The sequence below is a fragment of the Arachis stenosperma genome, chromosome 1 (genome assembly GCF_014773155.1).
Source record: "Arachis stenosperma cultivar V10309 chromosome 1, arast.V10309.gnm1.PFL2, whole genome shotgun sequence".
NCBI classification, from domain to species: domain Eukaryota; kingdom Viridiplantae; phylum Streptophyta; class Magnoliopsida; order Fabales; family Fabaceae; genus Arachis; species Arachis stenosperma.
The window spans coordinates 85,706,806-85,778,894 of NC_080377.1; the positions used below are offsets into that span (position 1 = coordinate 85,706,806).

The 72,089-nt window shown below is 38.3% G+C and overlaps 2 non-coding genes across 2 annotated transcripts; both read left to right on the forward strand.

The window, feature by feature from the left end:
* Positions 1-27,826: 27,826 nt before the first annotated feature.
* Positions 27,827-27,934, forward strand: LOC130955734 (small nucleolar RNA R71). Its single transcript, XR_009076865.1, has one exon. It is a non-coding gene; the product is annotated as a small nucleolar RNA R71 (small nucleolar RNA).
* A 37,018-nt stretch (positions 27,935-64,952) lies between these two features.
* LOC130950566 (small nucleolar RNA R71) lies at positions 64,953-65,056 on the forward strand. The gene has a single exon (XR_009073635.1). It is a non-coding gene; the product is annotated as a small nucleolar RNA R71 (small nucleolar RNA).
* The last annotated feature ends 7,033 nt before the right edge of the window (positions 65,057-72,089 follow it).

Below are 72,089 nucleotides of genomic sequence, written 5' to 3' on the forward strand. Positions count from 1 at the left end.
CACCAAATGTCCAACTTAAGGACTTTAACTAAAAGTGCTAGGTGGGAGACAACCCACTATGATATGATCGTTCCTTTTTCAGTTTTGTTCTAGTCTGTTTTGTTTGTTCTTAAGTTTTGATTGAACCTGGAATCATACATAGCATTCATATTAAGCATTGCATTCTACATACTGCATAAAAAGATGCACGCGACGCGCTAGCATCGCTGACGCATCCGCGTCTTTAGTGTATTAGACACAAGGAAGAAAAAAAGTAGAGAGTCACGTGAGAGCGTGGCTGGAGGCATGCCTTAGGCACAAGCATGCCCACGCGATCGCGTCAACCACGCGACCGCGTCGTTCTGAACAAGAGCCTCCCACGCAATCGCGTCACCCACGCGACCGCGTGGCCCTGCAAAATCGACGTAAAGAGGTGTATGGCAGAAAGTTATGATGGAGTGGGGCTGGAACAATGCTGGAAGCCCAAGCCCTACCACGCGTCCGCGTTCTTTTACAAAATGAGGCCATTCCCACGATCGCATCACCCACGCGAACACGTCACCCCAAATTTTTGGCAAAAATGCATTTAAACAGAGAGTTGTGCGTACGCGAGGTTGCTCTCGCGCCACTAGCACAAATCGAGTCACCCGTCTGCGTGCCCCACGTGTCCACGTCACTTGAATTTATCACACACCACACGATCGCGTGCACTACGCGTTTGTGTCACATGCGACGCACAACTTATCCAGATCAGTGCCAATTATCTTATCTTTTCTTTTCTAATCCTAATTTCTTCTATCTTTTCTTCTTTCTTCCTCCTTTCTTACTTTCTTTTTCTTTTTTCATTGGTGTTAAAATTCTCTTCTTCAACTATTGTATCTTTTCTTGAATTATTCTAGTGCTTCATGACTTGTTTTATTCTAATTGGGTATTATTATTCATAAGTCAATGATAATTTTTATAATACTGATATTCCTTTTGCATTGATATGCACTTACACTATTTTGCAATACCCACACCCTCTTCCCCGTTGTTGCAATTCTTGTACTATTGATATGCCGTATGCTTCTACTGTTTTCTCACTGCATGTTGTAGCTACCATGTAATTGAGACCTTTATTATTTGGCATTAACTAACCCATATTTTATTTATTTTCTTATCTTTATTTCTGGGTTACTTTTCTTCCTTTTTCTCTTCTTTCAGGATGGCCACCGAGGAACGGAAAAGGAAGAACTTCTATGTGGGGAGACAGGCATGTCAATCTGCACAATCTATAGAGAAAGGCATCAGTTGGAGCAGCCCGTCCACTTGTACATCTTAGCATGCACCGAGGATGGTACAACCTTTAAGTGTGGGGAGGTCGATACCGATATCCATGGGTTAGTTATTCTCTTCTCAACACCAATGTCTTATTTTCTTTATTAGTTCATTGTTGCATTGCATAATAGATTGCATGTGTAGTTGATTGTTTGCATTTAAATACTACTTAGTTGAAAAATAATAAGTTTCTTTCTAGGACCCTATATTTGAAAAAAATTTCACTAATTTAAATTAAAAATTAAAATTTTCTATGTGTTAAATTTATTTGAAGTTGTATTTAGAACATGGTTTTTGAGCCAAAGAACACACAACCTGTGAGATTTTGAGCTTAATTACATGGTTACATTATTTAACCATAAATTTTTATTCTTGTGTGTTTTCTTCTCTATAATTGCAATCTTTGCTTTGTTCCATTCTATATGTCCATTATTTAGTGTATTTACATGCTTGTATATGATTGAGGCCATTATTTGATTATTAGCTCACTTATCCCAAATAGCCTACCCTTTCAATCACCTTTGTTAGCCCCCTTGAGCCTTTTTGACCCCCTCTTCTGTTTTATAACCACATTACTAGCCGTAAGCAGAAAAACAAATTAAAAATCCCAAGTTGAATCCTTGGTAAGCTTAAGATAGATATTGTGTATAATTTAAGTATGGGGAATTTTATGGGAACATGGGATGATAGGAAAAAAGGGAATTAAATTGAATAAGTTATTTCAAAATTTGGGAAGCATGCTCATGTGAAATAAAATAATTAAATTACCATGTGCATTGAAATTGAAATAAAATAAAATAAAATAAAATAAATAAAAAATCAAAAAAATCAAAAATAAAAAGAACCAATGCACATAGGACAAAATTAAAAAATAAATTTGTTGCATGAGCATGTAATACAAAAGTGAAAAAATTTGGGTAGCTAGGTAAAGAACTTTGAAATTATATAAAGTGTGTATGTTAGGTGAGATCTTAGACTAATCAAGGATTCACTTTGTTAGCTCATTTAGCCTTATATATACATCCTTACCTTTACCTCAGCCCCATTACAACCCTGAAAAGACCTCATGATGTTTGCATTGGTATGCTAAATATTTGTTGATTGGTTAGATGAAGAACAAAGTTTAGAAAGCATGATTAGAGAAGAGTAGAGTGAATTACCCTATACACTTGAGAGACTAGAGTGATATACACTACCAGTAAGGGTTCAATGCTTGATTCTATGTTCCCTGCTTTCATGAGCTATCTTCTAACAAGTTTACTTGTCTTTTATTGTGTAATTTGAATTAGTGGAATTTGATTCATATTTGTCTTGGAGAACTTATTTACTTTTAACCAAGTAGGTAGAAATATTTTGCATGTAGTTGTATTCACATAGATAGGTTGCATTGTATACTCTCTATCATTCCTCTTCACTCTTTTATAGTTTCTCTTGAGTTTAGCATGAGGACATGCTAATGTTTAAGTGTGGGGAGCTTGATAAACCTTTATTTCATGGTTTATCTTGTGCTCAATTGAGTGGTTTTTATCAACTCTTTACCCACTTATTCATACTATTTGCATGGTTTTACTTTTTCCTTCTGGATTTTGTGCTATGATTGAAAATATGCTTCTTTGGACTTTAAATTTGTTATGTTTAAATCTCTCTTATTATCATTCGATGCCTTCATATGTGTGTTAAGTGATTTCAGAGATTACAGGGCAGGAAAGGCTTAGAGGATGGAAAGGAAGCATGCAAAAGTAGAAGGAATACAAGAAACTGAAGAAACTGCTAAAGCTGTTAGCCTGACCTCTTCGCACTAAAACGGTCATAACTTGAACTACAGAGGTCCAAATGATGAGGTTTTAGTTCCGTTGAAAAGCTAACGTTCGGGGCTTCGATTTAATATATAATTTGCCATAGTGGCCGTACAGCTAGGTGACTCGAACGCGTGCTTCACGCAAACGCGTTGTAGTGACGAAAATCAGCGTGGCAGATTTCATAACTAGCGAATTCTGGGCTGTTTTTGACCCAGTTCTCGGCCTAGAAAACTTATATTAGAGGCTATAAAGTGGGAGAATGCATCCATTCATAAGGGAATAACATAGATGACTCATAATTCACTTTTCATAATTTAGATGTAGTTTTTAGAGAGAGAGGCTCTCTCCTCTCTCTTAGGATTTAGGATTTAGGATTAGGATTCTTCTTAAAGGATTTAGGATTTCTTCTTCTCAATTTCCAGGTTTAATGTTCTTTTTATTATTCTATTGCTTTAATTTATGAACTCCATGTTAGAATTGAAATCTTTATTTAATATAATTTGAGGTATTTCAGACTCATGATTGCTTTCTTCTACTTATTATATAAAGAATTTAGATTTTTTCCTTTTGGCTTTGGTTGAGTAATTGGTAACGCTTGAGTTGTCAAAATAAAGCAGTGATTGAAATTGGGAGTTGCTAATTAATTTGGATACCTCTAAAGCTAGTCTCTCCACAGGAGTTGACTAGGACTTGAGATTCATATTGATTTATCCACTTGATGTACCTTCATAGTTAGAGGTTGACTAAGTGGGAGCAATAAACAATTCTCATCACGCCTGATAAGGATAACTAGGATAGGATTTCCAGTTCTCATACCTTGCCAAGAGATTTTATTATTATTATTATTTTATTTTTCTTGTCATTCAAACTACTTGCTCCTTATTTCAAAAACCAAAAAATATTGTTTTCCATAAACAATAATAAAACATACTTCCCTGTAATTCCTTGAGAAGACGACCCGAGGTTTGAATACTTCGGTTTATAAATTTCATTGGGTTTGTTACTTGTGACAACCAAACATTTGTACCAAAGGATTTTCTGTTGGTTTAGAAGCTATACTTACAACGCGATTATATTTCTTATATTTCTTATATTTCTTTACCGATAGGAAATTCGATCGTCATCCTTCCTTCAAGGCCAGCACCCTGGCCATGTTGACTGTATCTTCACTGCTAACCTACCACACATGTTTGAAATGACAGTTAGGAGAAGCATAATATTTTCGAGTTAGGTGAGCAAATTAAAGTAGTGTTTTTCCATTTACCTCAAGAACTTTCTCCATTACATCCAAGTCCAATATGTCTAGTTTAAATCCAACCCCATTACCGGTAATATGATGTGGACCTATATAGAAGAACAATATCGATGTTTGTGATTCCATAGATTTGAAAAAAGAAACAATAGATAAAGATTTTCCAACCTAATTCAGTAAATATCATAATCTTTTTAGATCCTAATTTTGATTACTTTTTACATTTAAATTTACATTCGTATCCTCCCATATCTCAGGACATGTGGTCTCAAAATGCACCTGATTCCCAGTTTCTAAGTCAATTATACTCAAAGTTACTATTACAAATAATGCCAAGGACTTCCGAACTATCCAACATTAAATTTGAGAGAACCAAGCATAGCATTATGCAACTTTTCCTAAGTAAGATTCTGCTTTTTATCGAATTGATTCTAGGTAGAACTGATTCTGAAGTAAAGTAATTTATGTTTGGTAGTTCCTCTATGAGTCATTATTACAGGAAGCAATTCTTTGATGATAAATTTGAGTTGTTGCCTCACTTGGATTTTTCTGCAGCAAACAGATTTTCGACCACCAAATTTCAAAAATCCACCATAAATCATATACTTAACGAATCGCCTTCCAACTTTCCAGCCAAGTCCTAAACATTTCTATGTTCACGCCAAACTTTATCCCATGTGATTCCGATCAGTGTGAAATTAGTTATATGCACACACACACACACACACACACACACACATATATATATATATATATATATATATATATATATATATATATATCACTGACTCATCATAGTTGTTTGGGAAAATTGATTATTAGTAAAGGAATGTGTATGTATGGTACAAATATGTGAGAATTGAAGGAACATAAATGACCTTAATTTGACTCTGAAGGAATCTAATATACCCAGTAGCTTCTAACAACACTGAGGCTGTGTCAATCTGCTAAAAAAGTAAGATATAAATACCACATACCATAAAATTTAAATCCTCCATAGTCATATAATAAAGCATCATTTGAGCTTTCATAACCTGTATTCATAGTTTTCATAACCTGTATTCAGTCAGTTTAAATCCTCTAATTAAATGTTGTGTTAAGATGTTTCAGAGCTCATCTTAACATAACATTTAATTTGCTTTGCACCAGATCTCTTCATAATTATATCATTAACCCCAATTTTCAATCCAGATCAGATCATCCCAGATACATTTTCAATCCATTGGACATTCAGAAAATAGCAACATTGATAATCCACATACATTTAAATGCAAGAGAAAAGGTTCACTAGAACTTTCAAAGAATTACCTCTTCTACAAGATCCCCAGCAATTCCTCTAACAAGTTCACACAGATTGTTTTTAGTAAATGATTCATTGATCCAGAAACTGATGTCCTTGTAACAAGGAGGATACTGTAGAAGAAAAAGAGAGAGAAAAGAGTTAGAATTCACAGTTAGAATTTAGTGGGAGGGAACTCTATTGGTACGTTTTTTTATGGTACCAAAATACACAAGGTATAGCCACACTTTTTAAGCGTGAAAGTGTGGCAAAAAAAAGCGTGGCCAAATATCAAATCAGTAGCCACACTCGTAAAAGCGAGTCGATTTCTCTCTATGGGTACACTTTTCAAGCGTGGCAGTAAGAAAGCGTGGCCAAATTTCAAATAAGTGGCCACCTTGGAAAAGCGTGCCGATTTCCCTCGATGGCCACGCTTTTTAAGCGTGGCAAAAAAAAACGTAGCCAAATCACAAATCAATGGCCACCCTCGCAAAAGCGTGCCCATAGAATACTTTTGGGCACGCTTTAAAAGCGTGGCAAGAAAAAAGGGTGCCGACAGGCCTTTTTTCTTGTAGTGGTTGTTTCTAGTTTGTGACACAAATGTCATAAATCAAATGGTTTAAGCTTGCATTATTTTTTTGTCCAAAAACTTGGATTAAATGTTTTAGGGTAAAGATACAAAAATATTATGATGGATAATGGCACAAGACAAAATAGTTGTTTATGTCTTTGATTTATTCTAAGTGGTGGTTTATAAATTTTGATGATACTTCGTAACTTGTGAAAATGAATAATGTCACATGCAGAAAAATTACTGGAAACAGCATGCTGGATGCATGGAACTATTGGTCAGCAATCTAGATTTGCCTCTTGTCAATAAAGTCAACCTTTGTCCTCTCCTTTGGCTATCAAGATTCCTTCAAACTAGAAAGTGAGATTACAACTTCCTATCTTATCTCATTAGCTAACTAAATCAATAAAATTTCATTAGGTTATAACAGAAAATTTTTATTTCTTCAAGTGATTTGACGCTAGTTCTTACGAAGCAAAGTTTTAGGGCTGAATACTTCACTCTTATAGTAGAACTAGATTAAGGTATAACAGATTCTATGGCTAATGTGGTTTTTTTTCTTGCTTGCCTAATGACATTTAATTGTCTTTGCCTCTCTGTTTACATATTGTTTCACATTGTAGCTGCATAGGATTAATCAAAGAAGTAAATAAAGAATAGTTACATTAATTTGATTGGGTTATATTGGTTTAGTTTTCTGAATGAAAGAATAAAAAGTGCATATTTGAAGTTGAATTTTATGATGCTGGCTCTTGAAAGAATAAGGAAAAAGGAAAAATATTATTGATAATCTGAAAAATAAAAAAATTGATTCTTGAAGCAAGAAAAAGCAGCAAAAAAATGAGAGAGAATACAGAAAAAGCAAAAGAAGTAGAAAAAGCCAATAACCCTTTAAACCAAAAGGCAACAGTGAAAGGGCCTAAGACTTTGAGTATCAGTGATTAGGAGGGCCAAAAAGAATAAAATCATGGTCTAAGTGGCTAAACAAAGCAGTCCCTAACCATGTGCTTGTGGTGTGAAGGTGTCAAGTGAAAAGCTTGAGACTGAGCGGTTAAAGTCGTAATCCAAAGAAAAAGAGTGTGCTTAAGAACTCTGAACACCTCTATCTAGGGCCTCTAGCAAAGATGAGTCATAATCTGAAAAGGTTCACCTAGTTAAAGTGTCCATGGCATTATTGTATCTGGTGGTAATACTAGAAAACAAGGTGCTTAGGGTCACTGCCAAGACTCTGAAAGCTATGTTCAAAAATCAAAAAGAGCTGAACTAGGAGAATCAATAATATCATCTGAATTCCAAGTTCCTAAATATGCCAGTCATTCTGATTTTCAATGGATAGTGAGATGCCAAGACTATTCAGAAACAAAAAGCTACTAAAACCTGCTCATCTAATTGACTGAGCTTCATTGGAAACTCAAAAATTTTTTGCATCCTACTCTTCTTTTCATCCTATTTTATTTTTAGTTGCTTGGGGACAAGCAAATGTTTAAGTTTGGTTTTGTGATGAGCGGATATGTTATACGCTTTTTGGCATAGTTTTCATACAGTTTTTAATAGGTTTTACTTAGTTTTTATCAAAGTTGCGAGAACCAGACCGGTCAATAAATCGGTAAGGTCACTGGTTTAATGGTTTACTGGTTTGACCGGGGTTCAACCCGGGTTCAATCGGTTTAATTAAATATTAATTAAAATTATTAAAAAACTTATATATAATTTTAAATATATAAATTCAATAATTTCTAACTTCATAAAATTAAAAATTTCACAATTTTAGATGATAAATTATTCATAATTTAATATTAGAAGTTCACAAACAACAGATTATTAGTATACAAGGGTAAGTATAAATATCACATCTCAATTGTTATTAGTATCTATTACAAAGAATATAATAAAAATCAAACAGTTGCCAAAAAAGCTAACCAAAGAATTGTTTAGATTAGCATTCTTTCAATGTACTTATCTTGCAACCAAATATGACACCACCAAGTTGATTCTTCCTTAGATTTCGATAGAATGGAAAATTGGCCTCTTATTCTGGTGGGCAACAGGCTGTGTTTTCCTACTAGGAGGAGAAAAGATTTTTTCCACTAATAAGAATCAATGGCATAATCAAGTGCATAAAAGATATGTATCATTCAAATGAGTAAAGGTTCAAACACCTTCAGTGCATTATGTAAGTGTAAGTTATCAATTATCAATAATCATCTGGTGGCTGTTGACCACTTTGTGATTGTTCCATCTTTAACATACAACCAAAAAAATCATGAACAAAATTAACTCAGGAAAAAATATTGAACAGAATCATTAAGCAACTCACAACTCAAGACATTCAATAAACGACTAAATTCAAAATCTAAATCCAAATTCAGAGAATCTAAAAACAGAAAACCTAACCAAAACAATCCAAACTTAACCTCCAAACTAAATTCAAAACCACATGAGCAGCAATCCAACTCAGAACACAATCCAAATTTAGAAGCCAGAATCTTAGAAATTGAAACTGAAGAAGCAGTGGCTTAATTATTACCAGAGACAGGTCGAAGGAGGAATAGCGGTGACAGAGTAAGCTCGGAAGGGGATCATTTTACGACGGTGAGTCCTCGAGCAGTGATTTCACGGCGAGGCTCTGGGCAGAGATTCACGGAGGAGAGATGCACTTGAAGAGGATTGAGTAACCGTTTGCATGACATAGAGGAGAAGAAGATCGACGACGAGGACAACGACGGCACCCTCTGTCACTGCCAACGACAACGATCACAGAGACGGTGAACACAAGAGTGGCGGCGGCTGGGGGTGACGATGGCTGGTGGGACTTCGCGACGAGCAGAGACGGTGAGGAAGAGAAGAGTGGCGGTGGCTGGGGGGGCTGATGGTGGCTAGTGGGGCGGTGGCTGGAAGCTGATGGTGGCGGCGGTGTTTTCTCTCAAAGGTTAGGCAAATTGGGGATTTGGTTGGAATGTGAAAGTGAGACAGAAGGGAGAGGGTCGGGTGTTTTGGGGGGTGGGGTTTTTACCTTTTTTTTTTTGAGAGAACCGGTTTTTGACCCGGCCGGTTCACCGATTAACCACCGGTTTGGCCGGTTTTTAAACCAATTTTTTGCAAGGCGGTTTCACACATCAACCGGTTCCCGGTTAATCCAGTCGAACCGGCCGGTCCGGTCCAGTTTTCAGAACCATGGTTTTTATTAAGTTTTTACAGGTTTAAGTGTTAATTTCACATTTTTGGATTTCACTTTGAGTTTGTGTGTTTTTGTACCTTTCAGGTTTTTTTGGTTAAATTTGAGGAGATGGAGCAGAAGTCTGACTCAAAGACAGAGAAAGCACTGCAGATGCTGTCCAGATCTGACCTCCTTGCACTCGGAAGAGATTTTCTGAAGCTACAGAGTTCCAAACAGAGCATTCTTAATGGCTATGGAAAGCTGACTTCTAGAGCTTTCCAGCAATGTATAATAGTCTATACGTTGTTTCGGATTAGAAGGCCCAAAACTGGCGTCCAACGCCAGCGTCCTGCCCATTTCTGGCGTTCAGCGCCCAAGGAAGCAGAGCACAATGTCCAAACGCCCAGAGATGACTCCCTAGCTGGTGCTGAACATCCAGAAGACCTCATAGCACGTAGATCTCATCAATTTCAGCCCAAAAACTTACCAAGTGGGCCCCAGAAGTGAATTTTAGCACTAAAAAGACGGTTGTACCCTTATTAGTCATTAGCTTAGTATTTAAGGGATTTTATTCATGTCATTCGACAACTTACATCACGTTTTCTCATTATACACGTTTATGATTGTGTTTTACCTCGGTATGAGTTTCTAAACCTCCTAGGTTGAGGGGAGGAGCCCTGCTGAGTCCTATGAATTAATAAAAGTACTATTGTTTCTTCTTCGATTAGTGTTTGATCTATCTCTAAGATGTATATCTCGATCTTCATCGTGGTGAATAGGATGATCTGACAAATTAGCTCTGTTCATCATATTAAGACAAACTTTCCTGACAAACACCTGCGTCTACTTGGGTTCGTGTGAATATCTGGAAGAAAAGCACGAGCTAACAGCTATGTTTATACATCTCTTAGACGGTTAATCCACGATTTTGTTGGGAACTTCTTGAGACACTAGTTCAGCTGATCTCCGAGGAGATTAAGGTCTCCGTGGTATAAGCTAGATTCCAAAGAAGCAGCGTTCTCTAATTCGGAAGATTCGACCTTGTCTGTGGTGTTTTGAGTAGAATCGCTAGGAGAATGACTTGCTAGAGCTTCACCCTCCATTGGATTGAATGACCAACGGCCCTGGCGTTCATTTTGTAGCAGAGGAGATCAATGACCAAAGGCAATGGCTTTGATCACTTACAGCCTGCCATAGAAAAAGATCATTCACAAGCAAAGAAGATAATAGTACCAGAGTTAATTTAGAAAGACAAGGCAACTTCGACTCTCAACTCAATTCCCATTATATAACTCCTATTATTTTATCCAAGCATTCATGACATTTAATCAATCAACATACAATCAACGAACTTCTGATTCCGCTTGACTAAGACCTGCAAGACAACCATAGCTAGCTTCAAGCCACAATCCTCGTGGGATCGACCCTGACTCGCTCAGCGATTACTTAGATGACCCAGTGCACTTGTTGGTATTGCTGCTGTACGAAAAGTGTGAGGGGTTTTGCGTACACGCGCACCAGGTATCATGTCACACAAGTTCTTAAACATTTTCTCTTGCCTTCAATTTGTGGATTGTAATATTAAAACCTCTTTTTCAACTTGAAATCTTGTCCAATGTCTTCTTTCCTAAGGTGTTATCCTCATCGTTTATGATAGTTTTATTTGTTCTTAAACATATAGTGATTGTTGTTAGCATCATGCATTGCATTTCCTAAAATAATTTCGAGTAGCTACTTGTAGTTCAGATACTATTCTTGTGATCTGGAATCCTAGTTAGTTGTAGTTACTTATTTTATTTTATTTTTCTTTTAAATTTATCTTTGGTGGTTTTATTTCTAGTTTCTCTTATTTGTTGTCATGTGTTTGCAGAAACTCAAGTTTTTTTTGCCATAGATAGGACTCTGCTAGTTTCTTCACTTTCCATAGCCAAAGCAATTCTTGAGGTATTTGCTTATTTCCATTGATGTGTGGCTTAATTAAGAACCATGCTTCGTTGAACCCTTTGTTTGTGTTGCTTCACAGTCATATCTATCATCTAGAGTATCATCATTCACCCCCTATAAGCACTAATTAAGTTGATTATCTCCCCCATGTTTTTTTCTCTTTTTTTCAGAATTCCACATCCTTCATATTTATTATTATGTTTTAGGTCTTGAAACATATATTAATTATGAAATAATTAATTATGAAGAGTTCATTTGAACACCCAAAAGCTAACTCAAATGAGTTCTTGATTTATACCAAATGGAAAAAAGGAAGAATAAAAGTTTGAGATCATAAAATTAACATGCTATTGTTATCAATATGTGAAGCATGAAGACCCTCTATGGCTTCTTTTGGGGATTAGAATTGTGGGGGCAGTGAGAAACAAAGGATATATTTTGTGGATTAAAAAATTAATACCTAATAATAATAGAGTTCAATTTCAGAGCTTTATAGTGTATAGTTTAATTGAATACATTTTCGTTTATATGACTTTTGAAGTATAGGATGGTGAAACATGAATAACCTTTCTCTACATGTTCACTGGTGATGAAGGAGTGATCTATACTTATAGCATATGAAGGTTGAAACTTCAACCTTTAATAACAATGAAGTGCTTCACTTGCATATTAACCAATTGAACTATGTCCAATATTTTCATCAATCTAATTAGAAAAGTGAGAAAGGAGCTGAGTAGTTTTACATAAATAGCTACAAGCCAACAATTATGATCCAAGTTTTCAGCGTCAGATGTAAGCCGTACAGTGCAAGCTATAAAGGGAGATGTTGATGAGCTACTGAATGGAGTGGTAGAAAAAAAGTGTAATAAAAGAAGTGAAGCATATTCTTGATATTGTACTTCTTTCTCTGGTCCACATATATTTTCATTCTATAATTTCATTAACTACTCATGTCCTGAACAACCTTGCTGCTCTGCCTTTTCCTCTCATGAAAATCTAATGCTCATTGCTTCATTTATTGTAGGCTAGACGTGCATCATTAAGATGAGAGATTTTTAATATGGATTTTTTACTGTGGTTCTTATTAAATGATTGTCAACCAACCTAGTTTAATATTCTGTATTTACTTGTATGCCAACCTAGATACAGTTAATAAGGTGCAATTTTTGGTTTTTCATATTGATATATCACTTGCAATATAGAATTTTAGATTCTAGAACCAGCAAGCTAGCTTTTCATGCATAGTAAGGCCTATTTTGGAAAGGACCTTGTTTCCATGATATAATAATTAAATAAAGATAGGATCTTGCCTTGCTTTTAATAAGAAAGTGAAGAAAAAATAATGACTTAAATGGACCAAGTTGAACTTTTTATTTGATGTGATAAGATTATTCAATAATATAAATTTAACACGAGTTATTTTAACGCAGCCACACACTTTTAGTATTTATTATTTTGTTGCTGTGTTATTTTCATTTGAAGTATGAATTTTATTATTTTGTTTCTTGTAAATACTTATATGCAGTAGAACTGATCCTTACTATAGGAAAATTGACTTATTGGATCAATTTTAGTATTTAAATATCTTAGATTTAATTTATAAAGTGGATGTAAAATATGTAATTGAAGAAAAAAATTTTAATTTAATATTTTGTGCATTTAAATGTTACTAAAGATCTATTATCATATATTTTTTTTATTATTAACAAAAAAATCTTTTGTAACATTTTTCAATATTAGCGAAAAAGATAAATTGTAACCTTTATTAGAGTATTGCTATAGAAAATCTATGGTAATATTTTTTAAAGTGTTATTAGAAAGACTTATTGTGACATTTTTTAAGTGTTATAAAAATATATATTGTAACATTTTTCTAACTTTAGGAAAAATATCTATGGTAACATTTTTCTAACTGTTACAAAATATATCTATTGTAACATTTCTTTAAGTATTACTAAGAAAGGTCTATTGTAATATTTTTACAAAATATTAATAAATTTTTAGAAGAATGTTAGTAAAACTCTTCAGTAACATAGAGTATATTTAACATTTGTTAAAATGTTACTAATATACATAGCTAACATTTTAATATGATTTGGTAATATTTTTTAAATGTTAGTAAAAGTCAAGTATGTAGTAGTGAGTTTATTGTTGTGATGCATGAACATCTTTAGTTATTTTCATTATTAATTTTTTTGATGAAGTTAGTGATTTCCTTGTTATAATTGAGATTTTTATGCTTTAATCAATGTTTTTTAGAGTTGCTTTGTGGTTTGGTATGTGAAGGAAATTGTGAAAGATTTTAGGCAAGAACAAAGGAGGAAAATGACAACTAAAGAAGCCCCTGGGAGAACCAAAAAAGGTGGCATGCAAAAGGAAGCAACCTCCCTGGGAACCAAGAAAAGAAGCAACCTCACAGGGAAATGCAACTCATTCAAAGAGAATTTGCAAGCATAACTTGAGTTATAAAGGTCCAAATGAAGCAATTCAAGTGGCATTAGAAAGTTAACATCCAGAGCTTCAAAACAATATGCATATGTCTATAGTGGACGTTCAATTTGAGCCACGAACGACCCTCACCTTTGAGCTCATGAAAATAGTTCAAAAAACATGCGTTTGACATACGCATCTCCACCTCCATTTCACCTGCGGACAATGCAGCCTTCACCTGCATTCAACGTAGCCTTGACCTCTTCATGCTCCAGTATGCATAACTTGGATTATATAGGTTGGTAGAGAGCCTAAAGTGGGTTAGGATTTTCACAAAACATAGAATGTCTCTGTTGCAAGTATAGTTTCAAACCCAACAATTAACTCTCAATCAAATTTTAATTCAAAGATGTCACAATCAATACAAAATAATCGGGAGTTTTTAAGTCCCGGGTCGTCTTCCTTACGAGTTGCAATGAAATGCTCAATTATTGGCTATGGGGGATTTGGGGGTTTTGATTATAAGAGGCAAGAAATTAAAATGGCAAGTAATTAAATGGGAAGCAACTATAAGCAATGAAAATGGAAATTAAATGGCAAAAAGGACTCTTGACAAGAATTGGGGAATTAAGGATTCCTATCCTAGTTATGGACCATAAACACGGTAATTATATAGAATTAATCCCAATTAGTCATTTCTAACATCGAGAACTAGTCAAAAGGGCATAATTGATCTCAATCCACAAGTCCTAACCAACTCTATTAAAGGAAGGCTTAGAGTTAGTGGAAACCAAATCAACTAACAATCCTCACACAATGTAGAATGGACATCCACCACTCAAGTTCAACTAATTACCCAATTTTCCAACCAAGAATGTGAAAAACTAGGTAAAAATCCAACCAAGCATTTTATCAAACACTTGGAAGGAATAAAAAGAAAGCATGGTAAAATAATAAGAAATAATAAATTCTACAACTACCATATGGATGAAAACAATAATAATAACTAAATTAACAAATAAGAAACATAAAACATGAATTACATTAATTGGAATTAAAAGTAACAAAGTGTCATAAACATAAAGGAACAAAAGAAGGGAAATAACAAATAGAAGTAACGAACAAAGGTGCAATAATAATAAATGGCAATGAAAACTAAATGAAAACAAGAATTAAACCTAAATCTAAGAGAGATCTAAGCTAATATACCCTAATTCTAGAGAGAAGGGAGAGCTTCTCTCTCTAGAATATGACCTAAAGCATGTTTCTAATCTACCCTAATTGCTCTCCACTTGATATGGAGTGATGCCCCTTTGATATAACATTCAACTAGCTTCAGAAAGTCCAAAACTGGGCTTTGGAGGCCCAGAAATTGCCCTCAGCATTTTGCAATAAATGAGTCACATGTCGGGACCTGTGCGTATGCACAAAGTTGTGTGTATACGCACACTTGTTGATCTTTCACTTGCGCGTGCACACAGATTGTCGTGCGTGCGTACACATGCTGTTGTGTTTCTTGTGCGTACGCATAGTAGGTTGTGCATATGCACACTCCAGTGTGTGCTTCTCCTTTGTTTTCTTCATATTTTCTCTCTATTGCATCTCCTCCACTCTCATCAAGCCATTCCAACCTATTATACCTGAGATCACTCATCAAAACCATCAAGGCATCGAATGGGATGAAAGTGGGATAAAATTGATCAAATTAAGCCCAAAATAGCATGTTTTCACAATTAAACTCAATTTAGAGAGAAAACACAAAAGTATGCTATTTGTATGAATAAATGTGGGTTTATATAATGAAATCCACTCAAATCAATCCAAAATTTGTCATCAAATATGGACTCATCAAAGGTCCAAATGAGGCAGTTCTAGCAGCATTAGAAAGCTAACATTCAAAGCTTCAAAACGATATGCATATGTCTATAGTGACATAAAACCAATGAGGGTTGGCTATTAATAATTGTGTGGATTTAAATAAAAAACTATGCTTAAACTCTTACCATAGTTAATTGATCAAGGAATTGACAGTTAGTTAAGTTAAAAAAATTGAATTACCAAGGAATTGGAGTTTGATTACTTAAGGTTTGTCATGAATATGTCTTTGCTGAATGATCAAAGTAGATAGCAAGAAGTGTTAATCCTAAAATTTAAATATCTCTAAAACCTTAACAATCTCATCATTATTATTTTCATTCACTGTTTTGCTATTTGTTTTGCATCTGTTTACACGTTTGAATTTCTCACTCCTCTATTTTTTATTTGTCTAATTAGAATGATCAACTAATCATTGTTTCTTAGTCCATTAATCCTCGTTGGAACGATAACCAACTTATCGTGGTATTACTTGATACGATTTGGTGCACTTGCCGAGTTGGAAATTCTTTCCTGTTATACTTTTTGTATCTGAGTGTGTCTACTTGTTGTTTTTCACTTCCTACATTCCCTGTTTGTTTACTATTACTCTGTGTTTCATGTTATCTGTTATTCTTGTATCTTATGATCAAGCACTATCGACTACAATAACAGGAAAATAATGAATTTAAATAACAACCCTGACCTTAATAAGAACCCCCAAGTTCTTACCCCTTCTCACTCCCTTCAGATGGAGACGAAAGTAATGTTCTATGAGCTTGACCCTACATTTATGTACAAGGGCCTAACGTTCGGGAGCTACTATGTTTTGGGTGTGAAGCCTCGTGTTTGTTTGTACATACTATGCAATAGACCTTTCACACACAAAATAGATGGCCTTAATTTCAACTCAGATCAGCCGTACGACTTCCCTCTCTCTTGGTTACATCCCGATGGTCACGGTAATCCATTTTCTGGTCCACAAATTCATGCTCATCCTATACATCATGCAGGACCTGAGCCTGGCAGAGGTGAAAGAAACCTTCCAAATCCACCTCCGGATGTTGTTATACCTCCGATACTGGTGCGTGAATCCCCACACCTTCGTACAATTGTACCAGCAAGTGCACTGGGTCGTCCAAGTAATACCTGAGCGAGTCAAGGTCGATCCCACGAGGATTATGGTTTAAAACAAGCTATGGTTATCTTGCATGTCTTAGTCAGGCAGATCAGAAGTTTGATGGATTGATAGAGTGAAAAAGGTCTAATATAATAAGGTGCTAATACTTTGTAAATTAGAATCAGTAATAGGAATATGGTTAAGGATTGGAGTTGCTTTGTCTTTCTGAATTAGCTCTGGCATTACTGTCTTCTTTGCTTGTGAGTGATTTCTTCAATGGCAAGCTGTATATGATCAATGCCTTTATTGGGAGGTCGTCAATGCTCCTCCGGATCTGAATCCCGGGGTTAGTGTGGATCCATCTTTGCTTGAGGGTGAAGCGCGTACAGTCCATTCTCCTTAATGATCCTACTCAAAATGCCACAGACAAGGTCGGATCTTCCAGATTAGAGAATACTACATCATTGGGTTCTAGCCTCTACCAATGAGACCCTAATCTCCCTATAATCGGTTGAACTGGTGTCTCGAGAAGTCTCCAACGAAGTCGTGGATTAGCCGTTTGAGAGATGTTTGATTCAAGCTGGTGGTTAGTGCTTTCCACTGAAGTATTCACACGAACCCAATTAATCACGAGTGTTTGTCAGGAACGTTCGTCTTAGTATGATGAGTAAAGCTGATTGTCACTGATCATCCTATTCACCATGTTGAAGTACGAATATACATCTTAGAATTAATCACACACGGATCGAAGAAGAAACAGTAATACTTTTATTAATTCATAAGACTCAGCAAGGCTCCTCTCCTCAACCTAGGAGGTTTACAAAACTCATACTAAAATGTAATACAATGGTAAAATATGTATGGTATGCATCCTCCTTGATGGAGAATGTAAAAGTTCTTTAAATACTAAACTGTTAACTAAGGATTACATAAAAATGGTAAAACGGTCTTTTTAGTGCTAAAATTTACTTCTGGGGCCCACTTGATGAGTGTTTGGGCTGAGCTTTGATGAGATCCACGTGCTATGAAGCTGCTAGGGTATGAAACGCTGGATAGGGGGTCCTCTCTGGGCGTTTGGATGCTGGTCTCTGCTTTGTGGGTGTTGGACGCCTGGAAGGGGCAAGAAGCTGGCGTTGGACGTTAGTTTTGGGCCTTCTAATCCAAAAAAAAGTATAGACTATTATACATTGCTGGAAAGCCCTGGAAGTCAGATTTGCATAGCCGTTGAGAATGCTCTATTTGGATTTCTGTAGCACCAAAAAAGCTCTTCCCAGTGCAAGGAGGTCAGATTTGGACAACATCTGCAGTGCTTTCTCTGTCTCTAAATCAGACTTTTGCTGCAACTCTTCAATTTCAGCTAGAGTTACCTTAAATTGTACAAAAACACAAACTCATAGTAGAATCCAAAAATTTGAATTTAACACTAAAACCTATAAAAACTTAATAAAAACTAAACCAAACATACTAAAAACTATATGAAAATGATGCGAAAAAATGTATAAAATATCTGCTCATCATGAAACCAAACTTAAACTGTTGCTTGTCCCCAAGCAACTAAAAACATAGTAGGATAAAAAAGGAAAATTAAGATACGATAGATTTCTAAGTTTCTAATGAAGCTTAGTTACAATTAGATGAGCGGGACTTAGTAGCTTTTTGCTTATGAATAGTTTTGGCATCTCACTATCCATTGAAAGTTAGAATGGTTGGCATCTTTAAGAACTTAGAATCTAGATGATATTATTGATTCTCCTAGTTAAGTTATTTTTTATTCTTAAACACAGCTTTCAGAGTCTTGGCCGTGACCCTAAGCACCTTGTTTTACAGTATTATCACCAGATACATAAATGCCACAGACACTTTAACTGGGTGAACCTTTTCAGATTGTGATTCAGCTTTGCTAGAATCCCCAGATATAGGTGTCTAGAGTTCTTAAGCACACTCTTTTTGTTTTGGATCACGACTTTAACCGTTCAATCTCAAGCTTTTCACTTGATACCTTCACGCTACAAGCACATGGTTTGGGACAGCTTGATTGAGCCGCTTAGGCCAGGATTTTATTCCTTTAGGCCCTCCTATCCATCATTGCTCAAAGCCTTGGATCCTTTTACCCTTGCCTTTTGGTTTAAAGGGTTATTGGCTTTTTGCTCTTGCCTTTTGGTTTAAAGAGCTATTGGCTTTTTCTGTTTGCTTTTTCTTTTTCTTTCTATTTTTTTTCGCCACTTCTCTTTTTTTTTTCGCATGCAAGCTTTTTCTTTCGCTTTTTGCTGCTTTTTCTTGCCTCAAGAATCAATTTTAGATTTTTCAGATTATCAATAATACTTTTCCTTTTTTCTTATTCTTTCAAAAGCCAACATTCTAAAATTACAACTTCAAATATGCATTGTTTATTCATACATTCAAAAAACAAAAGCAATGCCACCGCATCAAAATAATTAAACTATTCTTATTATAAACTTGAAATTCATGCATCTCTCAATTCTTTTCAAATAAAATTTTCTTTTAAGCATGGTGAGAGATATATGGGACATTTTATAACTTTAAGCTATCAATGCAAATGATTATACAACTAGAACAAGAGAACAGACAAATCATAAGAGAAAATAGAAAAATAAAATAGGAAAGAAAGTAAAAGAGAACGAGTCCACCTTTAATGGTAGCGGCTAGTGCTCTTCCTTAAGGATCCAATGTTATGCTTGATCTCTTCTATGTCAATCCTTTGCCTTTGCTGCTCTTTCCTCATAGCCCTTTTAGTCTTCTCTACTAGCTCTTTGGTCTTCTCTTATTTCATTGAGGTTGGTGGAATGCTCTTGATGCTCCACCCTCAATTGCTCCATGTTAGCGCTCAGTTCTCCAAGAGAAGTTTACCATTGATCTCAATAGCTTTGAGGAGGAAAATACATCCCTTGAGGCATCTCAGGGATCTCATGCTGAGGCGAATGCACAGGCTCTTGTGGATGCTCTCTTGTTTGCTCCATTCTCTTCTTAGTGATGGGCTTATCCTCCCCAATGAAGATATCTCCATTTATGACAATTCAATCTGAATTGCATAGATGACAGATGAGGTGTGGGAATGCCAACCTTGCATTAGTGTGAGGCTTCTCAGCTACCTTGTACAATTCTTGAGGAATCACCTCATATACTTCCACCTCACTTCCAATCATGATGCAATGGATCATGATGGCTCTGTCAACAGTCACTTCTAACTGATTGCTAGTGGGAATGATGGATCTTTGGAAGAATTCCAACCATCCTCTAGCTATGGGCTTAAGGTGAAGCCTTCTTAGTTGAATGGGCTTGCCTTGGGAATCCCTATTCCACTATGCTCCTTCCACACAGATATCTGAGAGAACTTGATCGAATCTCTGATCAAAGTTGACTTTCCTAGTGTAAGGATGAAGATCTCCTTGCATTAGAGGCAAGTTGAATGCCAACCTCACACTTTCTGGGCAGAAATCTAAGATTCTTCCTCGGACCATGGTGATCCAATTCCTTAGATTTGGGTTCACACTAGTGTCATGGTTTTTTGTAACCCATGCATTAGCATAGAACTCTTGCACCATTAGAATCCCAACATCTTGAATAGGATTGGTTAGGACTTCCCAACCTCTTGTCTGGATCTCTCTTCAGATTTCCAGATATTCATTCTTCTTGAGCTTGAAAGAGACCTCAGGGATCACTTTCTTCTCTGCCACTACTTCATAGAAGTGGTCTTGGTGGGCTTTGGTGATGAATCTCTCCATCTCCAAAGATTCAGAGGGAGTGGCTACTACTTTTCCCTTCCTCTTTCTAGAGGGTTCTCCAACCTTGGGTGCCATGAATGGTAATGGAAAGAAAAAAGCTATGCTTTTCCAATACCAAACTTAAAACTTTGCTCGTCCTCAAGAAAAATAAAGAAAAGAGAAGAATAGAGTAGAAGGAGAAGAAAGAAAGGAAGATAGAGGGAGAGAAAGGGCTCGGCCTTGTGGGTTTATGAGTGTATGATATGTGTGTGTATGAAAGATTATGAAGAGGGGTATTTATAGGAGTGGGAAGGGGTTAGGTTTGGCCGGCCATGGGTGGGGCTTTTGGTGAGAAATTTGATTTTAAATTGGGTGGGGGTTGGTGGGAGTTATGATGGATATGGGGAAGTGATATGGATGTGATTGGGCAATGATTTATGTAGAAGTGTGTATAGGGAAATGTAAAAGTAAGAAGGAATAAGTGGGGTAGGTAAAAATGCTGTGGGACACACAGGTCCTGAGAGGCTAGGGAATCCAGATTCCCAACTTCTATACATTGGCATTTGAACGCCTAGGGGATGCTCCCTGGCTGGTGTCCAATGCCAGCAATGCTGCCCATGAGGGGTGTTGAACGCCCAGCAAGGATACCGTTGCAGGCGTTCAACTTTAACACTCCATCCAGAGTGTTCTGTTTTCACTACTGTGAAATTCTGTCTCTATTCTGACTACTGCATATAATGATGACCCTAAAAGAAAAATAAAACAAAATAAAATAAAAGGAAATAAATTATTAATTAAGGTTGGGTTACCTCCCAACAAGCGCTTCTTTAACGTCATTAGCTTGACGGTTAGCTCCTTACGGAGGTGAGTATGGGCTAAAATTTTTGCCCCTTACAGTGAATTTTCTTCCTTTCGTCTCACGAATGAGCTCCACATGCTCTAGAGATAGGATACAACTCACTGTATATGGTAAGACTAGCTTCTTGGTGAAGACAACTCTCATTCCAGGTGAGAGGCCTTCAGTTGGGACTTTCTTGTCCCTCCAGCCTTTAGGTACTTTCTTTTTAGTACCTTTGTGCTTAGAGCTTTTTGGTGGCTGCCTGGTCGGCGAAATTGTGAACTATACTTTTTCACAACTCTCATAATCCCTGGTAATGGCTCCAAAAACTTGGTGCGCTCAATACCATGGCATTACACAACTTCGCACAACTAACCAGCAAGTGCACTGGGTCGTCCAAGTAATAAACCTTACGTGAGTAAGGGTCGATCCCACGGAGATTGTTAGTAATGAAGCAAGCTATGGTCATCTTGTAAATCTTAGTCAGGCAAACTCAAATGTATATGATGATGATGAACGAAAATAACACAAAAGATAAAGATAGTGATACTTATGTATATCATTGGTGTATGAGCTTCAGACAAGTGTATGAAGATGCCTTCCCTTCTGTCTCTCTGCTTTCCTACAGCCTTCATCCAATCCTTTCTTACTCCTTTCCATGGCAAGCTCGTGTAGGGTCTCACTGTTGTCAGCAGCTACCTCCCATCCTCTCAGTGAAAGCGATTGCATATGCCCCTGTCACGGTCATAGCGGAATTCATCTGTCGGTTCTCAATCAGGCCGGAATAGAATCCAGTGATTCTTTTGCGTCTGTCACTAACGCCCCGCCCTCAGGGTTTGAAGCACGTCACAGTCATTCAATCATTGAATCCTACTCAGAATACCACAGACAAGGTTTAGACCTTCCGGATTCTCTTGAATGCCGCCATCAGGTCCTGCCTATACCACGAAGATTCTGATCTCACGGAATGGCTGGCTCGTTTGTCAGGCGAGCACTCGGTTGTCAGGCGATCAACCATGCATCGTGCAATCAGGAATCCAAGAGATATTCACTAAAGCCTCGAATGCTTGTAGAACAAGAATGGTTGTCAGTCACCTTGTTCATAGGTTGAAGAACGAGTGATATCTTAGATAAAGAACAAGCGGAGTTGAATAGAAGAACAATAGTAATTGCATTAATACTCGAGGTACAGCAGAGCTTCACACCCTTAATCTATGGTGTGTAGAAACTCCACCGTTGAAAATACATAAGCATAAGGTCCAGGCATGGCCGAATGGCCAGCCTCCCAAAGATCTAAGATAGCATAAAAGTGAAGATAGCTACCAAAGTCTACTAATACAATAGTAAAAGGTCCTATTAATAGTAAACTAGTAACCTAAGGTGTACAGAAATGAGTAAATGACATAAAAATCCACTTCCGGGCCCACTTGGTGTGTGCTTGGGCTGAGCAATCAAGGAAATTCGTGTAGAGACCTTTTCTGGAGTTAAACGCCAGCTCCCATGCCAGTTTGGGCGTTTAACTCCAACTTTTATTCCTGTTCCGGCGTTTAACGCTGGAATTCCTGAGGCCGGATTGCTTCGCGGGTTTGGGCCATCAAATCTTGGACAAAGTATGGATTATTATATATTGCTGGAAAGCCCTGGATGTCTACTTTCCAACGCCGTTGAGAGCGCGCCAATTGGGCTTCTGTAGCTCCAGAAAATCCACTTCGAGTGCAGGGAGGTCAGAATCCAACAGCATCTGCAGTCCTTTTTGGTCTCTGAATCAGATTTTTGCTCAGGTCCCTCAATTTCAGCCAGAAAATACCTGAAATCACAGAAAAACACACAAACTCATAGTAAAGTCCAGAAAAGTGAATTTTAAATAAAAACTAATAAAAATGTACTAAAATCTAACTAAAAGATATCAAAAACATACTAAAAACAATGCCAAAAAGTATACAAATTATCCGCTCATCACAACACCAAACTTAAATTGTTGCTTGTCCTCAAGCAACTGAAAATCAAATAAGATCAAAAGAAGAGAATATGCAATGAATTCCAAAAACATCTGTGAAGATCAGTATTAATTAGATGAGCGGGGCTTTTAACCTTCTGTCTCTGAACAGTTTTGGCATCTCAATCTATCCCTTGAAATTCAGAATGGTTGGCTTCTTTAGGAACTCAGAGTCCAGATAGTGTTAATGATTCTCCTAGTAAAGTATGATGATTCTTGAACATAGCTATTTATTGAGTCTTGGCTGTGGCCCAAAGCACTCTGTCTTCCAGTATTACCACCGGATACATACATGCCACAGACACATAATTGGGTGAACCTTTTCAGATTGTGACTCAGCTTTGCTAAAGTCCCCAATTAGAGGTGTCCAGGGTTCTTAAGCACACTCTTATTTGCCTTGGATCACAACTTTATTTTTTTTCTTTTTTTCTTTCTTTCTTTTTTTTCGATTTTTTTTTTTCGGTTTTTTTCTCTTTTTTTTTTTTTTTTTTTTTTTTGAATAGCTTTTTCTTGCTTCAAGAATCATTTTATTGATTTTTCAGATCCTCAGTAACATGTCTCCTTTTTCATCATTCTTTCAAGAGCCAACATTCATGAACCACAAATTCAAGATACATATGCACTGTTTACACATACATTCAGAGAACAAAAATATTGCCACCACATCAAAATAATTAAACTATTATAAAATTCAAAATTCATGCAATTCTTCCTTTTTCAATTAAGCACATTTTTATTCAAGAAAGGTGATGGATTCATAGGACATTCATAACTTTAAGGCTAGACACTAAGACACTAATGATCATAAGACACAAACATGGATAACATAAAGCATAAAATTCGAAAAACAAAGGAATAAAGAACAAGGAAATCAAGGAATGGGTCCACCTTAGTGATGGCGGCTCTTCCTTGCTTTTGAAGGTCCTATGGAGTGCTTGAGCTCCTCAATGTCTCTTCCTTGTCTTTGTTGCTCCTCCCTCATGATTCTTTGATCTTCTCTAATTTCATGGAGGAGAATGGAGTGTTCTTGATGCTCCACCCTTAGTTGTCCCATGTTGGAACTTAATTCTCCTAGGGAGGTGTTTAGTTGCTCCCAATAGTTTTGTGGAGGAAAGTTCATCCCTTGAGGAATCTCAGGGATTTCTTGATGAGAGGGGTCTCTTGTGTATTCCATCCTTTTCTTGGTGATGGGCTTGTCCTCATCAATGGGGATATCTCCTTCTATGTCAACTCCAACTGAATAACAGAGGTGACAAATGAGGTGAGGAAAGGCTAATCTTGCCACAGTGGAGGTCTTGTCTGCCACTTTATAGAGTTCTTGAGCTATAACCTCATGAACCTCTATTTCCTCTCCAATCATGATACTATGGATCATGATGGCCCGGTCTATGGTAACTTCGGACCGGTTGCTAGTGGGAATGATTGAGCGTTGTATGAACTCTAACCATCCTCTAGCCACGGGCTTGAGGTCATGCCTTCTCAATTGGACCGGCTTTCCTCTTGAATCTTGCTTCCATTGTGCGCCCTCTTCACATATGACTGTGAGGACTTGGTCCAACCTTTGATCAAAGTTGACCCTTCTAGTGTAAGGATGCTCATCTCCTTGCATCATAGGCAAGTTGAACGCCACCCTCACACTTTCTGGACTAAAATCCAAGTATTTCCCCCGAACCATAGTGAGATAATTCTTTGGATTCGGGTTCACACTTTGGTCATGGTTCTTGGTGATCCATGCATTGGCATAGAACTCTTGAACCATCAAGATTCCAACTTGTTGAATGGGGTTGGTGAGAACTTCCCAACCTCTTCTTTGGATCTCATGGCGGATCTCCGGATATTCACCCTTTTTGAGTAAAAAGGGGACTTCGGGGATCACCTTCTTCAAGGCCACAACTTCATAGAAGTGGTCTTGATGCACCTTTGAGAGGAATCTATCCATCTCCCATGACTTGGAGGTGGAAGCTTTTGCTTTCCCTTTCCTCTTTTTAGAGGTTTCTCCGGCCTTTGGTGCCATAATGGTTATGGAAAAACGAAAAAGCAACGCTTTTACCACACCAAACTTAAAATGTTTGCTCGTCCTCGAGCAAAAGAAGAAAGAAAGGAGTAGAAGAAGAAGAAATGAGGAAGAGGGGGAGGGTAGTGTGTTCGGCCAAAGGGGAAGAAGTGGTCTTTAGGTTGTGTGAAAATGAAGGGTTGAAGAAGGGTATTTATAGGAGAGAGGGGGGTAAAGGTTCGGCCATTTGAGGGTGGGTTTGGGAGGGAAAGTGGTTTGAATTTGAAGGGTGAGGTTGGTGGGGTTTTATGAAGGATGGATGTGAGTGGTGAAGAGAAAGATGGGATTTGATAGGTGAGGGGTTTTTGGGGAAGAGGTGTTGAGGTGATTGGTGAATGGGGGAAGAAGAGAGAGAGTGATGGTAGGGTCCTGTGGGGTCCACAGATCCTGTAGTGTCAAGGAAAAGTCATCCCTGCACCAAATGGCATCAAAATCCATGTTTTGACCCATTTCTGGCGTTAAACGCCGGGCTGGTGCCCATTCCTGGCGTTTAACGCCAGGTTGTTGCCCTTTACTGGCGTTTAACGCCAGTCTGGTGCCCTTTTCTGGCGTTAAACGCCCAGAAAGGTGCCAGACTGGGCGTTAAACGCCCAACTGCTAGGCTGACTGGCGTTTGAACGCCAGCAGCATCTTCCTCCAGGGTGTGCTGTTTTTCTTCCTGTTTTTCATTCTGTTTTTGCTTTTTTCATTGTTTTTGTGACTTCTTATGATCATCATCCTACAAAAAAGATAAAATAACAAAAGAAAATAATTAATTATAAAACATTGGGTTGCCTCCCAACAAGCGCTTCTTTAGTGTCATTAGCTTGACAGAGGACTCCCATGGAGCCTCAGAAACACTCAGAACCTTGTTGAAACCTCCCAACACCAAACTTAGAGTTTGAATGTGGGGTTTCAACACCAAACTTAGATTTTGGTTGTGGCCTCCCAACACCAAACTTAGAGTTTGACTGTGGGGGCTCTGCTTGGCTCTGTTTTGAGAGAAGCTCTTCATGCTTCTTCTCCATGATGATAGAGGGATATCCTTGGGCCTTAAACACCATGGATTCTTCATTCACTTGAATGATCAACTCTCCTCTATCAACATCAATCACAGCCTTTGCTGTGGCTAGGAATGGTCTGCCAAGGATGATGGATTCATCCATGCACTTCCCAGTCTCTAGGACTATGAAATCAGTAGGAATGTAATGGTTTTCAACCTTAACCAGAACATCCTCTACAAGTCCATGGGCTTGTTTTCTTGAGTTGTCTGCCATTTCTAGTGAGATTTTTGCAGCTTGCACCTCAAAGATCCCTAATTTCTCCATTACAGAGAGGGCATGAGGTTTACACTTGACCCTAAGTCACACAAGGCCTTCTTGAAGGTCATGGTGCCTATGGTACAAGGTATAGAAAACTTCCCAGGATCCTGCCTCTTTTGAGGCAGTTTCTGCCTAGACAGGTCATCCAGTTCTTTGGTGAGCAAGGGGGGTTCATCTTCCCAAGTCTCATTTCCAAATAACTTGTCATTTAGCTTCATGATTGCTCCAAGGTATTTAGCAACTTGCTCTTCAGTGACATACTCATCCTCTTCAGAGGAAGAATACTCATCAGAGCTCATGAAAGGCAGTAGCAAGTCCAAGGGAATCTCTATGGTCTCAGTCTGAGCCTCAGATTCCCAAGGTTCCTCATTGGGGAACTCATTAGAGGCCAGTGGACGTCCAGTGAGGCCTTCCTCAGTGGCGTTCACTGCCTCTTCTTCCTCCCAGAATTCGGCCATGTTTATGGCTTTGCACTCTCCTTTTGGATTTTCTTCAGTGTTACTTGGGAGAGTGCTTGGAGGAAGTTCAGTAATTTTCTTGCTCAGCTGACCCACTTGTCCTTCCAAATTCCTAATGGAAGATCTAGTTTCAGTCATGAAACTTTGAGTGGTTTTGATCAGATCAGAGACCATGGTTGCTAAGTCAGAATTATTCTGCTTAGAGCTCTCTGTCTGTTGCTGAGAAGATGATGGAAAAGGCTTGCCATTGTTAAACCTGTTTCTTCCACCATTGTTATTGAAACCTTGTTGAGGTCTCTCGTGATTCTTCCATGAAAGATTTGGGTGATTTCTCCATGAAGAATTATAGGTGTTACCATAGGGTTCTCCTAGGTAATTTACCTCTTCCATGGAAGGGTTCTCAGGATCATAAGCTTCTTCCTCAGATGAAGCTTCCTTAGTACTGTTTGGTGCATTTTGCATTCCAGACAGTCTTTGAGAAATCAAATTGACTTGTTGAGTCAATATTTTATTCTGGGCCAAAATGGCATTCAGAGTGTCAATATCAAGAACTCCTTTCTTCTGACTAGTCCCATTGTTCACAGGATTTCTTTCAGAAGTGTACATGAATTGGTTATTTGCAACCATTTCAATCAGTTCTTGAGCTTCAGTAGGCGTCTTCTTCAGATGAAGAGATCCTCCTGCAGAGCTATCCAAGGACATCTTAGATAGTTCAGAGAGACCATCATAGAAAATACCTATGATGCTCCATTCAGAAAGCATGTCAGAAGGACATTTTCTGATTAATTGTTTGTATCTTTCCCAAGCTTCATAGAGGGATTCTCCATCCTTCTGTCTGAAGGTTTGGACTTCCACTCTAAGCTTACTCCATCTTTGTGGTGGAAAGAACTTTGCCAAGAAGGCATTGACTAGCTTTTCCCAAGAGTCCAGGCTTTCTTTAGGTTGAGAATCCAACCATATTCTAGCTCTGTCTCTTACAGCAAAAGGGAATAGCATCAGTCTATAGACCTCAGGGTTAACCCCATTAGTCTTGACTGTGTCACAGATTTGCAAGAATTCAGCTAAGAACTGATGAGGATCTTCCATTGGAAGTCCATGGAACTTGCAATTCTGTTGCATTAGAGAAACTAATTGAGGCTTAAGCTCAAAGTTGTTTGCTCCAATGGCAGGGATAGAGATGCTTCTCCCATAAAAATCAGGAGTAGGTGCAGTAAAGTCACCCAGCACCTTCCTTGCATTGTTTGCATTGTTGTTGTTTTCTGCTGCCATGTTTTCTTCCTTGAAGAATTCGGTCAGGTCCTCTAAAGAGAGTTGTGCTTTGGCTTCTCTTAGCTTTCTCTTCAAAGTCCTTTCAGGTTCAGGATCAGCTTCAACAAGAATGCCTTTGTCCTTGCTCCTGCTCATATGAAAGAGAAGGGAACAAGAAAATGTGGAATCCTCTATGTCACAGTATAGAGATTCCTTTAAGTGTCAGAGGAAAAGAGAAATAGAAAGAAAAAGGAGAAGATAAATTCGAACTTTAGTTAGATAAGGTTCGAATTGTGCATTGAGAAGGAGTGGCACTCCATAAATAGAAGGATGTGGGAAGGAGGGAAGTTTATTTTCGAAAATCAAGTGAAAAATTTTGAAATTATTTTGAAAAACATTAATTAATTTTCGAAAATAAAAGTGGAAAAGAAATTAAGTGATTTTTGAAAAAGAATTTGAAATTAGAAATTAAGAAGATTTGATTGAAAGTTATTTTGAAAAAGATGTGGTTAAGAAGATATGAAAAAAAAATGTGATTGAGAAGATATGATTTGAAAACTATTTGAAAAGATATGATTTTAAAAACAATTTGAAAAGATATGATTTTAAAAATTGATGACTTGCCTAACAAGAAAAGATATGATTCAAACATTAAAAACCTTTCTCAACAGAAAAGGTAACAAATTTGAGATGTTCAATCAAATCATTAATTGTTAGTAAGTATCTTTTAAAAAGGAAAGAAATTGATTTTGAAAACATTTGATTGAAAAGATTTGATTTGAAAAAGATTTGATTTTGAAAAATTTGAAAAAAATTGATTTGAAAACAAAATCTTCTCCCTAGCACCATCCTGGCGTTAAACGCCCAGAATGGTATACATTCTGGCGTTTAACGCCCAAAATGCTACCTCTTTGGGCGTTAAACGCCCAACCAGGTACCCTGGCTGGCGTTTAAACGCCAGTCTGCCTTCTTCACTGGGCATTTTTGAATGCTCAGCTTTTTCTGTATAATTCCTCTGCAGTATGTTCTAAATCTTCAATTCTTTGTATCATTGACTTGAAAAGACACAAATTAAAAATATTTTTGGATTTTTAATAATCAAAATGCAACAAGAATCAAATAACAATGCATGCAAGACACCAAACTTAGCAGTTTGTGTACTACTGACACTAACAATATGAGAATGCATATGAGACACAAAAAAATACTTCAAGTCAATAGAATTCAAAGATTAGAACACAAAATATATGCATGGATTCGAAAAATATAACAAAGACATGCATTTGACACCAAACTTAAGATGAGACTCTAGACTCAAACAAGAAATATTTTTGGATTTTTATGGTTTTGTAATTTTTTTGTGATTTTCGAAAATTTAAGTGAAAACATCAAAATTCTTAATGAGAATTCTAGGAATCAGTGCAATGCTAGTCTAAGACTCCGGTCCAGGAATTAGACATGGCTTCACAGCCAGCCAAGCTTTCAAAGAAAGCTTCGGTCCAAAACACTAGACATGACCAAGGTCAGCCAAGCCTTAGCAAATCACTGCTCCAACAGCAAGATTGATACGAAATCAACAAGCTCTTGTGGTGATAAGTTGAAACCTCGGTCCAATCAGATTAGACATGGCTTCTCAGCCAGCCAGATTTCAACAAATCATCATGAAACTCTAGAATTCACCTTCAAGAATTTCGAAAAAAAAAATACCTAATCTAAGCAACAAGATGAACCGTCAGTTGTCCAGCCTAAACAATCCCGGGCAATAACACCAAAAATTTGATGTTGTTGCCGGATCTTGGCTCTGATGTTACCAAAAGCTTGCTCAAAACATGAACAATCCCCGGCAACGGCGCCAAAAACTTGGTCGGCGAAATTGTGAACTATACTTTTTCACAACTCTCATAATCCCTGGTAATGGCTCCAAAAACTTGGTGCGCTCAATACCATGGCATTACACAACTTCGCACAACTAACCAGCAAGTGCACTGGGTCGTCCAAGTAATAAACCTTACGTGAGTAAGGGTCGATCCCACGGAGATTGTTAGTAATGAAGCAAGCTATGGTCATCTTGTAAATCTTAGTCAGGCAAACTCAAATGTATATGATGATGATGAACGAAAATAACACAAAAGATAAAGATAGTGATACTTATGTATATCATTGGTGTATGAGCTTCAGACAAGTGTATGAAGATGCCTTCCCTTCCGTCTCTCTGCTTTCCTACAGCCTTCATCCAATCCTTTCTTACTCCTTTCCATGGCAAGCTCGTGTAGGGTCTCACTGTTGTCAGCAGCTACCTCCCATCCTCTCAGTGAAAGCGATTGCATATGCCCCTGTCACGGTCATAGCGGAATTCATCTGTCGGTTCTCAATCAGGCCGGAATAGAATCCAGTGATTCTTTTGCGTCTGTCACTAACGCCCCGCCCTCAGGGTTTGAAGCACGTCACAGTCATTCAATCATTGAATCCTACTCAGAATACCACAGACAAGGTTTAGACCTTCCGGATTCTCTTGAATGCCGCCATCAGGTCCTGCCTATACCACGAAGATTCTGATCTCACGGAATGGCTGGCTCGTTTGTCAGGCGAGCACTCGGTTGTCAGGCGATCAACCATGCATCGTGCAATCAGGAATCCAAGAGATATTCACTAAAGCCTCGAATGCTTGTAGAACAAGAATGGTTGTCAGTCACCTTGTTCATAGGTTGAAGAACGAGTGATATCTTAGATAAAGAACAAGCGGAGTTGAATAGAAGAACAATAGTAATTGCATTAATACTCGAGGTACAACAGAGCTTCACACCCTTAATCTATGGTGTGTAGAAACTCCACCGTTGAAAATACATAAGCATAAGGTCCAGGCATGGCCGAATGGCCAGCCTCCCAAAGATCTAAGATAGCATAAAAGTGAAGATAGCTACCAAAGTCTACTAATACAATAGTAAAAGGTCCTATTAATAGTAAACTAGTAACCTAAGGTGTACAGAAATGAGTAAATGACATAAAAATCCACTTCCGGGCCCACTTGGTGTGTGCTTGGGCTGAGCAATCAAGGAAATTCGTGTAGAGACCTTTTCTGGAGTTAAACGCCAGCTCCCATGCCAGTTTGGGCGTTTAACTCCAACTTTTATTCCTGTTCCGGCGTTTAACGCTGGAATTCCTGAGGCCGGATTGCTTCGCGGGTTTGGGCCATCAAATCTTGGACAAAGTATGGACTATTATATATTGCTGGAAAGCCCTGGATGTCTACTTTCCAACGCCGTTGAGAGCGCGCCAATTGGGCTTCTGTAGCTCCAGAAAATCCACTTCGAGTGCAGGGAGGTCAGAATCCAACAGCATCTGCAGTCCTTTTTGGTCTCTGAATCAGATTTTTGCTCAGGTCCCTCAATTTCAGCCAGAAAATACCTGAAATCACAGAAAAACACACAAACTCATAGTAAAGTCCAGAAAAGTGAATTTTAAATAAAAACTAATAAAAATGTACTAAAATCTAACTAAAAGATATCAAAAACATACTAAAAACAATGCCAAAAAGTATACAAATTATCCGCTCATCACTGCCCAACACCAAACTTAGAATTGATGTTTGGAGGCTCAATAAAGCTCTGCACAGAAAGAGAGGATTGGATTGTAGAATTATCTCTCTTTTAGAGGGAGAATTGGGATAAGGCATCTTAAATAAGATGTGGTCCTCCCCTAATTGTAGAGTCAGTTCTCCCTTAGCCACATCAATGATAGCATTGGAAGTGGCTAGGAAAGGTCTTTCAAGGATGACACATTCATCTTCATCCTCTCAAATGTCAAAGACAATGAAGTTTGTAGGGATGTAGTGGTTTTCATCCTTTACCAAGACATCTTCTACTAAGCCATATGGCTTCTTTATTGTCTTGTCTGCCATCTCTAATGAGATGTTTGCAGCTTGCACCTCAAGGATTCTCAACTTCTCCATTACAGAGAGAGGCATGAGGTTGATGCTTGACCCTAGGTCATATAGAGCCTTTTTAAAGGTCTTGGTGCTTATGGTGTAAGGAATCAGAAAGCGTCCAGGATCTAGAAGCTTCTGAGGTAGCCTCTGCTGAACTAAAGCATTTAGTTCTTTGGTAAGCAGTGGAGGTTCTTCCTCCAGAGGCTTTGTTCCAAATAACTTGGCATTCAACTTCATAAAAGCTCCTAGATACCGAGCAACTTGCTCTTTCCTAGTCTCTTCATCCTCATTCGAGGATGAGTAGTCATCAGAACTCATACACAGCAGAAGTGCATTCAAAGGAACCTTCATGTTTTTTATGTGAGCATTTGCTTCCTTTGGTTTCGGGATAGAGGGTTCTTGAGTGGGACTTAAGCATTCAGAGGGTGTGCTTTAACTGGCGTTCAACGCTAGCTTTCATAGCTCATTGCTCCACCCTCACTGGCGTTAAACGCTAGTCCCTCTAGCATTTTGGGCATTGAACACCCAGCAGGGGTGTCCTTGCTGGCGTTCAATGCTAGCTTCCCTGGGTGTGTGGGTGTCGAACACCCAGTGAGGACCTCACTGGCGTTCAGTGCCAAAATGGCTGTATGGTTAGGTGTTGAATGCCCAATGAGGGGTTCCTCAGTGGCATTCAGTGCCAAAAAGCCTGCCTGGTTGGGTGTTGAACGCCAAGTGAAGGGTTCCTCACTGGCGTTCAACGCCAGAAAGCCTGTATGTTTCGGCGTTGAACGCCCAGCCAGTGCTCCCTAGCTGGCGTTCAGCGCCAACTCTATTGCCATGATGGGTGTTGAACGCCCAGTGAGGGGTTCCTCACCGGTGTTCAGCGCCAGGCTTGCTGCCAATGTGGTCGTTGAACGCCCAGTAAAGGCTTCTTCACTTGCGGTTGATGCCTTCCCATTCTCCTCTGATTCGGCCTCTACTTCCATGGTTATAGCCTTACACTCTTCTCTTAGATTCACCTCAGTGTTATTGGAAAGAATGTCAGGGGGAATTTCAGGGATCCTCTTGCTCAGTTGACCAACCTGTATCTCCAAGCTTCTAATGGAAGACCTTGTTTCCTTTATGAAACTATGAGTGGTCTTAGAGAGGCTGGAAACTAGAATAACTAAGTTAGAGAGGCTCTGCTTAGAGGTTTTCATATTCCCTTGAGAAGATGGGAATGTTGGTCTGTTGTTGAATCTATTCTAGTTCCTTCCACCTTGATTGTTATTAAAACCTTGCTGAGATTTTTGTTGATCCTTCCATAAAAGGTTAGGATGATTTCTCTATGAAGGATTGTAGGTGTTTCCATAGGGTTCTCCCATGTAATTCACCTCCTCCATGGTGGGTTTATCACGATCATAAGCTTCTATTTTAGAAGAAGCTTCCTGAGTACTGCCAGTTGCAGCTTGCATCCCAGTCAGATGCAGCTTGCATCCCAATCAGATGCTCAGAGATCATGTTGACCTGTTGAGTCAAGATCTTATTCTGAGCCAATATGGCATTCAGAGTCTCATCTTCATGAACTCCTTTCTTCTAAGGGATCCCATGGTTTACAGGATTCCTCTCAGAAGTGTAGATGAACTAGTTTTTACAACCATCTCAATGAGTTCTCTAGCTTCTGCAGGTGTTTTCTTCAAGATGAGTGATCCACCTGCAAAGCTGTCCAATGAAATTTTGGACATCTCAAAAAGACCATCATAGAACATGCCTATGATAGACCATTCTGAAAGCATGTCAGGAGGACATCTCCTGATCAGTTACTTGTATCTTTCCCAAGCTTCATAGAGGGATTCAGCTTCTCTTTGTCTGAAAATTTGAATATCCACTCTTATTTTTCTCATCCTCTGAGGAGGAAAGAACTTCGCTAAAAAAGCATTAACCAACTTTTTCCAAGAGTCTAGGCTCTCTTTAGGTTGGGCATCCAACCATGTCTTAGCTCTATCTCTTATAGCAAAGGGAAAGAGCATAAACTTGTGGACATCAGGATTTTCTCCATTAGTCTTTATAGTATCACAGATCTATAAGAACTCAGCTAAAAATTGATGTGGATTTTCTATTGGAAGTCCATCGAACTTGTAGATCTGCTGCAGAAGAGAGACTAACTGAGCCTTAAGCTCAAAATTGTTAGCTTCAATGGCAGGTACAGAGATACTTCTTCCATAAAAGTCAGAGGTAGGCACGGTGAAGTCACCAAGAACCTTTCTTGGCTCCTCTTGAGGTTTGGCCATGTCTTCTGTTTCTTGTTTAAAGTTTTCTGAGAGGTCTCTTCCAGAGTGTTGTGCTTTAGCTTGTTGTAAATGCCTCCTTTGAGTTTTCTCAGGTTCAGGATCAGGAGTCAAGAGGGGGTCTTTATCCCTATTCCTGGTCATACACAATAAAAGAAGAAAGAAAGAAAAGAAGAAAGCTTTTTGTGCTACTTGAACCAAAGAGCTTCTAGTGAGATGTGAAGAAAGAAGAGAAAGAAGAGAAAGAAGAGAGAAAGAAAAGTAAAGATAGAAGAGGAGAGGGGAGTAGAATTTGAATAAATAGAAGTAAAGATGAGAAGAATTAGAAATAGAAAAAGTAAATGAAAAATTAAAATATATTTGTTTTTATTTTATTAATTAATTTTCGAAAATTATGCTTAATAATTTAAAAAGGAATTGAAATTTAGTTAGTGATTTTTGAAAATAGAAGAGAGAGAAGAAGGAGAGAGTTTTCAAAAATTAAGAAAGAGAAGAGTTAGTTAGGAAGTTTTGGAAAAGAAGAGAGAAAATATAATAAATTAATTAAGAAAAGGTTTGAATTTTAAAATAAGATAAGAGATAAGATAAGAAAAGATTTGAAATTTAGAAAAAAGATAAGAAAAATAAGAAATTAAAAAGATATGAAAAAGATTTTAAAAAGATAAGATTTGAGATTTGATTTTGAAAAAGATTTGATTTTTTTTAAATTGAAATTTGAATTCTTAAATTTGAAATTTGAAAAAGATAAGATAGGATTTTGAAAAAGATATGATTTTTGAAAAAGATAAGATTTTTAATTTTGAAAAGATTTGATTTTTGAAAATTAAAAACCAAGATAAGATAAGATAAAAATTAAAATCTAAATTTTTAAAGTAAAATTTCGAAAATATAGTTAAAATAAAAATAGAACAGATATTTTTTTTTTATTTTTGAATTTAATGATGAAAAAGAAAAACAAGTAAAAGACATAAGACTTAAAATTTTTAGAGCTAGCACCCCGAATTTTCGAAAATTTTGGAGGGAAACACAAAGGGACACAACTTAAAAATTTTAAGATCAAAAAAGAAAGAAAACTTAAGAACACTGTGAAGACTAACAAGAACATAAAAAAAAGACTCAAGAAATTTAAAGAATACAAGAACATACAAAGAACATCAAACATAAAATTTTTGGAAAACTAAACACAAATTTTCAAAAAATATAAAGCAAAACACAAGATAACACCAAACTTAAAGATTTGACACAAGACTTCACCAAAAAAAAATTATTTTTGAAAAATTTTTGAAAGGAATATACCAAAATTTCAAAAATTACAAAAAGGGCAAAAAACAAAGACTCAAAGAAACGAAAATTTACCAAGAACAAAAACAAAAAGACTCAAACCAAGAACAAAGATTAAACAAAGAAAAGAAAATTATTTTTGAAAAGCTTTTTATTTTTTTTTTTTTTAAATTTAAGAAGAAGAAAATAAAAATAAAAGATTCAAATAAAATAAAATGAATTACCTGATCTAGGGAGCAAGACAATCCGTCAGTTTGTCCAAACTCAACAATCTCCGACAACAGCGACAAAAACTTGGTGCACGAATCCTCACACCTCTGTACAGCTGTACCAGCAAGTGTACTGGGTCGTCCAAGTAATACCTAAGTGAGTCAGGGTCGATCCCACGAAGATTGTGGTTTGAAGCAAGCTATGGTTATCTTGCGGGTCAGGCAGATCAGAAGGTTGATGGATTGATAGAGTGAAAATGGTCTAATATAACAGGGTGCTAATACTTTGTAAATTGGAATCAGTAATAGGAATATGGTTAAGGATTGGAGTTGCTTTGTCTTTCTGAATTTAACTCTGGCATTATTGTCTTCTTTGCTTCTGAGTGATCTCTTCAATGGCAGGCTGTATATGATCAATGCCTTTATTGAGAGGTCGCGAATGCTCCTCCGGATCTGAACCCTAGGGTTAGTGTGGATCCATCTCTGCTTGAGGGTGAAGCGCGTATAGTCCATTCTCCTTAATGATCCTACTCAAAATACCACAGACAAGGTCAGATCTTCCGGATCAGAGAATGTTGTATCATTGGATTCTAGCCTCTACCATGGAGACCCTATTCTCCCCATAAATCGGCTGAACTAGTGTCTCGAGAAGTCCCCAACGAAGTCATAGATTAGCTGTCTGAGAGATGTATGATTCAAGCTGGCGGTTAGTGCTTTCCACTAAAGTATTCACACGAACCCAAGTAGACGCAGGTGTTTGTCAGGCACATTCGTCTTAGTATGATGAACAGTGATGAGAGGATATTTTATACGATTTTTGACATCATTTTCATATAGTTTTTAGTGTGATTTGTTTAGTTTTTATTAAATTTTTATAGGTTTTAGTGTTAAAATCACATTTTTGGATTCTCCTATGAGTTTTTGTGCTTTTGTACAATTTTAGATAATTTCTGGCTGAAATTGAGGAGCTGGAGCAAAAGTTTGATTCAGAGACAGAAAAAGCACTGTAGATGTTGTTCGGATCTGACCTTCTTGTACTCGGAAGAACTTTTCTAGAGTTAAAGAAGTCTAAATGGAGCACTCTTAAAGACTATAGAAACTGACTTCCAGAGCTTTCCAGCAATATATAATAGTCCATACTTTGCTTCGGATGAGAATGCCCAAAACTGGCGTCCAACGACAGCTTACTGCCTCCTTCCAGGCGTCCAGCGCCCAAAAGTAGAGACCGGCATCCAAATGCCCAAAGAGGACCCCCTAGCCAGCGTTCACTGCCCAAGGAGTCCCCTAGCACGTGGATCTCATCAAAGCTCAGCCCAAACAATCACCAAGTGGGCCCCAGAAGTAAATTTTAGCACTAAATAGACTGCTTTACCCTTACTAGTCATCTGTTTAGTATTTAAGGTGTATTTTACATAATCATTGGGAATCATGCATACCATTCAGCCTTATTTTCATTTTTCTATTGTTTTTACTTCATTATGAGTTTTAAACCTCCTAGGTTGAGGGGAGGAGCCCTACCGAGTCCTATGAATTAATAAAAGTATTACTATTTCTTTTCCGATCCGTGTTTGATCTATTTCTAAGATGTATATGCGATCTTCATTGTGGTGAATAGGATGATCTGACAAATTAGCTTTGTTCATCACATTAAGACAAATGTGCCTGACAAACACCCGCGTCTACTTGGGTTTGTGTGAATACTTGGCAGGAAAGCACGAGCCAACAACTATGTTTATACATCTCTCAGACGGTTAATCCACGACTTCGTTGGGGACTTCTCGAGACACCAGTTCAGCAAATTTTCGAGGAGATTAGGGTCTCTGTGGTATAGGCTAGAATCCATAGAAGCAGCATTCTCTGATCCAGAAGATTTGACCTTGTCTGTGGCGTTTTGAGTAGGATCGCCAGAAGAATGACATGTTAAGCACTTCACCCTTCATTAGATTGGATGACCACAGCCAATGGCATTCAATCTGTAGCAGAGGAGATCAATTACCACGGGCAATGGCTTTGATCACATACAGCCTGTCATAGAAGAGATCATTCACATGCAGAGAAGACAATACTACCAGAGTTAATTCAGAAAGGCAAAGCAACTCTGATTCTCAACTATATTCCTTATTACTGCTTAACATCTAAATATTTGATATACAAAGCGACTCCAATCCTTAACTCTATTGCTTTCATATACAACATTATTATTAATTGCCCTTTCATCAATCCAACAACTTTCTGATCTGCCTGACTAAGACCTACAAGATAACCATAGATTGCTTCAAACCACAATCCTCGTGGTATAACACACCAATTACCCTAAGCCTTACCTCTAGCCGTAAGGCAAAGGTTAATCAGAGGTTAAGACAATCCTAAGGCTTATACATATTTATATATAGAAGAAAATAATATAATCTAGAAGCCTGATGAAGGAGTAAGCTCAAAACAGAATTACAAAAGTGTGAGACGTTCACACGAAGTTAACGCATAAGATACAAGGTATAGGTATAAGAGAATAAAACATATATAAATATAAGAATATAATAATCATAGAGAACTAGCCGCAACTTGTGGAGTTTAAGCCGACTAGTTACAAATAGAAATATACAGAGTTTTAGAATTAAAACAGATTATACAACCTATCTCTCAAGTAAGCCTCTAAGGCCATAAAGATAAAACACAAAAAGATGTGATAGTAACTATAACAAAGTAAAATAAATTAAACCAAGGGGGAACTATATTCGGCTCTGTTACCATATTCGCAATCTCACCGAAGTAGATTATGACCTGCATCTGAAAAAGAACAACAAAGTATGGAATTAGAACTGGAGGTTCTCAGTATGGTAACAGTGCCCAATGATGTAAGAGGTAAGGCTCCGGACGCCGAAGGCAATCCAAGAACTCCACATCACATATAGATATTCAAGCTAAGAACGGAACAAATAAAAGAACTTAAACCATAAATCAAGGTTATCTAAACTTAGGGGGATTCTAACTAATACTAATCACACCGTTGTATCCCACAGCCTTTGCCAACCTTACCTCCGTGCGATCCCATCGCCACCGCCTACCTAACCTCCTCAGCACCAGACAATCACAATTAATGCAAGCAAATAAAACACAAGTAGAAGCATATAAAGCAAGTAGTTCAAGTAAGCAAATAGGCATATTATACAATTAGACAAACTCATGTAATTAAAGCAAACAAGCACATAAAAGATGCATAAGATGAATGCCTATCCTATTGGCTCATGATATCACTTGTCGGTCCATAAATGCCAACCCGACACATCCTTTCGGATGTCGCTTTTCTGCCGCACCCACGAATATAGTGTCGGGCACACTCTATTGACCAACGAATATTGTGCCGGGCACACTCTATTCACCCACAGATATAGTGCCAGGCACACTCGCATGCGTAACCTAAGGATATAGTGCCTGGCCTACTCTTGCAGCAGAAAAGATTATCAATCACAAGTCAATCCCAAGGGCATAATACCCTGCACACTTATCATACTTAACCCAAGGATATAGTGCCTAGCACACTCTCATTATTCAACAAGATCATCATTCCTCTTTGAGTCTTCAACTCATCATAACCATCATCAATTCATTACTTCCATTCCTAGCTCATTAGTTCATCAATTTACCAATTCATTGTCAAAAATCACCATATGCACCACTCTTCCTTCCCTCTCTACTAACTCTTTTACAATACACAAGAAACCTAAACCTCTGTTTGCTAGCTTTTCAAGGAAAATCCCAAATCAAACCCCCTAGGACCTTTTCCATGTTCTAGTACCCAAAAATAAGTCAAAGAGTCTTAAAATGGTGTTGTAGAAGCTTACAACCTTGACGGGAAGGTGAAATAGTTGAAAATAAAGTTTAAAATTATGAAACAGGGTCTGTGCGTCCGTACAGGGGTGTGCGTGCGCACACTGACAAACCCCGATTTGACGGTTTATCTTGTATTGAGTTTAGGGGATTTTATAACCTTTTACCCTCATTTATCCATTGAAATAGCATGGTTTTGTGATTGTCTCCTTATTTGTGCTTAGATGTGAAAACATGCTTTTCAACCCTTAATTTAATGGTTTTAATCTCCCTTTGATTCCACTAGATGCCTTGATATGTTTGTTAGTGATTTCAGATTGAAAAGGCTAGGAATGGATCAAAGGAGTGAAGAGGGAAAGCATGCAAAGTGGAGCAATCATGAAAAGTCAAAGAAGTTGAACTCGCCCATGGACGCACGCGCGCACCTGGCGCTTGCGCGCACCTGCGAATAACTCCATGGACGCGTATGCGTGCTGTGCGCGTACGCGTCGGTGTTGGTTTATGATTTTTTAATGAAAACGTGGCCAACGAATTCTGAAGGGTTGTGGGGCCCAATCCCAACCAACTTTGGCGCCAAAGATGCTATTTAAAGCCAAGGATTGAAGAGAAAAGGGGATTCCATTCATTACACACACATTAGGATTAGTTTAGAAGTAGTTTCTAGAGAGAGAAGCTCTCACTTCTCTCTAGAATTAGGATTAGGATTAGGTTTAGTTCTTAGATCTAGGTTTTACTCTTTGCTTCCTTCTACTTCTATCTCTCAATTCTTTGTTGCTACATTCATCTTCTTTTACTCTTTTGTTGTAATTTCCTTTATGTTGTTCTTATACTTTGTTGTAGATCTACTATTGTTCCTTCTACATTCTTTCAATTCAATAAGAGGTAATTCATAATAATTGTTCTTCTTTGCTTTTCCATTGTTAATCTCTTGCCTTTGTAGTTAGATCTCTCTTTAATTCTTGCAATTTATGTTGTTTACTTTTATTGCACTCTATGTGTTTGTTAAAATGTCTCTTTTAGTTTTAGTGTAGATTTTGTTCCTCTTGGCCTAGGTAGAGTAATTAGTGACACTTGAGTTATCTAATTCCTTTGTTGATTGATAATTGGAGAGATTGCTAATTGGTTTGGAGTGCTAGTCTTTCCTTGGGGAGTTGGCTAGAACTTGTGGCTCAAGTCAGTTCATCCACTTGACTTTCCTTTCTTTAGTAAGGGTTAACTAAGTGGTAGCAATGAACAATTCTCATCACAATTGAGAAGGATAACTAGGATAGAACTTCTAATTTTCATACCTTGCCAAGAGCCTTTTATAGTTGTTAGTTTACTTTCTTGCTATTTATCTTTCATGCCTCCATCAAAACCCCAAAAATAACTCATAACCAATAACAAGACACTTCATTACAATTCCTAGGGAGAACGACCCGAGGTTTGAATACTTCGGTTATTAATTTTAGGGGTTTGTTACTTGTGACAAACAATCTTTTGTATGAAAGGATTATTGTTGGTTTAGAAACTATACTTGCAACGAGAATTCATTTGTGAAATTCTAAACCGTCAAAAATCCAATCATCAAAATGGCGCCGTTGCCGGGGAATTGCAATGGTGTTTGTTATTGGTTATTGTATATATGTGAATAGTGTGAATATGTTTGCTTTTGTTAGCTCTTGCTAGTTTTAGGATTTAATTTTCTTGCTTCTTATTTGATTTTGTTTTTATTTTCCTCTTGCTATCATGAATTCTCATCTTGGCTATGAGTTTGGTTATCAAAATGTTGTAGGAAATGAGGACTATAATGAAGATGTGTATCAAGAATGGGACAATCAAAGGTGGGAGGAACCATATGCATATGATCAATCTTCATGGCAACAACCTCCACCAATGCACTATGAAGAAGAGCCATTTTTTGATGCATATCAATCCAATGGCTATGGTGAATCTCCTTGTGACTTTCAAGAGCCACCACCATATGCTTATGAATCCCCTCCTCAACATGGCCCCCAACCACACTCACAAGCCTCTTTTCACCAACCACCTTCATATGACCCTAATCCATATCCATCCTACCAACAACCATATGAGCCATATGAACCACACATAGAGCTACCACCACCCCAACATCAACATTTTCAAGAGCCACCCCCTCCACATTATTACCAAGATGAACCACCTCCAATATACGAAAATTTTTAACCACAAGATGAATACTACTTTCCACCACAACCTCCCATGGAAGAATACTCATATCCATTGATCCAAGAGCCACATGATCCTAATAATATTATCCAAGAGGAACAAGAGTCAAGGGATCATCTCAAGGAAGCATTGGATCAATTTCAAGCAACCATGGAGTGTGTTGTGCAACAAGTGGAAAGAATGGAAAACATTGAACCACCACAACTCTACCAAGAAGAACCACCTTCCTACTATGAACCCTTTTCCCAAAATGATGAATCCTTCCAACCACCCCAATCTCTAATGGATGAAACCCTTGGTGTTCTTGTTCAAGGGCAAGAAGAGATGAAAAGGGATGTGCAAAATTTCATGGCCGGCTTGGATGCGGTAACAAATCAATTAGCCTCCCAATGCTTGAACACTCAAGGAACTCCCATGGCTACATGTGGAGAATCAAATGAAGAACATAGCATGAAGGAGAGATTGAAAACTCCGGTGGGAAATGAAGGAAGTTGCTTTGTATTATAACAATTGGAGGAAGCTTTAATTGTTGAAGACAAGGAAGAAGTGGTAGAAGACTTAGGAGATGCGGAGCCTCCATGGGAACATAGAGTTGAAGAAAACCCCTCCAAGATGATTGAAATTGATGCTAGGGAGGAAAGTGCACACCTTCCAAGGCATACCCCATATGAAGACTTGGATGGGATAGAGAAAGAATTGAGTTTCCTTGGAGATGAAGATCAAACATCAAGTCTTAGTGGTGAAGAATCCTTTGAGCATGAAGAACCTTCTCCAGTTGGATTTAAAAACGTTGAGGAGGTAAATTTTTCTCATCCTCCCTATTATGATTTGAGTAAAGGAAAAGGTTTAGATAAAATTGTTGAACAAAGGATTGAGATCAAGAGATCTTGTGAAGAGGTGGAAGTCCCTAGAAATAGAAGAACGAGGGTTGGCTATGCTTTGTCAAGATCTTTGGAAGCATCTTTGCCTAGGTTGCCATCTATACCTTCATTTGAGTGGGTGAAATTCATTTCTATTAGTTTTATCATCCCACTTGAATATGGTTTGCTAGAAACGGATGGCCAACTTAGGGAAGTTTGCGGGATGAAGCGTAAGCGGAAAAAGTTTTGTGGTGGGTGTTGCAAATCAAGGCTCATTATGGTTGATGCATCAAATATGAGATATAAAGGATGGAGTAGTGCTCAAATAGATGGGTCTAGAAGGATTGTTGGGCACTTTATAGAGAATTCACCTTACTCACCACCCGGTTGGACTAATAATGATGATCAACCTCAAGACGGGTGTGAAAACAAAGTGTGGGACCCCGGATCACAAAAAGAGGATCAACTTTGGGAGCCCCAAGCTTGTGAAGAACTCCATCAACACTTGGTGCAACAAATAAGAAGTCTTGGGGCACAATGGAGAACCAAGCATTGGTGGGAGTTCCAAGATGAGTAGAAGCACAAGCCACCTTGAGAGGAGCTCCCCATAAGTCCAACTTAAGGACAATAAACAAAAGTGCTAGGTGGGAGACACCCCACCATGGTAAAATCCTTCCATTTTCTCTTTTGTACATATTGGTAGAACTAGTTTAATTTCATGTTTAGATTAGTTGGTTGAGTTTAATTAGTATTTTAACATGTTAAATAAGGTTTTAGGGTGTTTTGGTAGTAGCTTGGAGGTTTGGAATGCTTGGATTGGTGCAAAAACATAGCAAAAATTTTTGAAAAAAACAGAACACCATCCACGCGTGCGCGCACATGACGCGTACGCGCACATGACGCGTACGCGCACCTGAGCATTTTTCGACTACCCACGCGGACGCGCACTGTACGCGTACGCGTGGATGCAAAAATTCTACCCCAGCCAAAAACCCGAGAGTTAGGCCTGCACTGTGCGAACATTGGGCCTAAGGCACAAGTCTATGCACGCGTGCGCGCACCTGGCGCGTACGCGCACATGATCTTAAATTGGCAATGCACGCGCACGCACACTGTGCGCGCGCGCGTCGATTGCACGATCCACACTCCTGGTACTTTTACCCGAGAGTTGTGCCAGACTTGCGCCGACATTATGCCTCCGGCCTAACTCGATGCACGCGTGCGCGCACCTGGCGCGTACGCGTCCTTCAACCAATATGCACATCGATGTGTAAGCACACATGACGCGCACGCGTCGGTAAAAAAAAAAAAAGAGTTTTTTTCTCCCCTTCCATTTTATTTTGCTTATCACATTCGCATACTGCTATTCTTCCCATTTTCATTTAGTTTTTGTAGCATATTTTCGTTTTTTTTAGTCATTTTAATAATGGTGTTGCATCTTCCTACTCAATTGTTGAGGATTCATTGCATTACTTTGGTGCTTCTTGGCTTGTTTCATATTGTTGGGTGATGTTTCTCTTCAAATCAATGCTCAATCTTTTATGCATTCTTTGTGCATTGATATGACCTTCTATTGTCTTTCATGGCCCACTCTCTCTTGTTCGAACTTGATGCTCATCATGCTCTTCATGCTTTAACTTTACTCTTGCATCGAGCTTAATGATATGCCCTAGCTTACATTGTTTTCTCACTCACATGCCTAGCTAACATGTAGTAGGGAATCATACTCTTATTTGGCATTAGCCCCCGCCTATGTTCTAATTGCCTTGATATCTTTGTTATAGGCTTAATTTTCTTTCTTTCCTTCCTTTTGGGTTGGCCACCAATACGGAAGGAAAGGAAAGTTTCTAAATGGGGCAACAAACAAGTCATCCGCACAACCTTTTAAAGGAGCTCATCAATTGCAGCAACCCGTCCACCCTGCTCTTCTTTGTATGCACCGAGGACGGTGCAAACTTTTAAGTGTGGGGAGGTCGTCCGACCGATCGGCGATTTTGGGTGACAAGTTTCTAATTCCAACACTTTCGCATTTCATTCTAGGATTTTAGGATTTTTACTTGCATTCTCTTAATTTTTGCATATGTATACACAATAAGCTTAGTCAAAATAATGGAATTTTTCAAGATTTCTATCTATAGGGCACCTTAATTGATTTGAGTAAAAACTTTTCATAGAACTTGCTTGAATTATATATATTGTGGATCATGTTTTGAGCTAAGAACACAAGCTTGTGAGATTTGAGCCTAATGGTGTGGTTACATCTTATAACCATTTATTTTCCTTCTTGTGTGCATTATTCTCTTCCTATGATTGTAATCTTTGATTTGTTTGATTCTTTATGTCCATTATTTTGTGTATTCATGCATTTATATGATTGAGGCCATCATTTCATTAGCTCACTTATCCAAATAGCCAACCATTTTATATTCCTTTGTTAGCCAATTTGAGCCTACGATTAACCCACTTGTTCTTAATTTTAGCACATTACAAGCCTTAAAGCGAAAAACAATAAATGTCCTTATTTGGATCTTTGATTAGCTTAGGCTAGAGTGTGTGAGTATCATTCAAGTGTGGGAACCCTGGGACATTGGGTGAATAAAAGGGTAATTTTGTATTGTTATTGAAAATATTGGGAATTGGGTACATACTCATGTATTGATCAAACGTAAAACCTTATGCATTGAGATTCTTGTATATAAAAAAAATGAGAAAAAAACAAAAGAAAAAGAAAAGAAAAAAAAACGAAATATAGAAAAAGAAAGAAAAAGAAGAAAAAGAAAGAAATAAAAAGGGGACAAAATGCCCCAAAGCAAGCCCAATAAGGGTCAATGCATAAGTGTTGTGAAATAAAAAGGAATACATGAGTATGTGAAAAAGTGAGGAATGGGTAGTTATATTAGAACTTAATTGTATAGGATGTCATAGGTTAGGTGGGAAGTTTAAGCTTATCAAAGATTCAAATTTCAAGCTCACATGACCAAATATGCATCCTACCTTGACCCTAACCCCATTACAACCTATGAAAAGACCTCATGATATATGTATGCATGCATGAAATATTTGTTGATTGTTAGAAGAAAAACAAATCTTGGAAAGCATGATTAGGGGAGAATTGAGAGAATCGACCCTAAACACTTGAGCGAATAGAGTGCAAACACATCCGGTGAGGGTTTGATGCTCAATTACATGTTTCCACCTATGATCATCTCTTCTCATGCAAGTTTGTAAAAATATTTAATAACTCAATTCAATTGTGGATTAGACTTGCTAGTCCTTAGCCCTTGTGCATATATGCTTCTTGAGAATTGATTTATTTTGACCAAGCAATTGCATTCATTTAGATAGTTGCATATAAGTAGATTGCATTTAGTTAGTTCCATTGAATAAATGCCATACCCTTATGATGAGCGATAATTTATACGCTTTTTGGCATTGTTTTTAAGTAGTTTTTAGTAAGTTCAAGCTACTTTTAGGGATGTTTTCCTTAGTTTTTATGTTAAATTCACATTTCTGGACTTTACTATGAGTTTGTGTATTTTTTCTATGATTTCAGGTAAATTCTGGCTGAAATTGAGGGATTTGAGCAAAACTCTGAAAAAGGCTGACAAAAGGACTGCTGATGCTGTTGGATTCTGACCTCCTTGCACTCGAAATGGATTTTCCGGAGCTACAGAACTCCAATTGGCGCGCTCTCAACGGCGTTGGAAAGTAGACATCCAGGGCTTTCCAGCAATATATAATAGTCCATACTTTATTCGAAGAATGACGACGTAACTTGGCGTTGAACGCCAAGTACATGCTGCTGTCTGGAGTTAAATGCCAGAAAAACGTCATGATCCGGAGTTGAACGCCCAAAACACGTCATAACTCGAAGTTCAACTCCAAGAAATGCCTCAGCTCGTGGATTGATCAAGCTCAGCCCAAGCACACACCAAGTGGGCCCCGGAAGTGAATTTATGCATCAATTACTTACTCATGTAAACCCTAGGAGCTAGTCTAGTATATATAGGACATTTATCTATTGTATTAGACATCTTTGGTCTCAGTTTTGTTTTAATCTTCATCTTAGGAGATCATTGATCACGTTTTGGGGGCTGGCCATTCGGCCATGCCTGAACCCTGTGCTTATGTATTTTCAACGGTGGAGTTTCTGCACACCATAGATTAAGGGTGTGGAGCTCTGCTGTACCTCAAGTATTAATGCAATTCTATTTTCTTTTATTCAAATCTCTCTTATTCTTATTCCAAGATATTCATTCGTACCCAAGAACATGATGAATGTGATGAGTTAGATAACCCTCATTATCATTCTCACTTATGAACGCGCGTGATTGACAACCACTTCCGTTCTACATGCAACCGAGCTTGAATGTGTATCTCTTAGATTCCCCAACAGAATCTTCGTGGTATAAGCTAGATGGATGGCGGCATTTATGAGGATCCGGAAAGTCCAACCTTGTCTGTGGTGTTCCGAGTAGGATCCTGGGAATCCGGAAAGTCTAACCTTGTCTGTGGTATTCCGAGTAGGATTCCGGTAATGAATGACTGTGACGTGCTTCAAACTTGTAACCTGCTGGGCGTTAGTGACAGATGCAAAAGAATCAAGGGATTCTATTCCAGTAGGAGTGGGAACCAACCAGTGATTAGCCGTACTGTGACAGAGTGCGTGAGCATTAGTTTTCACTGCGAGGATGGGATGTAGCCATCAACCATGGGTGATGCCTCCAGACTGATTAGCTGTGCGAGTGACAGCCGCATAGGATATTTTCCCGAGAGAATTGAAAGTAGCCACAGCTGATGGTGAACCCCTATACAAAGCTTGCCATGGAAAGGAGTAAGAAGGATTGAGTAGAAGCAGTGGGAGAGCAGGCGTCCGTGAGATCTACAGCATCTCCATTCTGCTTATCTGAAATTTCCACCAATGAATCTGCATAAGTATTCTATCCCTTTTATTATATTCTATTTTATTATTAACCTTCGAACCTATAAACAATGTTTAATCCGCCTAACTGAGATTTACAAGGTGACCATAGCTTGCTTCATACCCACAATCTCTGTGGATTCGACCCTTACTCACGTAAGGTTATTACTTGGACGACCCAGAACACTTGCTGGTTAGTTGAACGGAGTTGTGAAAATAAACAGTGCCCTAAGAGTAAATTCATACAAGTACAAAGAATAGTGACCACAATTTCGTCCACCAAGTTTTTGGCGCCGTTGCCGGGGATTGTTCGAGTATGGACAACTGACGGTTCATCTTGTTGCTCAGATTAGGTAATTTTCTTTTCAAAATCTTTTTTCAAAATTTTTCTTTTATTTTTCGTGTTTTTAAACTTTATTTTCGAAAAATAATAATAAAAATCCAAAAAAAAAAATCATAAAATCATAAAAACCAAAAATATTTTATGTTCTTGTTTGAGTCTTGTGTTAATTTTTAAGTTTGGCGTCAATTGCATGCTTTTAAAAATTTTCTTGCATTTTTCGAAAATCTCATGCATTCATAGTGTTCTTCATGATCTTCAAGTTGTTCTTGACAAGTCTTCTTGTTTGATCTTGATGATTTCTTGTTTTGTGTCTTTTGTTGTTTTTCTTGTGCACTTTTGCATTCATATTTTCCATGCATTAAAGATTTCTAAGTTTGGTGTCTTGCATGTTTTCTTTGCATCAAAAATTTTTCAAAAATATGTTCTTGATGTTCATCATGATCTTCAAAGTGTTCTTGGTGTTCATCTTGACATTCATAGCATTCTTGCATGCATTTGTGTCTTGATCCAAAATTTTCATGTTTTGGGTCATTTTTGTGTTTTTCTTTAAAAATTTAAAAATCAAAGATATCTTTTCCTTGTTTCCCTCCAAATTTTCGAAATTTTGGGTTGACTTGGTCAAAAATTTTTAAAATTAGTTGTTTCTTACAAGTCAAGTCAAAATTTCAAATTTTAAAAATCTTATCTTTCTAAAATCTTTTTCAAAAATCATATCTTTTTCATTTTTTTATAATTTTTCAAAAATTTCAAAAATCTTTTTCAAAATATTTTTCAAAATTTTTCTTATTTTTATATAAAATTTTCGAAAATTAGCTAACAATTAATGTGATTGGTTCAAAAATTTGAAAGTTGTTACTTTCTTGTTAAGAAAGGTTCAATCTTTAAGTTCTAGAACCTTATCTTGTAGTTTCTTGTTAGTTAAGTAATTTTCAAAATTAAATCTTTTTCAAAATATCTTTTTTAAAAAATCTTTTTATCTTTTTATCTTATCTTTCTCAAAAACTTTATCTTTTTTAAAATTTGATTTCAAAAATATCTTATCTAACTTCCTATCTTCTTATCTTTTTTAAAATTTGATTTCAAATCTTTTTCAATCAACTAACTAACTTCTTGTTTGTTTCTTATCTTTTTCAAAACCACCTAACTACTTTTCCCTCTCTAATTTTCGAAAATATCTCATCCCTTTTTCAAACATTCTTTTTAATTAATTAATTGTTTCATGTTTTAATTTTAATTACAATTTATCTTTAATTTTCGAAAATCACTAACTCTTTTTCAAAATTATTTTCGAATTCTCCCTCCTCTTTTCTTCTTCTATTTAATTAATTAATTACTAACACTTCTCTCCACCTCTCTTCATCAAAAATCCGAACTCTCTTCCTCATTCTTCTACCCCCTTCTTTTTCTACTAACATAAAGGAATCTCTATACTGTGACATAGAGGATTCCTCTTTCTTTTCTTGTTTTCTTCTCTTTCATATGAGCAGGAACAAGGATAAAGGCACTCTTGTTGAGATTGATCCAGAACCTGAAAGGACTCTGAAGAGAAAATTAAGAGAAGCTAAATTACAACAATCCAGAAGAGACCTTCTAGAAATTTTCAAACAAGAGAAAGAGATGGCAGCCGAAAATAATAATAATAATGCAAGGAGAATGCTTGGTGACTTCACTAAGCCAACGTCCAAGTTTGATGGAAGAAGCATCTCCATTCCTGCCATTGGAGCCAATAACTTTGAGCTTAAGCCTCAACTGGTTGCTTTAATGCAACAAAACTGCAAGTTTTATGGACTTCCATCTGAAGATCCTTATCAGTTTTTAACTGAATTCTTGCAGATCTGTGAGACTGTAAAGACGAATGGAGTTGATCCTGAAGTCTACAGACTCATGCTTTTCCCTTTTACTGTAAGAGACAGAGCTAGAATATGGTTGGATTCACAACCCAAGGATAGCCTGGACTCATGGGATAAGCTGGTCACTGCCTTCTTGGATAAATTCTTTCCTCCTCAAAAGCTGAGCAAGCTGAGAGTGGATGTTCAAACCTTCAAACAAAAAGATGGTGAATCCCTCTATGAAGCTTGGGAAAGATACAAGCAGCTGACCAAAAGATGTCCATCTGACATGTTTTCAGAATGGACCATATTGGATATATTCTATTATGGTCTCTCTGAATTTTCGAAAATGTCATTGGATCATTCTGCAGGTGGATCTATTCACCTGAAGAAAATGCCTGAAGAGGCTCAAGAACTCATTGACATGGTTGCAAACAACCAATTCATGTACACTTCTGAGAGAATTCCGTGAATAATGGAGTAACTCAGAAGAAAGGAGTTCTTGAAATTGATGCTCTGAATGCCATACTGGCTCAGAACAAAATGTTGACTCAACAGGTCAACATAATCTCTCAAAATCTGAATGGATTGCAACATGCATCCAACAGTAATAGAGAGGCAGCTTCTGAAGAAGCTTATGATCCTGAGAACCCTGCCATGGCAGAGGTTAATTACATGGGTGAACCTTATGGAAACACCTATAACTCATCATGGAGAAATCATCTAAACTTCTCCTGGAAGGATCAGCAAAAGCCTCAACAAGGCTTTAGCAATGGTTGACGCAATAGGCTGAACAATAGTAAGCCATATCCATCATCTTCTCAGCAACAGACAGAGAACTCTGAACAAAACAATTCAAATTTAGCCAATATAGTCTCTGATCTGTCAAAGGCCACTTTCAGTTTCATGAATGAAACAAGATCCTCTATTAGAAATCTGGAGGCACAAGTGGGCCAGCTGAGTAAGAAAGTTATTGAAACTCCTCCCAATAGTCTCCCAAGTAATACAGAAGAGAATCCAAAAGGAGAGTGCAAGGCCATTGACATAGTCAAAGTGGCCGAATGCATAAGGGAGGAGGAGGACGAAAATTCCAGTGAGGAAGACCCCCTGGGACGTTCCTCAAGCAAGAAGGAGTTTCCTATTAAGGATCCTGAGGAATCTGAGGCTCATCTAGAGACCATAGAGATTCCTTTAAATCTCCTTCTGCCATTCATGAGCTCTGAAGAATATTCATCCTCTGAAGAGAATGAAGATGTGACTGGAGAGCAAGTTGCTCAATACTTAGGAGCTATCATGAAGCTGAATGCCAAGTTGTTTGGTAATGAGACTTGGGAAAGTGAACCTCCCTTGCTCATTAGTGAACTAGATACTTGGATTCAGAGAACTTTACCTCAAAAGAAACAAGATCCTGGCAAGTTCTTAATACCTTGCACCATTGGCACCATGAGCTTTGAAAAAGCTTTATGTGATCTTGGGTCAGGGATAAATCTTATGCCACTCTCTGTAATGGAGAAGCTGGGAATCATTGAGGTACAACCTGCCTTGTTCTCATTACAATTGGCAGATAAGTCCATAAGACAAGCTTATGGAATAGTGGAGGACGTACTAGTAAAGGTTGAAGGCCTTTACATCCCCACTGATTTCATAATCCTAGACACTAGGAAGGAAGATGATGAATGTATCATCCTAGGAAGACCTTTCCTAGCCACAGCAGGAGCTGTGATAGATGTCAACAGAGGTGAGTTAGTCCTTCAATTGAATGGGGACTACCTTGTGTTTCAGGCACATGCCCATCCCTCTGTGACAAAAGAGAGTAAGCATGAAGAGCTTCTCTCAGTTCAGAGTCAAGAAGAGCCCACACAGTCAAACTCTAAGTTTGGTGTTGTGAGGCCACAACCAAACTCTAAGTTTGGTGTTCAAACCCCATATCCAAACTCTAAGTTTGGTGTTGGGACTACACACTAAATTGACCTGATCACCATGTGGCTCCATGAGAGCCACTGTCAAGCTATTGACATTAAAGAAGTGCTTGTTGGGAGGCAACCCAATTTTATTTATCTAATTTTATTTTATTTTGTTTCTTTGTTATTTTTGTGTTTTATTAGGTACATGATCATGAGGAGTCACGAAAAAATCAAAAAAAATTAAAAACAGAGTCAAAAACAGAAGAAAAAAATTTTTCACCCTGGAGGTAGCGCAGACTGACGTTCAACGCCAGTAAGATGCATCTGTCTGGCGTTCAACGCCAGAACAGAGCACCATTCTGGCGCTGAACGCCCAATACAAGCAACAACCTGGCGTTAAACGCCAGGATGGTGCACAGAGAGGACATTCTGGCGCTGAACGCCAGAAACAAGCATGAAACTGGCGTTCAACGCCAGAAACATGCATTACATGGGCGTTGAACGCCCAGAACATGCACCAATGGGCGTTTGAACTCCAGAAAGATGCATGAAGGCAATTTACATGCCTATATGGTGAAGGAATGGTATTTGTTTTCACCTCAGGATCTGTGGACCCCACAGGATCCTCACCTCAGGATCTGTGGCCCCCACAGGATCCCCACCTACCATATTCCCCCTTATCTCCTAATCCTAGTTTTTGTGATTTGAATACCCCATGTCACAATTCCCAATATTCTTCATCAATCACCTCAATTCCTCTTCCCAATTACCCCATTCACCATTCACATCAACCTCCCCTTCCCCATAAACCCCACCTACCCTCATAAAATTCAAATTCAATTTCCCACCCATTCCCACCCAAAATGGCCGAACACCCTCCCTCCCTCTCCCTATAAATAACCTCCAATTCTTCTTCAATTTCCCACAACACAAGCCCCATCTTCTCCCACATAACCGAAACCACTTCTCTCCCTCTCCACTATATTCTCTTCTTCTTCTTCTACTTTTCTTTTCTTTTCTTGCTCGAGGACGAGCAAAAATTTAAGTTTGGTGTGGTAAAAGCATAAGTTTTTTTTTGTTTTTCCATTACCAATGGCACCTAAGGCCGGAGTTTCCTCAAGAAAAGGGAAAGGGAAAGCAAAAGCTTCCACCTCCGAGTCATGGGAGAAGGAGAGATTCATCTCCAAAAGCCACCAAGACCACTTCTATGATGTTGTGGCAAAGAAGAAGGTGATCCCTGAGGTCCCTTTCAAGCTCAAAAAGAATGAGTATCCGGAAATCCGACATGAAATTCAAAGAAGAGGTTGGGAAGTCATAACCAACCCCATGCAACAAGTGGGAATATTGATGGTTCAAGAGTTCTATGCCAATGTATGGATCACTAGGAACCATGATCAAAGTATGAACCCAAGCCCAAAGAATTATCTCACAATGGTTAGGGGGAAATACTTGGATTTTAGTCCGGAAAATGTGAGGTTGGCGTTTCACTTACCCATGATGCAAGGTGATGAACGCCCCTACACAAGAAGGGTCAACTTTAATCAAAGGTTGGACCATGTCCTAATGGACATTTGTGTGGAAGGCGCCCAATGGAGAGTAGACTCCAAAGGCAAGCCAGTCCAACTAAGAAGACTGGACCTCAAGCCTGTAGCTAGAGGATGGTTGGAGTTCATCCAAAGATCCATCATTCCGACAAGCAACCGATCTGAAGTTACTGTAGATCGGGCCATCATGATTCATAGCATCATGATTGGAGAGGAAGTGGAAGTTCATGAGGTCATCTCCAATGAACTCTACAAAATAGCTGACAAGCCTTCACCAATGGCACGGCTAGCCTTCCCCCACCTTATATGCCATCTATGTTACTCAGCTGGAGTTATCATAGAAGGAGATGTTTCCATTGAAGAAGACAAGCCCATCACAAAGAAAAGGATGGAGCAAGCAAGAGAAGCCTCTCACGGCCTTCAAGAAGAACATGAGGAAGTGCATCATCAACAAATGCCTCAAGGAATGCACTTTCCTCCCAACAACTATTGGGAGCAACTCAACACCTCCTTAGAAGATTTGAGCCATAATGTGGAACAATTAAGGGTGGAACATCATGAGCACTCCATCATTCTCCAAGAAATAAGAGAAGATCAAAGAGCAATGAGGGAGGAGCAACAAAGGCAAAGAAGGGACATAGAAGAGCTTAAGAACATCATTGGTCCTTCAAGAAGAAGATGCCACTAAAGGTGGATTCATTCCTTGTTCTTTATTTCTTTCTGTTTTCAGTTTTTAATTATTGTGTTCATCTATGTTTTGTGTCTTTATTTCATGATCATTAGTGTGTAACCATGCCTTAAAGCTATGAATAAATTCCATTAATCCTTCACCTCTCTTAAAAGAAAAAATGTTTTAATTCAAAAGAACAAGAAGTACATGAATTTCGAAATTATTATTGAATTTAATTTAATTATATTGATGTGGTGACAATACTTTTTGTTTTCTGAATGAATGCTTGAACAGTGCATATGTCTTTTGATCTTGTTGTTTATGAGTGTTAAAATTGTTGGCTCTTGAAAGAATGATGAACAAAGAGAAATGTTATTGATGATCTGAAAAATCATGAAATTGATTCTTGAAGCAAGAAAAAGCAGTGAAAAAGAAGAAGCATTCGAAAAAAAAAATGGCTAAAAAGAGTATATAGAAAAAAAAGGAGCAGTAGAAAAAGCCAATAGCCCTTAAAACCAAAAGGCAAGGGTAAAAAGGATCCAAGGCTTTGAGCATCAATGGATAGGAGGGCCCAAGGAAATAAAATCCAGGCCTAAGCGGCTAAATCAAGCTGTCCCTAACCATGTGCTTGTGTCATGAAGGTCCAAGTGAAAAGCTTGAGACTAAGTGGTTAAAGTCGTGATCCAAGGCAAAAGAGTGTGCTTAAGAGCTCTGGACACCACTAACTGGGGACTTTAGCAAAGCTAAGTCACAATCTGAAAAGGTTCACCCAGTTATGTGTCTGTGGCATTTTTGTATCTGGTGGTAATACTGGAAAACAAAGTGCTTAGGGCCACGGCCAAGACTCATAAGTAGCTGTGTTCAAGAATCAACATGCTTAACTAAGAAAGTCAATAACACTATCCCAAATTCTAAGTTCCCTAGAGACGCCAATCCCTCTAAACTACAAAGGAAAAAGTGAGATGCCAAAACTGTTCAGAAGCAAAAAGCTACAAGTCCCGCTCATTTAATTATAACTAATATTCATTGATATTTCTGAATTTATAGTATATTCTCTTCTTTTTATCCTATTTGATTTTCAGTTGCTTGGGGACAAGCAACAATTTAAGTTTGGTGTTGTGATGAGCGGATAATTTATACGCTTTTTGGCATTGTTTTTAAGTAGTTTTTAGTAAGTTCAAGCTACTTTTAGGGATGTTTTCCTTAGTTTTTATGTTAAATTCACATTTCTGGACTTTACTATGAGTTTGTGTGTTTTTTCTGTGATTTCAGGTAAATTCTGGCTGAAATTGAGGGATTTGAGCAAAACTCTGAAAAAGGCTGACAAAAGGACTGCTGATGCTGTTGGATTCTGACCTCCCTGCACTCGAAATGGATTTTCTGGAGCTTCAGAACTCCAATTGGCGCGCTCTCAACGGCGTTGGAAAGTAGACATCCAGGGCTTTCCAGCAATATATAATAGTCCATACTTTATTCGAAGAATGACGACGTAACGTGGCGTTGAACGCCAAGTACATGCTGCTGTCTGGAGTTAAACGCCAGAAAAACGTCATGATCCGGAGTTGAACGCCCAAAACACGTCATAACTCAAAGTTCAACTCCAAGAAATTCCTCAGCTCGTGAATTGATCAAGCTCAGCCCAAGCACACACCAAGTGGGCCCCGGAAGTGAATTTATGCATCAATTACTTACTCATGTAAACCCTAGGAGCTAGTCTAGTATATATAGGACATTTATCTATTGTATTAGACATCTTTGGTCTCAGTTTTGTTTTAATCTTCATCTTAGGAGATCATTGATCACGTTTTGGGGGCTGGCCATTCGGCCATGCCTGAACCCTGTGCTTATGTATTTTCAACGGTGGAGTTTCTGCACACCATAGATTAAGGGTGTGGAGCTCTGCTGTACCTCAAGTATTAATGCAATTCTATTTTCTTTTATTCAAATCTCTCTTATTCTTATTCCAAGATATTCATTCGTACCCAAGAACATGATGAATGTGATGAGTTAGATAACCCTCATTATTATTCTCACTTATGAACGCGCGTGATTGACAACCACTTCCGTTCTACATGCAACAGAGCTTGAATGTGTATCTCTTAGATTCCCCAACAGAATCTTCGTGGTATAAGCTAGATGGATGGCGGCATTTATGAGGATCCGGAAAGTCCAACCTTGTCTGTGGTGTTCCGAGTAGGATCCTGGGAATCCGGAAAGTCTAACCTTGTCTGTGGTATTCCGAGTAGGATTCCGGTAATGAATGACTGTGACGTGCTTCAAACTTGTAACCTGCTGGGCGTTAGTGACAGATGCAAAAGAATCAAGGGATTCTATTCCAGTAGGAGCGGGAACCAAACAGTGATTAGCCGTACTGTGACAGAGTGCGTGAGCATTAGTTTTCACTGCGAGGATGGGATGTAGCCATCAACCATGGGTGATGCCTCCAGACTGATTAGCTGTGCGAGTGACAGCCGCATAGGATATTTTCCCGAGAGGATTGAAAGTAGCCACAGCTGATGGTGAACCCCTATACAAAGCTTGCCATGGAAAGGAGTAAGAAGGATTGAGTAGAAGCAGTGGGAGAGCAGGCGTCCGTGAGATCTACAGCATCTCCATTCTGCTTATCTGAAATTTCCACCAATGAATCTGCATAAGTATTCTATCCCTTTTATTATATTCTATTTTATTATTAACCTTCGAACCCATAAACAATGTTTAATCTGCCTAACTGAGATTTACAAGGTGACCATAGCTTGCTTTATACCAACAATCTCTGTGGATTCGACCCTTACTCACGTAAGGTTATTACTTGGACGACCCAGTACACTTGCTGGTTAGTTGAACGGAGTTGTGAAAATAAACAGTGCCCTAAGAGTAAATTCATACAAGTACAAAGAATAGTGATCACAATTTCGTCCACCACCTTACTTCATTCTTATTTTAGCATGAGGACATGCTAAGGCTTAAGTGTGGGGAGGTTGACAAACCCCGATTTGACAGTTTATCTTGTATTGATTTTAGGGGATTTTATAACTTTTTACCCTCATTTATCCATTGAAATAGCATGGTTTTGTGATTGTCTCCTTATTTGTGCTTAGATGTGAAAACATGCTTTTCAACCCTTAATTTGATGGTTTTAATCTCCCTTTGATTCCACTAGATGCCTTGATATGTTTGTTAGTGATTTCAGATTGAAAAGGCTAGGAATGGATCAAAGGAGTGAAGAGGGAAAGCATGCAAAGTGGAGAAATCATGAAAAGTCAAAGAAGTTGAACTCGCCCATGGACGCGCGCGCGCACCTGGCGCTTGCGCGCACCTGCGAATCACTCCATGGACGCGTACGTGTGCTGTGCGCGTACGCGTCGGTGTTGGTTTATGATTTTTTAATGAAACCGTGGCCAACGAATTCTGAAGGGTTGTGGGGCCCAATTCCAACCAACTTTGGTGCCAAAGATGCTATTTAAAGCCAAGGATTGAAGAGAAAAGGGGATTCCATTCATTACAATTCCTAGGGAGAACGACCCGAGGTTTGAATACTTCGGTTATTAATTTTAGGGGTTTGTTACTTGTGACAAACAATCTTCTATATGAAAGGATTATTGTTGGTTTAGAAACTATACTTGCAACGAGAATTCATTTGTGAAATTCTAAACCATCAAAAATCCAATCATCACACACCCAGGAAGATTTTGAAACTGTGCGTACGCACAGGTACTAAAATTTTTAGAATCTGTTCACTCGCACAAGCTGTGCGAGCGCCCCTAATAGACGTCCCTTCCCGACTTACGCGTGCGCACAGGGCTGTGCGTTCGCACAAGTCGTAACTCCTCATTGATGTGCACACGCACAACCTATGCTACCACTGCTACCAGAGCCTTTTCCCCTGCCTGTACGTACGCACAGGTCTGTGCGTCCGCACTGAATAATATTTTCGCAGGGTTGTGCGTGCGCACATATCAGAAATCCTGAAATTCTGCAACTTTGTAGAATTTCAGATTTTCAACACCAACTTTGAATGATCATAACTTCCTCTACAAAATTCCAAATTTTGTAAATTTTACATGAAATCGAAGGGTTTTCAATAATCTTCAATATAAACCAAATTCAACGAATTTTGAAAACCGAGGCAAAAGTTATGATCAGACAAAGTTTACCAAAAATCAATTTTTACCCAAAAACCACATAACCTCAATTTTAACCAAATCTCAATCCAATACCAATTCAATCACATATCAACCATACCAAAATAGTCCAAAATTCATACAAACACTACCTCAACCATTTTCTCACTCACACAACCTTCTAAACCATTCAACAATTCTAAATCCAACCTAATCCACATTTTCCAAATTTCCATTAACCTTATTAACATCAACATGACTTCTCACCACTTCTATCATTATTCAACTATACCACATCCAACACTTAATATCTCAAATTATCAACCCCTTCAACACTCATCAATCCAAACATCAAATATAAAACAATATAATCAATCTTCCACCAACACCTTCACCAATCATCATTCTTTTACTATCAATCTTCATCAACAACCTCATTCATGCTTTGTACCGAAAATCAACAATATACATTCTTTCAAAATTCAATATACCTCGTACCTCAATATCATTATTTAACAATATTTACAAAATCAATTCATCAAGCATCATCAACCAACCAACATCAACAACCACTATAAATCCTCATCAATTCCAACAATTTATCACTAAACAATAACTAACATTACATCATAATACATCATTAGCACCAATAATCCTCAACAACTACCATCATCATACATATACCACAACAACTACATATCCAATTCAATCCTATCCTATGGGCCACTAGCCTAAGTGTCTATGAACATTACATGTTACATAAAGAAAATCGAAACCATACCTTGGCCGATTCTCAAACGCACCAAACACCAAAATGAAGCCACCAAGCTTGATCCAAAGCCTTAACCAACTCCAACAAACACCAAGGCTCAAACTAACAACACATATATCACCAACATCAAAACCTAAGATACACAAAACAACTAAACACAAGGGTTTAGTGGAACCTTACCTTATTGGTGGACGAAATTGTGATCCATGTTCTAATTATTTTGAGATGAAGGCTTCTAAGGGGCAGCAGCTGAATTCACAACTCCGTTCAACTAACCAGCAAGTGTACTGGGTCGTCCAAGTAATACCTTACGTGAGTAAGGGTCGAATCCACAGAGATTGTTGGTATGAAGCAAGCTATGGTCACCTTGTAAATCTCAGTTAGGGAGATTAAAGGGTAATTGTGATTATTGGAATAAATTATAAAATAAAAAGAAAATACATAATAAAAGGGATAGAATACTTATGCAGATTCATTGGTGAGAATTTCAGATAAGTGGATGGAGATGCTGTATGGCTCAAGGACGCCTGCTTTCCCACTGCTTCTACTCAATCCTTCTTACTCCTTTCCATGGCAAGCTGTGTATAGGGGTTCACCATCAGCGGTGGCTACTTTCAATCCTCTCGGGAAAATATCCTATGCGGCTGTCACTCGCACAGCTAATCAGTCTGGAGGCATCACCCATGGTTGATGGCTACATCCCATCCTCGCAGTGAAAACTAATGCTCACGCACTCTGTCACAGTACGGCTAATCACTAGTTGGTTCCCGCGCCTACTGGAATAGAATCCCTTGATTCTTTTGCGTCTGTCACTAACGCCCAGCACTTGCAAGTTTGAAGCACGTCACAGTCATTCATTACCGGAATCCTACTCGGAATACCACAGACAAGGTTAGACTTTCCGGATTCCCAGGATCCTACTCGGAATACCACAGACAAGGTGAGACTTTCCGGATCCTCATAAATGCTGCCATCCATCTAGCTTATACCACGAAGATTCTGTTAGGGAATCTAAGAGATACGCATTCAAGCTCTGTTGCATGTAGAACGGAAGTGGTTGTCAATCACGCGCGTTCATGAGTGAGAATGATAATGAGGGTTATCTAACTCATCACATTCATCATGTTCTTGGGTACGAATGAATATCTTGGAATAAGAATAAAAGAGGAATTGAATAGAAGAAAGTAGAATTTCATTAATACTTGAGGTACAGCAGAGCTCCACACCCTTAATCTATGGTGTGCAGAAACTCCACCGTTGAAAATACATAAGTAAAAGAGGTTCAGGCATGGCCGAATGGCCAGCCCTCTCCATGATCAAGTGACCGAATGATGAAAGACTTAGAGTGGTCAAAAGATGTCTAATACAATAGATAAATGTTCTATATATACTAGACTAGCTACTAGAGTTTACATAAGTAAGTAATTGATGCATAAATCCACTTCCGGGGCCCACTTGGTGTGTGCTTGGGCTGAGCTTGATCTATCCACGAGCTGAGGCTTCTCTTGGAGTTGAACTTCGAGTTATGACGTGTTTTGGGCGTTCAACTCTGGATCATGACGTTTTTCTGGCGTTTAACTCCAGACAGCAGCATGTACTTGGCGTTCAACGCCAAGTTACGTCGTCATTCTTCGAATAAAGTATGAACTATTATATATTGCTGGAAAGCTCTGGATGTCTACTTTCCAACGCCGTTAAGAGCGCGCCAATTGGAGTTCTGTAGCTCCAGAAAATCCATTTCGAGTGCAGGGAGGTCAGAATCCAACAGCATCAGCAGTCCTTTTGTCAGCCTTTTTCAGAGTTTTGCTCAAATCCCTCAATTTCAGTCAGAATTTACCTGAAATCACAGAAAAACACACAAACTCATAGTAAAGTCCAGAAATGTGAATTTAACATAAAAACTAATGAAAACATCCCTAAAAGTAGCTTGAACTTACTAAAAACTACCTAAAAACAATGCCAAAAAGCGTATAAATTATCCGCTCATCACAACGCCAAACTTAAATTGTTGCTTGTCCCCAAGCAACTGAAAATCAAATAGGATAAAAAGAAGAGAATATACTATAAATTCCAGAATATCAATGAATATTAATTATAATTAGATGAGCGGGACTTGTAGCTTTTTGCCTCTGAACAGTTTTGGCATCTCACTTTTTCCTTTGTAGTTTAGAGGGATTGGCGTCTCTGGGGAAATTAGAATTTGGGATAGTGTTATTGACTTTCTTAGTTAAGCATGTTGATTCTTGAACACAGCTACTTATGAGTCTTGGCCGTGGCCCTAAGCACTTTGTTTTCCAGTATTACCACCGGATACATAAATGCCACAGACACATAACTGGGTGAACCTTTTCAGATTGTGACTTAGCTTTGCTAAAGTCCCCAGTTAGTGGTGTCCAGAGCTCTTAAGCACACTCTTTTGCTTTGGATCACGACTTTAACCACTCAGTCTCAAGCTTTTCACTTGGACCTTCATGACACAAGCACATGGTTAGGGACAGCTTGATTTAGCCGCTTAGGCCTGGATTTTATTTCCTTGGGCCCTCCTATCCATTGATGCTCAAAGCCTTGGATCCTTTTTACCCTTGCCTTTTGGTTTTAAGGGCTATTGGCTTTTTCTACTGCTCCTTCTTTTTCTATATACTCTCTTTTTTTTTTCGAATGCTTCTTTTGTTTTTCACTGCTTTTTCTTGCTTCAAGAATCAAATTCATGATTTTTCAGATCCTCAATAACATTTCTCTTTGTTCATCATTCTTTCAAGAGCCAACAATTTTAACATTCATAAACAACAAGATCAAAAGACATATGCACTGTTCAAGCATTCATTCAGAAAACAAAAAGTATTGTCACCACATCAATATAATTAAACTAAATTCAAGGATAATTTCGAAATTCATGTACTTCTTGTTCTTTTGAATTAAAATATTTTTCTTTTAAGAGACGTGAAGGATTAATGGATTTTATTCATAGCTTTAAGGCATGGTTACATACTAATGATCATGAAATAAAGACACAAAACATAGATAGACACAATATTAAAAACCGAAAAACAGAAAGAAATAAGAACAAGGAATGAATCCACCTGAGTGAAGGTGGCGCCTTCTTGAAGGTCCAATGGTGCTTTTTGAGCTCCTTTATGTCTCTTCCTTGCCTTTGTTGCTCCTCCCTCATTGCTCTTTGATCTTCTCTTATTTCTTGGAGAATGATGGAGTGCTCATGATGTTCCACCCTTAGTTGCTTCCAATATTTGTGTGGAGGACAACTTATCCCCTGAGGTATCTCAGGGATCTCTTGATTTGCAGCCACATGTTCTACCCAACTGAGCTATTCCAGCTTATATGAGTCTTTTTCATCTCCCATGACTCGGAGGTGGAAGCTTTTGTCTTCCCTTTGAGGTTTCTCTGGCCTTAGGTGCCATTAATGGTAATGGAAAAGCAAAAAAAAGCTATGCTTTTACCACACCAAACTTAAAATATTGCTCGCCCTCGAGCAAAAGAAAAAGAAGAGAAGAAGAAGAAGAAGAAGAAAAATGGAGGTGAGTGAGGGGAGATGGATTCGGCTATATGGGTGGGATTGGGTGGGAAAGAGAAGTTGAATTGTAAAGGTAGGTGGGGTGTATGGGGAAGAGTGGATAGATGTAGGTGGTGAAGAATGTTGGGAATTGTGACATGGGGAATAGTCATCACAAAAACTAGGATTAGGAGGTAAGGTGGGAATATGGTAGGTGGGGATCCTGTGGGGTCCACAGATCCTGAGGTGATCCTGTGGGGTCCACAGATCCTGAGGTGTCAAGAAATTCCATCCCTGCACCATATAGGCATGTAAAATGCCTTCATGCATCATTCTGGCGTTCAAACGCCCATTGATGCATGTTCTGGGCGTTCAACGCCCATGTAATGCATGTTTCTGGCGTTGAACGCCAGTTTCATGCTTGTTCCTGGCGTTCAGCGCCAGTTTGTCCTCTCTGTGCACCATCCTGGCGTTTAACGCCAGGTTGTTGCTTGTTTTGGGCGTTCAGCGCCAGAATGGTGCTCTGTTCTGGCGTTGAACGCCGGCCAGATGCACCTTCTGGGCGTTGAACGCCAGCCCGTGCGTCCTCCAGGGTGAAAAACTTTTTTCTTCTGTTTTTGACTCTATTTTTAATTTTTTTGATTTTTTCGTGACTCCTCATGATCATGTACCTAATTAAACACAAAAATAACAAAGAAACAAAATAAAATAAAATTAGATAAATAAAATTGGGTTGCCTCCCAACAAGCGCTTCTTTAATGTCAATAGCTTGACAGTGGCTCTCATGGAACCACAAGGTGATCAGGTCAATGTTAGTGTGGTCCCAACACCAAACATAGAGTTTGGATATGGGGTCTTAACACCAAACTTAGAGTTTGGTTGTGGCCTCACAACACCAAACTTAGAGTTTGACTGTGTGGGCTTTTCTTGACTCTGAACTGAGAGAAGCTCTTCATGCTTACTCTCTTTTGTCACAGAGGGATGGCCATGTGCCTGAAACACAAGGTAGTCCCCATTCAATTGAAGGACTAACTCACCTCTGTTGACATCTATCACAGCTCCTGCTGTGGCTAGGAAAGGTCTTCCTAGGATGATGCATTCATCATCTTCCTTCCTAGTGTCTAGGATTATGAAATCAGTGGGGATGTAAAGGCCTTCAACCCTTACTAGCACGTCCTCCACTATTCCATAAGCTTGTCTTATGGACTTATCTGCCAATTGTAATGAGAACAAGGCAGGTTGTACCTCAATGATTCCCAGCTTCTCCATTACAGAGAGTGGCATAAGATTTATCCCTGACCCAAGATCACATAGAGCTTTTTCAAAGCTCATGGTGCCAATGGTGCAAGGTATTAAGAACTTGCCAGGATCTTGTTTCTTTTGAGGTAGAGTTCTCTGAATCCAAGTATCTAGTTCACTAATGAGCAAGGGAGGTTCACTTTCCCAAGTCTCATTACCGAACAGCTTGGCATTCAGTTTCATGATAGCTCCTAAGTATTGAGCAACTTGCTCTCCAGTCACATCTTCATTCTCTTCAGAGGATGAATATTCTTCAGAGCTCATGAATGGCAGAAGAAGATTTAAAGGAATCTCTATGGTCTCTAGATGAGCCTCAGATTCATCAGAATCCTTAATAGGAAACTCCTTCTTGCTTGAGGGACGTCCCAGGAGGTCTTCCTCACTGGGATTTTCGTCCTCCTCCTCCCTTGTGCATTCGGCCATATTGAATATGTCAATGGCCTTGCACTCTCCTTTTGGATTTTCTTCTGTATTGCTTGGGAGAATACTGGGAGGAGTTTCAATAACTTTCTTACTCAGCTGGCCCACTTGTGCTTCCAAATTTCTAATGGAGGATCCTGTTTCATTCATGAAACTGAAAGTGGCCTTTGACAGATCAGAGACTATATTGGCTAAATTAGAATTGTTTTGTTCAGAGTTCTCTGTCTGTTGCTGAGAAGATGATGGATATGGCTTGCTATTGCCCAGCCTATTACGTCCACCATTGTTAAAACCTTGTTGAGGTTTTTGTTGATCCTTCCAGGAGAAATTTGGATGATTTCTCCATGATGAGTTATAGGTGTTTCCATAAGGTTCACCCATGTAATTAACCTCTGCCATGGCAAGGTTCTCAGGATCATAAGCTTCTTCAGAAGCTGCCTCTCTAGTACTGTTGGATGCATGTTGCAATCCATTCAGATTTTGAGAGATCATGTTGACCTGTTGAGTCAACACTTTGTTCTGAGCCAATATGGCATTCAGAGCATCTATTTCAAGAACTCCTTTCTTCTGAGGTATCCCATTGTTCACGGAATTCCTCTCAGAAGTGTACATGAACTGGTTATTTGCAACCATGTCAATGAGCTCTTGAGTCTCTTCAGGCGTTTTCTTCAGGTGAATAGATCCACCTGCAGAATGTCAATGACATTTTCGAAATTCAGAGACCATAATAGAATATATCTAATATGGTCCATTCTGAAAACATGTCAGATGGACATCTTTTGGTCAGCTGCTTATATCTTTCCCAAGCTTCATAGAGGGATTCACCATCTTTTTGTTTGAAGGTTTGAATATCCACTCTCAGCTTGCTCAGCTTTTGAGGGGGAAAGAATTTATCCAAGAAGGCAGTGACCAGCTTATCCCATGAGTCCAGACTATCCTTGGGTTGTGAATCCAACCATATTCTAGCTCTGTCTCTTACAGCAAAAGGGAAAAGCATGAGTCTGTAGACTTCAGGATCAACTCCATTTGTCTTTACAGTCTCACAGATCTGCAAGAATTCAGTTAAAAACTGATAAAGATCTTCAGATGGAAGTCCATAAAACTTGCAGTTTTGTTGCATCAAGGCAAATAGCTGAGGTTTCAGCTCAAGTTATTGGCTCCAATGGCAGGAATGGAGATGCTTCTTCCATCAAACTTGGACGTTGGCTTTGTGAAGTCACCAAGCATTCTCCTTGCATTATTATTATTATTTTCGGCTGCCTCTCCTCTCTTGTTCGAAAATTTCTAGAAGGTCTCTTCTGGATTGTTGTAATTTAGCTTCTCTTAATTTTCTCTTCAGAGTCTTTCAGATTCTGGATCTATTTCAACAAGAGTGCCTTTATCCCTGTTCCTGCTCATATGAAAGAGAAGAAACAAGGAAAGAGAGGAATCCTCTATGTCACAGTATAGAGATTCCTTTATGTTAGTAGAAAAAGAAAGGGGTAGAAGAATGAAAGAGGGTTCGGATTTTTGAATGAAGAGAGGTGAAGAGAAGTGTTAGTAATTAAATAATTAAATAGAGAAAGAAGAGGAGAAATTTCGAAATAAATTTTGAAAAAAGAGTTAGTAGTTTTCGAAAATCAAAGACAAGATATAATTAAAATTAAAATTTAAAACAAAAAGAATTTTGAAAAAGAGAGGGAGAATTTTCGAAAATTAGAGAGGAAAGTAGTTAGGTGGTTTGAAAAAGATAAGAAACAAACAAAAGTTAGTTAGTTGATTGAAAAAGATTTGAAATCAAATTTTGAAAAAGATAAAGATAAGAAGTTAGATAAGATATTTTGAATCAAATTTTGAAAAAGATAAAATTTTTGAAAAAGATAAGATAAAAGATAAAAAGATTTAATTTTAAAAATTTGAAATTATTTACTTCACTAACAAGAAACTACAAGATAAGATTCTAGAACTTAAAGATTGAACCTTTCTTAACAAGAAAGTAACAAACTTCAAATTTTTGAACCAATCACATTAATTATTAGTGAATTTTCGAAAATTTGATATAAAAATAAGAAAAAGATTTTGAAAATATTTTGAAAAAGATTTTTTTGAAATTTTCGAAATTTATAAAAAAAAATAAAAAAAGATATGATTTTTGAAAAAGATTTTGAAAAGATAAGATTTTTAAAATTGAAATTTTGACTTGACTTGTAAGAAACAACTAATTTGAAATTTTTTGACCAAGTCAACCCAAATTTCGAAAATTTGGAGAAAATAAGGAAAAGATATTTTTTTGATTTTTGAATTTCAATGAAAAACACAAAAATGACCCAAACATGAAAATTTTGGATCAAGACACAAGATGCATGCAAGAATGCTATGAATGTCAAGATGAACACCAAGAACACTATGAAGATCATGATGAACATCAAGAACATAATTTTGAAAAATTTTTGATGCAAAGAAACATGCAAGACACCAAACTTAGAAATCTTTAATGCATGGAAATATGAATGCAAAAGTGCACAAGAAAAACAAGGAAAGACACAAATAAGAAAACATCAAGATCATCAAGAGGACTTATCAAGAACAACTTGAAGATCATGAAGAACACTATGAATGCATGGGATTTCGAAAAAATGCAAGAAAAATTTTAAAAGCATGCAATTGACACCAAACTTAAAAATTGACTCAAGACTCAACAAGAAACACAAAATATTTTTGATTTTTATGATTTTCTAATTTTTTTGTATTTTTATTATATTTTTTCGAAAATTGTTTTGAAAAACAAAATAAAAAGAAATTTTGAAAAAGATTTTTGAAAAGAAAGTTACCTAATCTGAGCAACAAGATGAACCGTCAGTTGTCCTACTCGAACAATCCCCGGCAACGGCGCCAAAAACTTGGTGGACGAAATTGTGATCCATGTTCTAATTATTTTGAGATGAAGGCTGAGGTCAGCTGAATTCACAACTCCGTTCAACTAACCAGCAAGTGTACTGGTCGTCCAAGTAATACCTTACGTGAGTAAGGGTCGAATCCACAGAGATTGTTGGTATGAAGCAAGCTATGGTCCTTGTAAATCTCAGTTAGGGAGATTAAAGGGTAATTGTGATTATTGGAATAAATTATAAAATAAAAGAAAATACATAATAAAGGGATAGAATACTTATGCAGATTCATTGGTGAGAATTCAGATAAGTGGATGGAGATGCTGTATGGCTCAAGGACGCCTGCTTTCCCACTGCTTCTACTCAATCCTTCTTACTCCTTTCCATGGCAAGCTTGTGTATAGGGGTTCACCATCAGCGGTGGCTACTTTCAATCCTCTCGGGAAATATCCTATGGGGCTGTCACTCGCACAGATAATCAGTCTGGAGGCATCACCCATGGTTGATGGCTACATCCATCCTCGCAGTGAAAACTAATGCTCACGCACTCTGTCACAGTACGGCTAATCACTGGTTGGTTCCCGCGCCTACTGGAATAGAATCCCTTGATTCTTTTGCGTCTGTCACTAACGCCCAGCACTTGCAAGTTTGAAGCACGTCACAGTCATTCATATACCGGAATCCTACTCGAATACCACAGACAAGGTTAGACTTCCGGATTCCCAGGATCCTACTCGGATACCACAGACAAGGTGAGACTTTCCGGATCCTCATAAATGCCGCCATCCATCTAGCTTATACCACGAAGATTCTGTTGGGGAATCTAAGAGATACGCATTCAAGCTCTGTTGCATGTAGAACGGAAGTGGTTGTCAACGGCGCGTTCATGAGTGAGAATGATAATGAGGTTATCTAACTCATCACATTCATCATGTTCTTGGGTACGAATGAATATCTTGGAATAAGAATAAAAGAGGAATTGAATAGAAGAAGTAGAATTTCATTAATACTTGAGGTACAGCAGCTCCACACCCTTAATCTATGGTGTGCAGAAACTCCACCGTTGAAAATACATAAGTAAAAGAGGTTCAGGCATGGCCGAATGGCCAGCCCTCTCATGATCAAGTGACCGAATGATGAAGACTTAGAGTGGTCAAAAGATGTCTAATACAATAGATAAATGTTCTATATATACTAGACTAGCTACTAGGGTTTACATGAGTAAGTAATTGATGCATAATCCACTTCCGGGCCCACTTGGTGTGCTTGGGCTGAGCTTGATCTATCCACGAGCTGAGGCTTCTCTGGAGTTGAACTTCGAGTTATGACGTGTTTTGGGCGTTCAACTCCGGATCATGACGTTTTTCTGGCGTTTAACTCCAGACAGCAGCATGTACTTGGCGTTCAACGCCAAGTTACGTCGTCATTCTTCGAATAAAGTATGGACTATTATATATTGCTGGAAAGCTCTGGATTCTACTTTCCAACGCCGTTGAGAGCGCGCCAATTGGAGTTCTGTAGCTCCAGAAAATCCATTTTGAGTGCAGGGAGGTCAGAATCCAACAGCATTAGCAGTCCTTTTGTCAGCCTTTTTCAGAGTTTTGCTCAAATCCCTCATTTCAGTCAGAATTTACCTGAAATCACAGAAAAACACACAAACTCATAGTAAAGTCCAGAAATGTGAATTTAACATAAAAACTAATGAAAACATCCCTAAAAGTAGCTTGAACTTACTAAAACTACCTAAAAACAATGCCAAAAAGCGTATAAATTATCCGCTCATCACTTATCCAACGAGAGTAGGGGTAAAATCCAACAATTACCCCTACTAGAGATCACCTAGATAACCAAATCACAAATCTATTCAAAACTCATAACCAAAATCACGCAGAACTTAGATGAGCGGGACTTGTAGCTTTTTGCCTCTGAACAGTTTTGGCATCTCACTTTTTCCTTTGTAGTTTAGAGGGATTGGCGTCTCTGGGGAAATTAGAATTTGGGATAGTGTTATTGACTTTCTTAGTTAAGCATGTTGATTCTTGAACACAGCTACTTATGAGTCTTGGCCGTGGCCCTAAGCACTTTGTTTTCCAGTATTACCACCGGATACATAAATGCCACAGACACATAACTGGGTGAACCTTTTCAGATTGTGACTTAGCTTTGCTAAAGTCCCCAGTTAGTGGTGTCCAGAGCTCTTAAGCACACTCTTTTGCTTTGGATCACGACTTTAACCACTCAGTCTCAAGCTTTTCACTTGGACCTTCATGACACAAGCACATGGTTAGGGACAGCTTGATTTAGCCGCTTAGGCCTGGATTTTATTTCCTTGGGCCCTCCTATCCATTGATGCTCAAAGCCTTGGATCCTTTTTACCCTTGCCTTTTGGTTTTAAGGGCTATTGGCTTTTTCTACTGCTCCTTCTTTTTCTATATACTCTTTTTAGCTCCATTTTTTTTTCGAATGCTTCTTTTGTTTTTCACTGCTTTTTCTTACTTCAAGAATCAAATTCATGATTTTTCAGATCCTCAATAACATTTCTCTTTGTTCATCATTCTTTCAAGAGCCAACAATTTTAACATTCATAAACAACAAGATCAAAAGACATATGCACTGTTCAAGCATTCATTCAGAAAACAAAAAGTATTGTCACCACATCAATATAATTAAACTAAATTCAAGGATAATTTCGAAATTCATGTACTTCTTGTTCTTTTGAATTAAAACATTTTTCTTTTAAGAGAGGTGAAGGATTAATGGATTTTATTCATAGCTTTAAGGCATGGTTACATACTAATGATCATGAAATAAAGACACAAAACATAGATAGACACAATATTAAAAACCGAAAAACAGAAAGAAATAAGAACAAGGAATGAATCCACCTGAGTGAAGGTGGCGCCTTCTTGAAGGTCCAATGGTGCTTTTTGAGCTCCTTTATGTCTCTTCCTTGCCTTTGTTGCTCCTCCCTCATTGCTCTTTGATCTTCTCTTATTCTTGGAGAATGATGGAGTGCTCATGATGTTCCACCCTTAGTTGCTTCCAATATGTGTGGAGGACAACTTATCCCCTGAGGTATCTCAGGGATCTCTTGATTTGCAGCCACATGTTCTACCCAACTGAGCTATTCCAGCTTATATGAGTCTTTCCATCTCCCATGACTCGGAGGTGGAAGCTTTTGTCTTCCCTTTGAGGTTTCTCTGGCCTTAGGTGCCATTAATGGTAATGGAAAAGCAAAAAAAAGCTATGCTTTTACCACACCAAACTTAAAATATTGCTCGCCCTCGAGCAAAAGAAGAAAGAAGAGAAGAAGAAGAAGAAGAAGAAAAATGGAGGTGAGTGAGGGGAGATGGATTCGGCTATATGGGTGGGATTGGGTGGGAAAGAGAAGTTGAATTGTAAAGGTAGGTGGGGTGTATGGGGAAGAGTGGATAGATGTAGGTGGTGAAGAATGTTGGGAATTGTGACATGGGGAATAGTCATCACAAAAACTAGGATTAGGAGGTAAGGTGGGAATATGGTAGGTGGGGATCCTGTGGGGTCCACAGATCCTGAGGTGATCCTGTGGGGTCCACAGATCCTGAGGTGTCAAGAAATTCCATCCCTGCACCATATAGGCATGTAAAATGCCTTCATGCATCATTCTGGCGTTCAAACGCCCATTGATGCATGTTCTGGGCGTTCAACGCCCATGTAATGCATGTTTCTGGCGTTGAACGCCAGTTTCATGCTTGTTCCTGGCGTTCAGCGCCAGTTTGTCCTCTCTGTGCACCATCCTGGCGTTTAACGCCAGGTTGTTGCTTGTTTTGGGCGTTCAGCGCCAGAATGGTGCTCTGTTCTGGCGTTGAACGCCGGCCAGATGCACCTTCTGGGCGTTGAACGCCAGCCCATGCGTCCTCCAGGGTGAAAAACTTTTTTCTTCTGTTTATGACTCTGTTTTTAATTTTTTTGATTTTTTCGTGACTCCTCATGATCATGTACCTAATTAAACACAAAAATAACAAAGAAACAAAATAAAATAAAATTAGATAAATAAAATTGGGTTGCCTCCCAACAAGCGCTTCTTTAATGTCAATAGCTTGACAGTGGCTCTCATGGAACCACAAGGTGATCAGGTCAATGTTAGTGTGGTCCCAACACCAAACATAGAGTTTGGATATGGGGTCTTAACACCAAACTTAGAGTTTGGTTGTGGCCTCACAACACCAAACTTAGAGTTTGACTGTGTGGGCTTTTCTTGACTCTGAACTGAGAGAAGCTCTTCATGCTTACTCTCTTTTGTCACAGAGGGATGGCCATGTGCCTGAAACACAAGGTAGTCCCCATTCAATTGAAGGACTAACTCACCTCTGTTGACATCTATCACAGCTCCTGCTGTGGCTAGGAAAGGTCTTCCTAGGATGATTCATTCATCATCTTCCTTCCTAGTGTCTAGGATTATGAAATCAGTGGGGATGTAAAGGCCTTCAACCCTTACTAGCACGTCCTCCACTATTCCATAAGTCTTATTACTTATCTGCCAATTGTAATGAGAACAAGGCAGGTTGTACCTCAATGATTCCCAGCTTCTCCATTACAGAGAGTGGCATAAGATTATCCCTGACCCAAGATCACATAGAGCTTTTTCAAAGCTCATGGTGCCAATGGTGCAAGGTATTAAGAACTTGCCAGGATCTTGTTTCTTTTGAGGTAGAGTTCTCTGAATCCAAGTATCTAGTTCTAATGAGCAAGGAGGTTCACTTTCCCCAAGTCTCATTACCGAACAGCTTGGCATTCAGTTTCATGATAGCTCTTAAGTATTGAGCAACTTGCTCTCCAGTCACATCTTCATTCTCTTCAGAGGATGAATATTCTTCAGAGCTCATGAATGGCAGAAGGAGATTTAAAGGAATCTCTATGGTCTCTAGATGAGCCTCAGATTCCTCAGAATCCTTAATAGGAAACTCCTTCTTGCTTGAGGGACGTCCCAGGAGGTCTTCCTCACTGGGATTTTCGTCCTCCTCCTCCCTTGTGCATTCGGCCATATTGACT